Genomic DNA, 72,089 nt, shown 5'->3' with positions numbered 1-72,089 from the left:
CCGACACGATGATTTTGACTATAAGCTGTTCATTACTACACGTAAATTCAAAACATTTAAGAATTCTGCCAACGACATTCATCCACAAGCGTGGCTCCATCAATTCTCTCATTGTTTTCCTCCCAACTGGTCATTGGAGCACAGGTTAGAATTTATGTGTGGCTACTTGGAGAATGAACCAGCTGTAAGAATGCTATCGGTCATTCATGATTGTCACAGTGAAGGATATTTTTATCATGCCTTCCTCTCAGCAAATTTGTCTCAAGCTACACAAGACCGAGTAAAACATAGCATCATAATGATGAAACATTTCGAACAATCTGAATTTTCCAGTCTTGTGAAATATTTTGAAGGCATGTTGCACAAGAATCAGTACCTGTCAAACCCATACAGCCCCTCAGAACTCATCCGCATTTGCTTAATCAAACTGCCTGAACATTTACGACATATTATTTTAGCAGGACGTTGCAAAGACGACATTGAAGCTTTTCAGGGACTGTTACAAGAACTGGAAATTGACACTGACAATCGCGGAACGCGAAAACAGGAGCACAACAATTACAGATCTCATCTGTCACAATTCCGCGATGACAGAAATAATATACGACAAGGCTATTCTTTCATCGTAAACCGTGACCAAAACACACACCACCCATATGACAACCGTTGGCAGAGTAGTAATAATTACAGGGAAAGATCACCTCTCCGCGGTAATGACCATCACAGAGATAATCAGAGAAACAGACAACATGGGAACCAAAATAATTATTATCAAGGGTGACCGAATAACTTCAGATGCAACGGTCCAGCGCGCAGTTACGATTCAGGGAGAAATTCTCCACCACGTGACCGACAAGAAAGAAACTATGGAATCTACCGACATGACGACAGACTATATGATCGTAACGACAGACCTGAATTGCATCAGAACTGGCGGGATTCAAACAGAGCAGAGCCCTCTCGACAAGGTGAATTTGTAGAAGTTAGGTCTCCAAATCCCAATAACGATGCACGCCAACAAAGACACAATAGGCAATGTCTCATACCGCTGGCAGCCACAAAACGTACTAATGAAACTGACGACGCAGTTGCCATAGCTAGTAATTACGTAAAAATGGAAGACATTAGGGACATCTTACTCCAGGAACACGACGTAAAAAATAACAACATTGCATATCCTGTGAGTCACATTACTGTAAATGACGTAAAATTGACGGCAGTACTTGACTCTGGCAGGCCCATTTCAGTAATTAGTGAAACAGCTTTTAGAAAATGCAACATATCGAACGATTGCCCCACACTTCCGTTACATAAGATTAAATTACAAGGTGCAAGCTCTGGAAAAAGTATAGATGTATGCCAACAAACCAATTTAGAATACTTTTGCCAAAGCCACAGCTTCTCTATGAACTTTCTTATTGTTCCATAACTGTCGACGGAAATTATATTGGGAGTAGTCTTTTTGAATGAATACAAAGCAATCTTAAACTTTCACGATGCTGAAATAAGTTTAGAGAGGGAAGGTAAGTCAATAACTTTGAAATTTGAAGATTGGCTCTCAAACCATGATGAGGAAATTAATCGGCTTTACCTTCTGTTAGACAACAGTTCGGAATTTTCTACGGAACTAGACACTAACAATCACTCTGCAAGTACTGACAGGTATGATACCGACGGCATATTTGATACTAATGAGTTAATTCAGAATAAAATTCAAACAATTGAGAATTGTAATGACACTGATAGGCAGGACCTTTTTGAGATTTTACAAGCACATTCCACAGTTTTTACTCACAAAACAGGAACAATCAAGGGATTTCAATACCAATTTCGTGTTCGTGAGCATACTAAATTTTGTGTTAGACCATACGTAATTCCAGCACGTTATAGGGACCGTGTTAGAACAGAAATACAATCTATGCGTGACGAGGGCATTATTGAGCCTGCAGTAAGCTCATACAACAATCCATTACATGTTGTTGAGAAGAAAAATGGATCGATCAGGCTTGTCTTTGATTCGAGACAAATCAATACTATCATTATTCCTGAAACAGACAGGCCGCAAAAGTTGAAAGAACTTCTTCAAAATTGTAATGGCGTAAAAGTGTTGTCTTCCATTGATCTCAGATCCAGCTTTTATCAGATCGAACTTCATCCAGAATGTAGAAAATACACAGCTTTCCTTTGTTTCGGCGTTTGTTATCCGTTTCGGAAACTTCCTTTTGGTTTGAACATTTCTTCGGCAGCATTCATTCGCGGGCTAAATTCCATGTTACCTGAGTTCTTAAAACGTCATATCACCTTATATGTGGACGATATTCTAATAGCAGAAGCTTGATGGGAACAACATAACCGCATCCTCAACAGTTTGTTACGTATTTTTGCAGAATCTGGAATTACAATTAACTTGGAAAAGTCTGAATTCGGTAGGTCAAAGGTGAGGTTTTTGGGACATATTATTTCTTCTGAAGGCATTCAGCTGGATCCTGAAAAGTTAGAAGCAATCAGAGCCATTCCAGTTCCATCCACAAAAAGGCAAGTCCGCAGTTTTCTAGGTCTCGTAAATTTTTACCGTCGTTTTCTGAATATGCAAATTCTTGTTACACCAAATCTTTGTTCTCTCACTGGAAAAAATACTATTTGGAACTGGGACGAACAAGCACAGTTGGAATTCAATTCTTTGAAAGAATCGCTACTTAACGCGCCAATACTAGCTCATCCAGATCTGTCACAAGATTTCTGCCTTAGCACGGATTCTTCTAAAGTCGTTCTTGGTGCCCATTTATTTCAAGAAGCCATAGAAAATGACACTACCATTCAGAAAACCATTGCTTTTGCTAGCCGAGTGCTAACAAAATCTGAAAAAAATTATTCCGTTACTGAATTAGAAGTTGTAACTATCGTTTGGGCATTTAACAAATTCCGTTTGTTTCCGGTAAGCACGTAAAAGTATACAGTGATCATCGTGCATTACAATTTCTTATGTCTTCAAAATTAAATCATGACAGGTTAAAACGTTGGGCATTGTTTCTGCAAGAATTCCACTTCACAATAGTCTACATTCCCGGAAAGGAGAACATTGTTGCGGACGCACTGTCACGCGCACCGGCTGGGCTTGAGAAAAGTAACACAAAAGGAAACCTCGAGAAAAATTTCAGTATTCTTTACATTCAGAAAGTTGCCTTTGAAAACTTCATCACCACATCTTTAAAGGACATTGCTCATGAACAAGATAAAGATCCGATTTGGAAAGACATCAAGAGCAAATGGCATGAAAAGACACACACTCAGATTCGGCATTATTATCTGGTTAGAAACAACATACTGTTCAAACGCTGCACTGTTGATGACAAGCTATGGGTACTTTGCATTCCTGGCGATTTTGTTAATGAGCTCAATTGGTACATTCATTTCAGCTATGCACATTTTGGCCCACAAAAATGTTATCATATTCTTCGAACGACTTGTTATTTTAACAATATGGAAAAGAGAATTCGAAGAGCCTTGTCTATTTGTAAACTTTGTCAAAAGGCGAAACCATCTACTATCTCCCATCGTGCTCCACTGTTTCCTATCATTCCTTCTAAATTAAAAGAATTTGCTGCTGTTGATCTCTTGGGACGGCTTGTCAGAACATCTAATGGATTTTCGTACATTCTAGTCGCTGTTGAACTTACTTCAAAATTTGTTTCTTTCACACCGTTACGTAAAGCCACTGGATGGTCTGTATCAAACGCCTTTGTTAAAAATTTCTTACGTGAAGTTGGACACGTTAGTAAAGTCATTTCAGATAACGGACCGCAATTCAGATCTGCTATTTGGTCACGCATGCTTTGGAATCATAAAATCAAACCTGTTTTTATTTCATTTTATTCACCACATTGTAACCCGTCTGAACGGATTATGAAAGATATCAATAAGCTTTGCAGACTTTATTGTCACAGAAAGCGTCAGCATTGGGACAGATATTTACACTTATTTCAAAACGTGCTGAATGAAATGCCTCATGACTCCACTGTTTTACCACCTACTCTTGTACCGAAGAATGAAGAACCACCGAACAGAATCAGAGAGCTTGTACCTTTCCCGAATACACGTAAACTTCGACACAAAGACATAATTGATTTGGCTATTAAAAATATAAAATCTGCAGCAGACAAAAGGAGAAAACTACACGGTAAAGCAAATGCAAAGAAATTATATATTGGTCAGAAAGTTCTCATTAAAGCTCATTCATTGTCACATAAGAAGAAACACTTGAGTCACAAATTCTTTCTAGTTTACAATGGACCTTACAGAATCCGCCGTATACCACATGATAATTGCGTTGAAGTTGAAATTCTGCATACTAGGAAGAGTAAAGGTTTACACCACATTTCACATGTAAAACCGTTTATTGAAAGATAATCTGCTTTTTAACTTAGTCTTTGCCATAAAACTTTTCACTTCACTCTACTAGTACAATTTGTCACACTGAGAAACTGTTAACATGCAACAATGTTTTAAAGTTAACTATTCAGTGAAGAACCTAGGGATCTTAGACAAGTAATTACGAATGCATTGTTATAGTGAACAGACGACACAGTGTTGTTATTTGTACGTTCATCCTTGTTAGTTGCACGTTTACGTAACGAATATACGGCTTACATACTTAGAACATATACTGTTAATGAGATTTTAATGCAACATTTTGGTTTACTTGAAAAGATACTCTATATTTGAAGTACATTCGGTTAGATTAAAGATGACTTAGTATTTGGTTTTGTTTGACAGCTACATGATTATATCACAACGCTACTAATGAGTGACAATTTACAATGTTGCTTTTGCAGTGTTCTGTTTTATATCTGCATAGTTTTTCTGTATTATTCTGGAAAGTAAAACATGTTTTAGTAGTAACTTTTGTGGTATAGCTACAATGAGACAGCTTTTTCTGTAGTACAACAATACGTTACAGTACAGTACTTTGTTCATCACGGCAATAAGCGTAATAAGTAAGATATCTATACGCAAAACATTTCACTTTTGTTTATCATGAGGAAAGTACATTGACTTCCACAGAACTTTGCTTAAGGACGACGATAATTACGACACTTGGCACATTTTTTACCCTTAAGTAATGACAGAGATTATGGGCAGCATGGGAGCATGATTTTAAAGTACGTTTGCAGTAGATGACACTCTTGAAATGAGCAGAGAATTTTTTTTAGGTTTTGACATTATTGCAGAAAGCTACGATGTTTTCGGGATTTGACTGAGGTGTTATGATGTTATTTTTACAACGACGATGTGTATTATGCTGTTGAGGTATGTTTATGATCAATAAGATGATGCTACCACATATGAGGAATTTGATTATGCTACGTATTTATTGTGATGAAATATTGAAGAAGTGTCGACGAATACGTATATGAATAATGAGTAGTGCTTACGGACTCTGATTTGTGGAAAAGGATGTTGGAAACCGAGAATCGTACTTTAAGAGTTATGAAATGTGTGTATATGCGTGAATGTATCACAAAGCTGGCGAAAATTTCTTGGACACTGTTATATTTATAGGATTTTGTTTCTACAGATTTGCAACGCAAACTCTCGACCTGTGAAATTTTTATATGAGACTGTCACTGTAGTGCAAACTGGTGTCGTAAATATTTTGGTAAGAAAGTTAAGTGACCACCTTCACGTAATGCAACATGGGCTGGAAAAAGCCATTAGTGTGTGCCTTTCAGAGGCACAGGTAGAAAAACAAAAGGAAGGACATTATCCTCGCTATTGACATTCCTTAGAAGAAAGCATCGCAAATACGACACGCTCAAACTTGAAAACATATGATTATACAGTGGAGCTCTTAATTTATGATATTTACTAAAATGCTTAATGAAATGATGAGAAACATTTCACGGCTATTGTCTTGCTAGTTGACAGAATTTTTTGCCTTTGGAGACGCCATTTGCCTAGTGAATGACGTTTCATATGTTGCTTTATATATACACTCCTGGAAATGGAAAAAAGAACACATTGACACCGGTGTGTCAGACCCACCATACTTGCTCCGGACTCTGCAAGAGGGCTGTACAAGCAATGATCACACGCACGGCACAGCGGACACACCAGGATCCGCGGTGGTGGCCATCGAATGGCGCTAGCTGCGCAGCATTTGTGCACCGCCGCCGTCAGTGTCAGCCAGTTTGCCGTGGCATACGGAGCTCCATCGCAGTCTTTAACACTGGTAGCATGCCGCGACAGCATGGACATGAACCGTATGTGCAGTTGATGGACTTTGAGCGAGGGCGTATAGTGGGCATGCGGGAGGCCGGGTGGACGTACCGCCGAATTGCTCAACACGTGGGGCGTGAGGTCTCCACAGTACATCGATGTTGTCGCCAGTGGTCGGCGGAAGGTGCACGTGCCCGTCGACCTGGGACCGGACCGCAGCGACGCACGGATGCACGCCAAGACCGTAGGATCCTACGCAGTGCCGTAGGGGACCGCACCGCCACTTCCCAGCAAATTAGGGACACTGTTGCTCCTGGGGTATCGGCGAGGACCATTCGCAACCGTCTCCATGAAGCTGGCCTACGGTCCCGCACACCGTTAGGCCGTCTTCCGCTCGCGTCCCAACATCGTGCAGCCCGCCTCCAGTGGTGTCGCGACAGGCGTGAATGGAGGGACGAATGGAGACGTGTCGTCTTCAGCGATGAGAGTCGCTTCTGCCTTGGTGCCAATGATGGTCGTATGCGTGTTTGGCGCCGTGCAGGTGAGCGCCACAATCAGGACTGCATACGACCGAGGCACACAGGGCCAACACCCGGCATCATGGTGTGGGGAGCGATCTCCTACACTGGCCGTACACCACTGGTGATCGTCAAGGGGACACTGAATAGTGCACGGTACATCCAAACCGTCATCGAACCCATCGTTCTACCATTCCTAGACCGGCAAGGGAACTTGCTGTTCCAACAGAACAATGAACGTCCGCATGTATCCCGTGCCACCCAACGTGCTCTAGAAGGTGTAAGTCAACTACCCTGGCCAGCAAGATCTCCGGATCTGTCCCCCATTGAGCATGTTTGGGACTGGATGAAGCGTCGTCTCACGCGGTCTGCACGTCCAGCACGAACGCTGGTCCAACTGAGGCGCCAGGTGGAAATGGCATGGCAAGCCGTTCCACAGGACTACATCCAGCATCTCTACTATCGTCTCCATGGGAGAATAGCAGCCAGCATTGCTGCGAAAGGTGGATATACACTGTACTAGTGCCGACATTGTGCATGCTCTGTTGCCTGTGTCTATGTGCCTGTGGTTCTGTCAGTGTGATCATGTGATGTATCTGACCCCAGGAATGTGTCAATAAAGTTTCCCCTTCCTGGGACAATGAATTCACGGTGTTCTTGTTTCAATTTCCAGGAGTGTATATTTGCTCATTTTGTTTAATATCTAGTTTCTAGCTGCACTGCAGCATTGGTTAAAATAAAATTTAATACATGTACTCATATAGTTATTTTATGCCTACAGATCCAGTCAATTATAAATTTATGATCTACTTCCAAGAAAACGAGGGCACATAAATAGACATTTCCCTTCACAGGAATTGTATATATAATTTTTTTACGATTTGGTAACTTATTTGCTAACCTACGTTTTTGTGATGCATCACTCTAGTGTTAAGATGTGATATAGGTATTAAAAATGGCCATTTTTACTGTAATATTTTTTCTACTTGAGCTATGTCATGTTTAGATATAAGTTATTGCATTTGCTGCTGCTGTTTGCCAGGCATAGTGTTACTGAATTTGACTTTGTATTACTCTGTTAAGCCAGTTTTACTACTGATTTATTTTTCTTGTTTGCTGCACAGTGCCTTATATTAGTTGTAATATAGCAATTGATTTGCCAATTTGAATTTTTTTTCATTGATGTTTGTGTTAATTGTTTTGTGCTGCTGCATTGCCTCGTCCCTTATTTAGCATCTGAGCTCAGTAGATTTAAGTTAGCTTAAGAGGGGGTAGACTATATAAGAAACTAACTATGATGGATTGGAAGAAATGCATTGAGAAGCTATAAGAAAATGGTTTGGCCAAAACAGTATTTTGAAAGAGGATATGAACCAAAAAAGTAGGGTGTAGGGACAACAGGTTTAGGTAGGATTTTCTTGGAAATAAATGATGAAGTAAGATAATGGAAAATAAATAATGGGGTAAGAAATATGTGAACATATAAATACAGGAAGCATGCTTGAATAGGATTTGTTTGGTGGAAACAAATGTTGAAATAAGACGAAAGATCTATGGAATGAAGTTTTGGGTTGGACTGCAGTACCAAATTTTACACTGAAAACAAACTCTGTCCTTTCCTTTTGTGTTATCCCACTATGTGTTTGTGTACCCTTGTGTATTTGTTTTCTTCCTGTCTCTGTGTAGTTTCATAGAATTTTTTCTTCTTGTAATACTAAGCTACATTCACTATGATGAGGAATACTGTTATCCTGAAATATAATTGGCATTAATAATGTTATTTACCTTGTAAAAATGCTTAGACATTATTTATTCTGTTTTGTTTTAATGCTTATGTGTAAAGTTGATGTTTCAAAAGTTATTCTGACCTTTTATGTATTTACTTATCTCATAATTCCTGTAACACTGATGTATATGTTTATTTCTATTATTTTGTAAAGCCTGTATTACTACAAATGTTATCTGTATTATTACATTTTAATGATGTATTTTGTACCTTTGTTATTGTATTCTTATGTTATAAAATTGTAATTGACACCAGTTCATCAAATTAAGTAACTTGTAAGTTACATTTCACTGCACATGTTTCTGTTGGTCATAGTATATGGACGATATGTGAGAAGCAGGGACTGTTAGAGTTAGCACGTGTGTTGATAATTCAGCAAGGGACTGGATAATAGCATTGCTGGTTCTAAGAACAATTCCAAAAACTTTGTGAGTGCACAAGTGGTGGTTTATGGACTTGCTATATTGTCTGCAAGACTCTTCGATGGTGATTTTGCACCTGCACAGTCACAACGGATGGCTGCTAGCCATCTCTACAAGGACTGAATTGGGTCTGCATCTTTGATGACCCAACAATACCATTATTTCTACAAGGACTACAGTGGGTCTACACCTTTGCTGACTCACCAGTACCATTATTTCTACATGGACTACAGTGGGTCTGCACCTTTGGTGGCCCACCAATACCATAATCTCTACCACGACTACAGTGGGTCTGCTCTGTGATGACCTACCTACCAATATTCTTCAAAACGTCGAATGACTCTGCTGTGGGTTTGCTCTGTTGTGGCCCATTACCTGTCAGCATGTCAAGAGTCAGCACTGTCTTTCCGTTGGAAGGACAACACTACTTCTTCAAGACTGCATGGAAATCCACTACTTCCGTGTGCATTCTCTTTTACTACTTTGAGAAAAAAAAAACACTGTAATTTTACTGTGATGGATGATCAGGACTGTCTTTATGGCCTGTGAGAAAATTTTAGCTTTTGACCAACATTGTATCGATAAGTGTGTGCATTTGATTTCTTTGTTATTGTAATTATGAAAAATTTTTTCAAATCTTTATTGGCCACTGCCCAAAACAATTTGTAAAATTTTTTGTGGGGAGTATGGGGGCTATGTAAGTAGGCTGTTTAGGTTTTCTTATTGGCAACGTTACGTAGCGCTCTGTATGAATATCACTGGCTGTGCTGTGTGCAGTCTGCGGCTAGTTTGCATTGTTGTCTGCCATTGTAGTGTTGGGCAGCTGGATGTGAACAGCGCGTAGCGCTGCGCAGTTGGAGGTGAGCCGCCAGCAGTGGTGGATGTGGGGAGAGAGATGGCGGAGTTTTGAAATTTGTAAGACTGGATATTATGAACTGCTATGTATATTATGACTTTTCGACACTATTAAGGTAAATACATTGTTTGTTCTCTATCAAAATCTTTCATTTGCTAACTATGCCTATCAGTAGTTAGTGCCTTCAGTAGTTTGAATCTTTTATTTAGCTGGTAGTAGTGGTGCTCGCTGTATTGAAGTAGTTCGAGTAACGAAGATTTTTGGTGAGGTAAGTGATTTGTGAAAGGTATAGGTTAATGTTAGTCAGGGCCATTCTTTTGTAGAGATTTTTGAAAGTCAGATTGCGTTGCGCTAAAACAAAAATATTGTGTGTCAGTTTAAGCACAGTCTTGTACAATTTTTCAAAGGGAACGTTTCAACCTTCTCGCAGGGAAACTATAAATTAAACTTGTTAAATCAGAAAAAGGAAACTGCGTTAACACTAATTTTGTAACCCAGCTGCGTTTCATAGCGATTTTCAGCAGTTCCAGGCGCTGAAATGTAATCGTGAAAGAAACCCTGGACTGATTTGGGTTCAAGTCGCTATTTGTAATTTGACCTTTCTTTTGTTATTCTGCTTTTCAGAACCGGATTTGTGTTTGCATGACCCTAAATGTGTCTAAAAAGTATTAATTTAAGTAATTGTTACATACAAAAGGTTGAAATTAATAACTTTCTTTTTCGAAAGTCAATGCAAATAAAATGTAAGCTATCTTTTCTATTGTGACGTACGATTTAGGTACAGTATGTACTTTATATGTACAATGAGAATTAAAACACACCACAACTTTGAACGACAACAAAAAGCCCTAAGAAAGCATTCTGATCATTGTTACGAAGATGTTCGTGTGTGTGTGTATGTGTGTGTGTGTGTGTGTGTGTGTGTGTAAGCAAACAGCTTCTGAATGGAGTGACCGACAGAAATGAAATTTGCGGCGTTTCAGGTGTTTTCACTAGATTTCACTTACATTACTTGAAAAGTTGGAATAAATTTTGAAAAAATACGAAAATGATAATTTAAAATAAATTATTTTTCTATCTTTTAAAACGGCTCAAGTGACTGACTCCAATATGTAGTCAGCACTTTTTCTCAACAAACAACGTCAAATACCGTGTATCAGAAACAAATAGCTTCCTTCAGCCAAAAGTTACGGCCGTTTAAAAATTTACAAAAAACTGTTTCTTTCAGAATAACTTTGCGACTTCCTAACCAACGTAAATATCTGTAAGGACACAATGTCTAGTTCTTAACTGAGGAAATTCGACATGGCATGTTAATTCATCTGGAGGATATTGCTACCAAAAGTTTAAAAATAAAGTTCCTTTTCAAAGTAATCTTAAAATATCTTTATGGAAGAATATTTTTCAGAGATTATTTCTTGTGCTAAAAAACAGCATCGATAGCCACTATTCAGTTAATCACTAGGTAAATATGTTTTTCAAAATCACAAAAAGCGCCATGATTATTTCCCGAAACCCAGGAGCCCGATAGTTAACGAAAAAGTCCAATTTCTGAGCTGGAAGTGCTCAGTAAACCTGACAAGAAATATTTTTGAGCGCTCTGAGCTCGAAAATAACGGAAAGTTTCAGAGTTGGTCTCAGGGTCCACGATTTTTCATATTTGTCTCTCTCATTTCTCTCTATTAGTCTGTACTTCACGTGCGTGTCATAAGCCAGGGGGCAGGCAGGGTAGGGGGACGACGCCCACGCAGGGTGGGACCCGGCTGGGGAGCGCCGCCTCCGCTATACGGCCAGTCCGGGCCTGGCTACACACACACGTGAATTTCTTCTGTGTCCCGTTGTATCTGGCTTATCGATTGCGATGAACTGCAATGGTAAATATCCGTACAGACAAATTAAAATCGATGCCGTCTCTCTGAAATGAAACAAAAGACACTACACTGGACTGGTTTCGTTTCTTCCAAGATATCGGATTATGTGAATTATCTTCCATTAGTTCTGCCGATTGTTGGACGTAGACACGGCTTTCCAGCAGAGTCATTCATACTACGGTATTAAAATATGAAGCCATACAGGTATGGAGTTAGCTTTACGCTGTTAAAACACAGTGCAATTCTTCCTTTAGTGGGACTTACGAAATCCATTTCTTGTTGCAGATAATAGCCGACTACATTCCACCTTGCGAACTCACCCAGTTGTACATCCCACACACAGTCTCCCAAAAACACGGCGGACGATTTTCCCGTTGTACCCACCATTCGCAGCTGGCGTGTGTAGACTGTAGGAGTCTACACGATTTTATTCATAGTTACGAACTCGTTTTGGACTTGAATCTGTTCGCGGAAATTTTTTGCCTACCAAGTCTTTTGTAAGCCATTTCTTTCACTGGTTAATTAAGTTTGCTTCCATTTTTTCGACTCACCGTGATAGCTGTTTTCCCCGCAGGTTGTTTTATATCGTCACTCCATCTCAGGTTTACCTGCACGGCTACTCCAGGCTACAGATGAAACTTGCGACAGCGTGCTGGACAGTGGTCAGTCGGCGAACGGGGGGAGGGGGGCGCCGTCTGCGTCAGTGTTACTGCCGGCGGGCGACACGTCGGCTTTGCCGCCAACACACCTCGCTCAGAGTCGCATGAGACTGACTATCTGACTCGCCAGTTCACTTAATACCTGTCTGAAAGAATACACATACATCGACAATTACAAATAAATTGTTTATACGATTTTCCTATTTCTTACCCATTCGTAATTGACGTCCTTTGTGCTAGTCGCTAATTTCGTTCATTTGTGTTTGTTCGATGTTGAGAAGAAATCACAGGAGAAAGAGGGAGGGTGGGACTCGTTTGGACGTCAGCAAGTAGCGTATCGTTGTCCCGCTGGAACGTCGTATCTCGGTGACGGTGCAGGAACAGACCCTGAATGGGCGTTATTTGGGCACTCACTTAAAAATTCCTGCATCTTGCCCCGAACTGAGGAAAAATGGCCAACTGGAAGACCAGTTCCCACTAACGCTCTCGGAACGTTAGATGAATTGGCATTATTCGTGCACTCAACTTCAGTTTCTCCTCAGTGCAAACAGAGCTCTTTTAGGCGACATTCCTTGCAACATAATGTCAGGGCATGGTCATGTATGAAACTGTAGGGAAGCTAAGAGAGTTAAGAAATGGCTGAGGTGAATAACAGCACAAGTAAGAATGGGGGATTTCTTCAGTTGTAAGAGAAGGATGGCTGAGCTCAATATTAGCATAAGTAAGAAATGGGGATTTCTTCAGTTGTAAGAGACAGAGACCTGATGATTTTGTACAAATGGAATCTGAAGAGACCTTAAATTTCATTCTCACTTCAATGATTCTTCAACAAGGTCAAAAGCTATTTTAGACTACTGCTCCTCACACAGCTGGGAGATTAGTTCACATTTATGTTTTGGAAACAGAAGCTGAATGATAATTAGTGATTCTATACTCTTCAGTATTCCCACAACACATCCAGCGGTTGTTTTAGACCACGTCCCTAAAACACATTACCAGGAGGTATTACTGACATGACCACAAAGGCTAGTTCCATCCGGTTGTTTCATTCAACTGAAAAACTGAATGAATGGATAAAGAATTGATTAGACAAACAGTTGTTGAAACCAGTTGGGTGTACCGTCACTAGTCTTTGAGGAATGCTGCAGTGCGTGGCACAAAACCAGCCCGTGACGCTGCCTACACCACAACATGAGTCGGACGTAGTCTTCCAGCAAGACAACACAGTGCTGCTCCCAAACGCCCCCACACGCTCCTCTCTTATATATTGTCCAAATTTTCGTTGGCAATGGCATACGGGCTGCATGATAGTTAATGTGTTACAAGGAATTTTGTTCTAAAATGTTGTTGTTGTTGTGGTCTTCAGTGCTGAGACTGGTTTGATACAGTTCTCCATGCTACTCTATCCTGTGCAATCTTCTTCATCTCCCAGTTCCTACTGCAACCTACATCCTTCTGAATCTACTTAGTGTATTCATCTAAGACTTTTACCCTCCACGCTGCCCTCCAATACTAAATTAGTGATTCCTTGATGCCTCAGAACATGTCCTACCAATATTATATATGCTGCTAATGCTGTAGGAACTCAAGAGGAATTCGCTATATTTATATGGTTCACTTCAGTGTTCACTCAAAAATTTCGAAACGCTACTGTATAATACTGTATATAGGAGTAATGGAGGTGAGGAACTCGATGACGATCGAGAATAGCTAAGTGGTAACTTAGGAATGGGGTATCGTGCAGTTGGATCCTTGTGTGGTCACTGATGGTGTCAGAATGGAAGTAAAGTACACTTACCCTGCACACTTCATTGTTCCCTTACAGAACAGAAGACTTTGTGCCAGATTATTGTTCGCTGCAGTATGGTAACCGCAGCTGCTCCAGTGTGTCACAGCACAGGAGGTGAGGAACAGGCGTGAGGGCTGAAAGGAGTAACGAGGGAAGCGTGGTCCAGCTGGAAGATGCCGCGCCACTGACTCACGTATGGACGTCAGGTCTGCCACCACACCACGTTCTGTGTGCTGCGGAATGTTTCCTCCGGACAGATGCTCGACGTCATCAGGAGGTGGCGGCTGGCTACAGCTGGCAAGTAGCAACTGCCCTGATCCACACAGCGATGGTCTGAACTGTATGAATTCTGTACGAAATGTGAATACACAGACTGAGCTTTTTTCCAATTGATTACTACCTGCATCTGGATCCAAGGTACATCGTTCTGCATTCGGAGTCTAATGATGATTTTTGTGGTTGATGAGCTATTAATATCATCCTTATACACAACTGACCATTAAAATTGCTACACCACGAAGATCACGTGCTACAGACGCGAAATTTAACCTACTGGAAGAAGATGCTGTGATATGCAAATGATTAGCTTCTCAGAGCATTCACACAAGGTTGCCGCTGGCGGCGACACTTACAACGTGCTGACATGAGGAAAGTTTCCAACCGATTTCTCATACACAAACAGCAGCTGACAGGCGTTGCCTGGTGAAACATTGTTGTGATGCTTCGTGTAAGGAGGAGAAATGCGTACCATCACGTTTCCGACTTTGATAAAGATTGGATTGTAGCCTATCGTGATTGCGGTTTATCGTATCGCGACATTGCTGCTCACGTCAGTCGAGATCCAATGACTGTTAGCAGAATATGGAATCGGTGGTTTCAGAAGGGTAATACGAAACGCCGTCCTGGATCCCAACGGCCTCGTATCACTAGCAGTCGAGATGACAGCCATCTCATCCGGATGGCTGTAAGGGATCGTGCAGCCACGTCTCGATCCCTTAGTCAACAGATGGGGACTTTTGCAAGACAACAACCATCTGCACGAACAGTTCGACGACGTTTGCAGCAGCATGGACTATCAGCTCAGAGACCGTGACTGCAGTTACCCTTGGCGCTGCATCACAGACAGGAGCGCTTGCGATGGTGTACTCGACGCCGAACCTGGGTGCATAAATGGCAAAACGTCATTTTTTCGTATAAATCCAGGTTCTGTTTACAGCATCGTGATGGTCGCATCCGTGTTTGGCTACATCGCGGTGAACGCACATTGGAAGCGTGTATTCGTCATCGCCATACTGACGTATCACACGGCGTGATGGTATGGGGTGTCATTGGTTACACGTCTCGGTCACCTCTTCTTCGCATTGACGGCACTTTCAACAGTGGACGTTACATTTCAGATGTGTTACGACCCGTGGCTCTAACCTTCATTCGATCCCTGCGAAACCTTACATTTCAGAAGGATAATGCACGACCGCATGTTGCAGGTCCTGTACGGGCCTTTCTGGGTACAAAAAATGTTCAACTTCTGCCCTGGCCAGCACATTCTCCAGATCTCTCACCAACTGAAAACGCCTGGTCAATGGTGGCCGAGCAACTGGCTCGTCACAATACACCAGTCACTGCTCTTGATGAACTGTGGTATCGTGTTGAAGCTGCGTGGGCAGCTGTACCTGTACACGCCATCCGAGCTCTGTTTGACTCAATGCTCAGGCGTATCAAGGCCGTTATTACGGCCAGAGGTGGTTGTTCTGGGTACTGATTTCTCAGGATCTATGCACCAAAGTTGCATGAAAATGTAATCACGTGTGAGTTCTATTATATTTGTCCAATGAATACCCGTTTATCATCTGCAGTTCTTCTTGGTGTAGCAATTTTAATGGCCAGTAGTGTACTTCTAAGTCTGAAAGCTTTCTATGATTTAAAGTTGAGATTGTTTGTAAGTAATCAGAGTTTTCTGTTCAAAGATGATTAAAAGGACTAATAATTGAAATTTAAGTTTAATGTTAACAAGAAGCGTTTAAAAGAACGTAATCTGGCAAAATTAATTAATTTATTGTTTTATTTAAGATTATTAATATATTTTTGGCCTTGTTTATGTATATCTCTTGGCTACTGCAGTGCAGCATAGAAAAAGTGTTTCATTGTCTATTTATACGCCATATTATTACATTAAAACAATGTTGTTAATGATATTCAGGTATCTGAAAAGTGTATTAGAGAGTTAAGCAGTTACAGTGGAAGCGAGGTTACACAGTTCATTATCATGTTGTATACGTCAATTACTCTTTCGATTATCGATCTACTAATTTCCACATAAAACGAAACGAAGTAAATGCTTCAAAGTTTTCACCTAACTGAATTTTAATATTTCACAAGGACAAAGATTTTCTCTGTATGTGTGGGGACTGACACATTCAGAACGAGAAGGACACACTGTTTGTGTACATAATTGTAATTATAGTTGATTAATTCACAAACATATTATGTGCACTAGGTTCGGCAACTATTTTGTTGTATTATTTGATTTTCAATTGGAATAAGAATAATAGTCAACCTTACTTTCAGCTGATGAATAGTTATGAACCATTATCCCAGGTAACCAATCAAAGCTGAACTTAGTAATTACAGTTATTTTACCTAAGTCTCGACAAAGACAGTACAATAAATTACCATTTTGGCCATTAGTTGCATACTTTCTGAAATCGTTTTGTTCCAAATAACTTGCAACGGCCGCCATACCGGATTACTCTGTGTACATAATCACAGCGAAACTTAAGTAGGCCTAAGTGGGCGGGCTACAGCCAGGCTGCTGCCAGGTCTGTCCCCGTGCTGGGGACTCAGCTTCCAGTTCGGCGTGCAGCAGAGCCACAGCTGGAACGCCCACGCGGCCAGAGCTCTGCTGGAGAGGGAGGCCACGCTGCTGGGTCCCTCCGCCCTCCACCTGCCCGTATTGTCTTCTGCCGTACGAGGCTTGAAAAACGGGGGCGCAGAAACTGCTAACAAGCAGCACCTGTAAACTTATGCAGCGACATGTATGGCCCGTGGAGTCTTTGTAATAGAGTGCACTTGGTGCTCTGCTTCCATTGGCACTAGAGGATTTACACCTGCCCAAACTCGGCTATTGTGGTACTTTATTGTCTCAGCTGTACGTAAACCTCTCCTCATGCAGAAATAAAATGCAAGTTGTGAACTTTCGATCTTCAGTGCACGGTCTTAGCATCGAGTGGGAGAACTCCAGTCTAGCACACCGGTCTCATCAGTCGAGAGCTCGCACATGCTGTAAGTGATACGGATCAAGTAGCTCTCTACACAGACCTGACCATCCAAGTGCGTGCATAGCTCCCTCAACAACTCCAGTTATTCACACACTTTTTGCAGGACCATTTTCTGGTCGTCGCAACCTTCGCCACCCCCACGCCCCCCTCCCCCACTATATGTGACACGTGACCTGTGCGAGGTCTACCACGGTCTGGTGTCCTTCCTGCGAGTGATCTAATGTCCCAAAGTCGCCAGAACAACCTGCTCAAAGCTGATGCAGTGCGGTGTTAAAAGATGTCGCTCTGCATACGTGACGACTGCCTGTCGGCTAATGCCACAGCACAGCGCCACGTCCGACATTTGCCGGCTGGGATAACAGAATCTAATTTCACTGTTTACACCGATCACACAGCACAGAGTCAGCAGTTCTGCCCTGAGGCCAGCAGCACCTCAAAACGGTACGTGGGGAACGACTCGTGGACGAGACACTTGTAAGTGCTGTGTCTGAGACGATGGCAGCACAGTGAGAGGGAATAGGCGCAAACAGCAGCAACAGGAGGCGGGCGATGGCCGTCTACAAGGAGTCTGCCCGGACTACTGAGTACTGGGTCTAAACTATGAGGTGAGTAGTATACAGTATGTGTGAGGACCAAGAGGCAGAGAATGAGACCATATACGAAGTGCTCCAGTTATAAAGGTAATAAGACAGGGATATATTGTGTAGTCTTATTGTTCAGGGTACACATGAAAGAGAGATTCAGGACTGTGATCAAAATTTAGGATGAAATGGTGTCTATACCAAGATTAGCAAATGACATTGCTATCCTCAGCGATAGAAAGAATTGCAAGACATCTCATTCTGGAAACATCCCCCAGGCTGTGGATAAGCCATGTCTCCGCAGTATCCTTTCTTTCAGGAGTGCTAGTTCTGCAAGGTCCGCAGGAGAGCTTCTGTAAAGTTTGGAAGGTAGGAGACGAGATACTGGCAGAAGTAAAGCTGTGAGGACCGGGCGTGAGTCGTGCTTCGGTAGCTCAGATGGTAGAGCACTTGCCCGCGAAAGGCAAAGGTCCCGAGTTCGAGTCTCGGTCCTGTACACAGTTTTAATCTTCCAGGAAGTTTCAATTGCAATACACGTTAAATGGAATTAACGCTCTGCTAACCACACAGTGCGGGTTGAAAGGAAAACAGAAAAAATGCGAAAGAAATATGGTGTCTCAGTAGTGAGATTGGCGATAAACGTAATATGAAAATTGGGAGGAGTGAGATGGTACAGGCAACAAAGTAGACAAAGTAAATCTGTTTCGCTACATTAGAAGCAAACTGACAGTCGACGGAAGCAGACTCACACGAAGAAAGAAGTCTACTACAGTCCAACACTGACCTTCATTTGAAGAGGAGATTTCTGTGGAAGTGAATCATGCAGTGTGGAATAAATCGGAAAAAAGAGAATGTATGCGTTTCTGGTGGGGTGCCGTAAACAAGTTCTGAAAATCGAGTGGACTTGTAAGAAAAAAAGGAGGTTCTGAGTAGGAATGCTGAGAAGTGCAACAGGTGGGAAATATTGGCAAAATGAGTGGACAGGACGAGGGGACATTTGTTAAGACATCGACGAATAAAGGCCGTGACTCTTGAAGGAGATGTAGAGGGTAAAAACTGTAGAGGAAGACCGAGATTGGAATATATCCAACGAATAACTGAGGATGTTGATCGCAAGTGCTACTCCGAGATAAAGAAGTTCCCACAGGAGAGCATTTCGTGGAGACGCACATCGAACCAGCTGCAAGTTCAAATGGTTCAAATGGCTCTGAGCACTATGGGACTCAACTGCTGAGGTCATTAGTCCCCTAGAACTTAGAACTAGTTAAACCTAACTAACCTAAGGACATCACAAACATCCATGCCCGAAGCAGGATTCGAACCTGCGACCGTAGCGGTCTTGCGGTTCCAGACTGCAGCGCCTTTAACCGCACGGCCACTTCGGCCGGCGAACCAGCTGCAAGTCGCACGGCCAAAAAAACGTACAGCTACAGGAGAGTAAAGAATTATATTATGCATGTGCCGGCCGGGGTGGCCGAGCCGTTCTAGGCGCTACAGTCTGCAGGTTCGAATCCTGCCTCGGGCGTGGATGTGTGTGATGTCTTTATGTTAGTTAGGTTTAAGTAGTTCTAAGTTCTAGGGGAGTGATGACCTAAGAAGTTTCGTCCCATACTTCTCAGAGCCATTTGAACCAACCATATTATGCATTGTACATATTTTCAAGCGTCGGTATTTGGTGCGTCACAGATTCATTTGGGCTCCTTTCAGCTGATGTGCTATCCCGCCGTTAATTTCGTGACTGCTGTGACTTGTTACTATTATTGTTCGCTACGTTGCAGCACGGTTTATTTCGGTGTGCAGCACGTCCGACACATCCCAGTGCGACGTGGTCCAGAGACGCGTCGTCACCTCGGCGTTCACTGCGTGTGGCAGCGGCCGCCCCTCCCCCCCTCCTCAGGAGCGCTGGCAGGCGTGCGCGCCGCACCGCTGTTAGGACAGGTGTTGTCGCGCGTCGCCTCATAAGGCGTGGTGCGCTGGACTCGAGCGAATGTCAGCCGGGTTCTCAGCCGCGATACTAGTCACTGCTCCAGTCTCGTACGCCACGGCATTTGCTGTGAAAAAATTGTAAATTATTTAGGGAAAGGGGTGACCCATTTTCTCTGATTGATATCAGTCTGTATTGTCGCGTTAAAACGCGTTTATCTAGAAATGTGAGTGAGCTGACAACAAGCGATAAGCTAAAATGCGAGGCCACCTTATCGGAATTCCCGACACCTGTGATCGCCAGTCCGGCGACGTGTCGTCGTGCACGTTCTGAGGCGCGTGAAGGTCGCTTCGCACGGCGTGAGGAACTGCCGTCTACGGTAGGGTCGTCAGAGACGGAACACGGGCTACGGTCAGAGGAGTGCGGCAAAGGAAATAACACGTGCTCTTTTAAAAGGAGCTGTAATGGCACTCACGATAATTGGTGCCATATTTCCGGATGGGCGTGTCAGAATTCGTGGCAGTATACGAGCAGGAGTCGTCAACTTCACGCGATCTGCGAGAAACCGAGGGAAGCCTGAACATGGGAACCCGACAGGGAGTCGAACCACTGTCCTCCCGAATGTGAGTCCAGAGTGTCTCCCTGCTGCGCCCTTCATATGCGGTTCAATACCTGCACGTCACACACCTTTCTCACTCGGTTATACGGCGCAGGTGCGTAGGAAGACTGTCTCTCCCAAATGCGCTAAAGGTATTCGAGACCATAGCTCGCTGTCGACGATCACGTTCAGTGTCTTGGGAGATTTGCCACTAGCTCGAGAAACGTTTGAGTGATCTAGTACGTTACACCGAGAAAGCTCAATGTAAACAACAGTCACACTCCGACCCTGATCTATAAAAGACAGTACATAAAAGATTTGTAAGACGCAATCATCTGTTCCTTAGACGAAGAATGTGTCGTTGCTAGAAGACTATATCGAAATGTGAACAGCAATGGAGCTTTTTTCACTTCGTTTACTGACGTGCAGTACCACTTGGATGTAGGAAAATACGGTAACAATACCTGTAAACAACAGTAAAAAGTCGTTCATTATGGGATTATAACGCCAGTGTCCAAAGTTTTGAGCCTATAACATTGAGTGCATACTTGGTATGGGGAGGCGAAAAAACAACAAAGCGATATAAAACGGAAGCAAATGTACAACTAACTAATGAGGAATGGGGAAGGAAGACTCGGGTTGGTCGGGTGGCTTCCAGAAGCCTGCAGTGCACGTGTTGGCCTGCGACCCTGCGCTGACCTCCAGCGCTACGCTCTGTACAGCACTGCCTCGGCGTCTCCATCCACGTCGATCTGGCGCCACAGAAGCCTTGGGACGAATTCTTAGGCGCTCTGCTAGCACCGTAACGGTCCGGCAGACCTCTTACGCTGGTGTAATGGAGATGCTAAGTCGGCACGTTTCGAAAAAAGTGGAGGCCGTGCTCGCGAAACCCAATTGTCTGAATTTCGGAAACCAGTTTACACTGCAGGGTGTGGAACTATTTCACTGACTCCGTCGTTTGCCCCTTACACGATCAGGAGAGTCAAAACAGTGATGTCGGAGGTGTTACAGATCTTACTTTGGTTCAGCCATGACGTACATGTCATATAATAAGTATCGGAACGTTCTATGGGGCAAATAGACAATATAGACACGCCCACGCCGAAAGGAGATATGTACGAAGAGAAATATGACCGCGCATCCGTATTCTAATATTTCCCCTAAAGCCGCTATCAATTTTTCACTCTTCTTCAACACTTTCTCTGTGATTCTTGGCTGATGTATGTGCAGAAGTTCCACAATACATCTGGAAAGGGACGCACTGTCGTTGATTTCTAAACTGCTCAGCCTGGAAATGATACCTGGGTACACCACAGCCTTCAACTTTCGGATACGACGGCGACATTATTCATGATTGTATTATACAGCATTCTTTACCACGGAGATGGACGCTGCATCTTTTTCTTAAGAAAGAAGACGCAAATATCAGTCTGTTCAAGGGAGAGATTCTCATCTCCTTACGGCGCCAGTACTGAAATACCTTTATAGAGGCCAGGCCGAGGCGTGCAGACAGACATCTCTCCCTCGATAGCCGAACCACAGGAATAAGCCAGGAAGTGGATAACATTGGTAGAGCGCTCACACCTTGCTCCGCCTAACACCAGTCTCTGTCTTCAGCATTCTATAGGCTGTTTGAAACAGTGTTCCATAATCTTAAAAGGTTCCCTTAGAAACCCATGGAAACGAACTTATAATATAAACTGCTCATTCCAAAATTAATGGTATTGAGCATTCGCATGCAAAACAACACTTCTTAGCGCGAGAGACATTTGAATGATGACCCGCTCGAGTTCTAAGTCAAGACTGACAACACGAAGGAACAAATTATCGACATAACAGCATCAAGGACACACGCACTTGAATGTCGTGACGTATTGCTGTACTCCCCCCTGCTTAAAATAACTACAGCAACTTTTTCAGCTGACCAGAAAGAGTTGCAGAGCCGTTGACAGCTGGAAGTACGGGAGTTGGGATTTCAGTGCTGAACCGTAGTGGAGTAGAACAATTTTGAGATTACGATTTTGTAGTCAGAAATACGATTTTAGTTTCCCTTCACTCATAAAATAACAAGTCCTGTCAACATGCGGTATATATCTTTGACCTAAGGGTATCCAACGTTCTTTAAATATTTCCCTTTAAGACAACCATCTGTTACTCTGACAAAAGTCAGTGGCATATGACCAGTCAATTTACGTGGAATATACGTTGTATATTTATTGTTAAAAAGTATCTTTTTAGAAAGTATCGAATTTTAACTGAGCTCATAATTTTAACTAAGTTCATACTCAGTGGCTCAAACAAAGGAAGAAAAAGTAAGCATTGCGAAATTATTTCAAACACAATCAATCATAAACAGTTTCTGATGGATTAAGAAAAACATTTCCATAGTACAATATTGTTTTCATTATACACTTCATCACTTCGTGCCTTTGACTGTGTAGCAAGTGCAGAATGATATCCCTTCGCCAGCCAAGACTTTACATGACGCCCACATTCGTATCTAGCTGCAGGTGGTCCCAGAAGTCTGATGCGTGATAAACAACAAACAGTGCTGATGTAGAGTGAAGATCTCAGTGGTGTCATAATTAAGTTCATTGCAGACAAGCCACGCTAACACTCCGCTAACACTCCGCCGTTGTTTTGAGTCCCGTCGCGTGTCCTCTGATGCTTCTAAAAAATGATTGTACGGAGCCATGGCAATAAACGGGAGGCCACCCAACGAGTGTCAAGCACACGATCGATTTTCAAAATTTCTTGCTCAAAACCTTTACCAACAACTACCAGCTCCCTGCTGTTTTTCGGAGAGCAGCTGAACATATTTCTAACTTTATCCATGAATAATTTACAGTGATTAATTCCCGCCACTTCTTCTATCGTGTCGTCCACGGCGAGTTCTATACGACGATTCAAACAATGCCAGGTGAATAAGTTTGGAAACATTTCCAACACCTGCTTTGCGAAGCCAGACTTTTTTCCTAACATGACAGAAGCTCCATTGCAAGTCAAATCGATTAAATGGTCTTTCAAAAAGTCATAGCCTAGACCTAGGGATTCCAACTACTTTAAAAGTTCTTTCAAGATACCAGATGCTGTTTTGTCATGTAGCTCAAAAATCGTCAAAAAATTTTCATAGGGTTTCCCATTCCTTTTAACAAGGTTCTAAGGTATACAAAGTGTTCTCGATTGAAATAATAGTGACTTCATCCAAAAGAAGTGAAAATTAGGAGTCACTCTTTATTAATTTATTTATTAGATCTGATGTCATATGGTCAGAAATATGAAGCACTATATTAGAGCAAGCAACATTTTAATGTAGTATTCGTCCCATATCCAAACCATTTTTAATTTGGAGGTCAATTTCTGTCTCAAACTCATAAAACGGTCTGTTTAACTCTGCTTGCTTATAAGCTGTGCGAAATACACGCTTAGTAACTACTTGTTGTTCCTTTACCATTGAAGCAACTGGGTTCTGAATGTGACGTTTTTCTGCGTTAGTCTGGATTTTGTTCGCTAAACCGTGACTTGAGATGTGCGGTTATCAAATAGTTTTTTCCTAAGAGACCTTAGTTGATCTTGTTTGTTTGTTCCATATGAGCTTACAGTTCCTAAAATGCATTGCTCACCCAGTTTCAACCCTTTCGTTTTTTCAGCACCTAGTGTAGATACACTTCTACAAACTAGCTTTTTTTTATAATTAACCACGAGTTTTTAGCTTTATAATCTGTACATTGTTCGATAGACCAACAATCTGGCTTTTCATCATCATTACAATTTTCATTACTGTCTATAGATGTTTTGCCCATATCCATATCCACCAACTTACACAAATTATCATTTAGCGACGACGACGTAGGAGAAGAATCGTCTGCTTTGCTGTTTGTATCTTCTTCTCCAGCCACAGCTGAAGACGTGGCTGCCGTTTTCGTTGCTCTCACTAACTTTTTGTCTTTTAGGTTTGAAGAAGCCACTTATTTTTTGTAGAGGTACACGTAACTATTGAACTCTCGTGTCCACTCACAGTCACAATGTGTGAATAAACACTACGAACAGACCGAAACAATGCTGTCGCTTCTGAGCAGATCGGCAACTGAGCTGCAAGCGACTGACGTACATAGAGTGAGTGAGTGATGTTGCTGAATGTGAATTCCGAAGGCAGCTGTTGGATTGTTTGCTGGCTTCTGTGTGAGGCAGCGATGGCTTACAAGGCAAACTGATTCGAACAGAAAAAGCCGTGGTCACGACCCGTCTGAATCCTGGACTACAAAGACTGAAGTCACAAACAGACACACAGATAGGCCGTTATAACTCGAGAACGACTTATGCGATTCACATGTTTCCTTATTTAACTGACAGATATATTATTTTAGTATGTATTAGTATATATTTAGCTACTTTAGCCAGCACAAGAAATAAGCTGTGGGTATAATTGCAAGTGAAGTCGCAAGGAAGTGGGCTGCCGTAGCGCTCTCTTGCAGTACGCTGCTTAAACTGTTAGAGGAAAATCATTTGATTTAGTAATGAATTGTAGACCTCAAAAAGAACCACAAAATTCGACGAGAGCATATGTTTGTCTTTCACAGTTGAGTCACAATCATACTTTTTCTGCTTTGTAGGTGCAGAAACAGGCGACTTCAGAAGACAAAAATCATCATTATTGTTCAACCGTAATCTTTTATTTAGGTACATCTTTTTGAGATCTACAACCTGGTACTACATAACGTGGTGCAGTTCTTATGGACAACGTAAGGTATTTCAAGGGAGCACGCTGGCGGAAAACATTTTTACTTCATGTAGCTGATGAAATTTAAACGGCTGAACAGACTTTCAGAACTATAGGTAAGAACCGTCCAGATTAAACCAGCTTTCAAATAAAAAAATCTGCTTTAAAATTGGAACTTTCATTTGAGAACTATGTAGGGGCAGACAGACAGACAGATAGACTTACGGGTCAGACATATACACCTCCGTTCTGCATTGGGAGTTGAAATTTGCCCCCTGTGGGAGCTTAAAGGTCAAGAGTTCTGTGGACAAAGGGACGTATCGTCTCGAAAGGCTGCCAACTTTTAGTCATGCGTGCTCCACACGCACATTTTATTAGTAGTTATGACATAAATTACGTCACGGAATAAATTGATGTCGTGAAAGCACATTGTACAGACGTTGACATTCAAAAACGGCTTACATTATTTATTTGCCATTGACACACATAACATGAGACGTCGCCTTGCTACTACACCGCTGAGGTTGTAGGCAGTCGTAAATAAAAGGCGATATGTACCGATCACAACTTTGGAATGATACTCAACGTATCTTGGGTGTACTGTACGTGCGTACACACACACACACACACACACACACACACACACACACACACATACACACACACGCAGTACCTCCTGCCCATCACATCACGTTGGTGTCCCATAGTCACGTTCACTTGTAACTTGTAACTTATCGTTACGTTGTGATTTAATACACGCGCACTATTTCAAATCTCCGGTGCTGAATCGTAAAAGGAAAAAAAAAAAAAACGTCTCTGGGAGGTGTCGTAACGCGTTCCGGCTGAAATTGAGCCCTGCACCAGTGTGAAGATCCAAAAACACTACGTGTATTATTTGTGGAGAATATGCCTGCTGTGTGGATTTCACTTCCGACTATTCATTCGAGTCAAAGAGAACTGACTTGCAACCATCAGAAGTACAACCGCAGCTGTCCTGCAGACAATGCGAAAATAAACTGTTTGAGTCAGTTCAGACACAGACTGTGTGGAAAGTTATCTCTTAGGAAGTCCCAAGTTTCAATCGGACAAAGAACCCGTGTCCAAATTTTCGATCTCCCAGGGTCAGGGGCGTAACTCGGCAACAGGAGACTGTACAATATAAGCCCGACGACTCGGCGCACTTTAGATTAGGGATCGCCTGATACGGGCCGTCACCAGCCGTCGGTGACGCGTGCAGCAGCAGGCAGGCAGTGACGTCACCCGCCGCCGGCCATATAAGCGGCGGGCAGGCTGTCCGCCCCACACTGCTGCACCGGCGTTCTGCCCGCTGAGCCCACTCCGTGACGTCACTTCTCCCCGAGTCCGAGGTGAGTAGAGGCTGTGTTACACGACTTTTCTCTTCGACAATGTCTTTCTCCTTTAAAAATTGCAAAAAACGATTTTGCTGCCGCTGGAAGACGTCACAGTCACAAATTGTTGCAAGCATAGAGTTATCAACATGGACAGATGCTTGAAATAAAGCATAAATTGTATACCTTTCAATCGAAAAATGTCCTTCACTTAAGTAGCAGACCCATTTGCAGTGTCTGCCGCGAGCAGGATAAGCTCAGAGGACGTTGCTGTCACTGTTACTCAGAGATCAAATAATTGCTCTCGTGTTATTTACTGTGTTCCGTGCAGATTGCTCAAAGTGCATCGCAGGACAGCTCACGCGACACAACTGTGAAAAAACCTAACAGATATTCGGTAATTCAGTTTCTCAGCTTTGCCTATGCTAACCTACCAGCGCTTCAAAAGTAGGAGTAATATATGTTGGTCTTGTTACACTGAAGACCCAGAGAAACTGGTACACCCGCCTAATATTGTGTGCCGCTTCCACAAGCACGCAGGAGTGAAGCAACAGGGTGAGGCATGGACTCGACTAATGTCTGAGGTAGTGCTGGAGAGAACTGGCACCAAGAATCGCGCAGGGCTGTCCTTAAATCTGTAAGAGTACGAGGAAGTGGAGATCTCTTCTGAACAGCACGTTGCAAGGCATCCCGAATGTCTGGGGAGTCTGGTGGCCAGTGGAAGTGTCTAAACTCGGAGGAGTTTTCCTGGAGCTACTCTGTAGCAATTCTGGACGTGTGTCAGGTCCCATTGTCCTGCTGGAATTGCTCACGTCCGTCGGAATGCACAGTGGACACGAATTGATGCAGGAGATCAGAGAGGATGTTTAAGTACATGTCACCTACCAATAGTCGCATCTCGACGTATAAGGGGTCCCATATCATCCAGCTGCACTCACCCCGCAACATTACAGACCTTCCGCCAGCTTGAACAGTCCCCTGCTGACACACATGGTATACCGATTGACGAGGTTGTCTTCGTACACATACTCGACCAACTGCGGGATACAAATTCAAACGACGCTCGTCCGACCAGACAACGTGTTTCCAGTCATCAGCAGTCCACTGTCGGTGCTGACGGGCTCAAGCGAGGCCTGAGGCTTTGTGTCGTGCAGTCACAAAAGTGCTCCGAAAGCCCGTATGGATGATGTTTCACTGAACGTTTCACACGCTGATACTTGTTAATGCCCCAGCAATGATATCTGCTGCAATTTGCCGATGGGTTGCACTTCTGTCACATTCAACGATTCTCTTCGGTCGTCGTTCGTCCCGTTCCTGCAGGATCTTTTTCCGGTGCAACGATGTCGGAGATCTGATGTTTTACTGGATTCCTAATATTCGACGTACACCCGTGAAATGGACGTACGGCAATATCCCTACTTCACCGCCACCTCGGAGATGCTGTATTCCATTGCTCGTGCGCCGACTGTAACACCACGCTCAAACACACTTAAATGAACCTGCCGTTGTAGCATCAGTAACCGATCCAACAACTGCGCCACACACTTGTGTTACATACAAGTTGCCGACCGAAGCGCCGTTTTCTGACTGCGTATCTCTGTATTTCAATACGCTAGTCTATACCAGGTTCTTTGGCGCTTCAGTGTATGATCCTAGATGGAAACATAAACCGTGAAATATAAACCTGTCCGTCTCGTCAGCATTCCTACTTTGCCCCCTTTAAGGAAATAGTACCTGATTACAGCAGCAGCTACTCACGGGGCATTCTATTGTGTGAAATGTTTTTGAGACGAATTTACATGGAAATCTGTACAGCAGTCAATAAAACATTAAGGTTTCATGGAATAGGAGAGGCATCTTGGTTTCAAGTTTAATCAAAAATGGTTCAAATGGCTCTGAGCACTATGGGACTTGACATCGGAGGTCACCAGTCCAATAGAACTTAGAACTACTTAAACCTAACTAACCTAAGGACATCACACACACCCATGCCCGAGGCAGGATTCGAACCTGCGACCGTAGCACGCGCACGGTTCCGGATTGAAGCGCCTAGACCCACTCGGCCAAGGCGGCCGGTCAAGTTTAATCGTGCCTACCCTGAGACATCCACCGAGGGAACTGTTTTCTGCATTACATGTACATTGCTTCTGATCAGGTGTCACGGGTCTGAGGAACTTGAGATAAGGAGGAAGAAAATTTTTCCTAGTTAGAGATGCCACCAAATTGGATTTATATATAAGTCATGTAACTTTATGGCTGAAACAAGTTTGTTGCTTTGCCAATTTGTTTGCTATTGAAAGGTGGCTACACTGAGCCACAGCGCCAAAGATCGCGCCAGAGAGTATTGTTCCGCCGCCTCCACTGGCAGTGCTTATTGAGACGTAGCGGCAGGCAGTTCTTACCGAGAAGTTGTGGTGGACACTGCTTGTCGTGAAGTCAGAGTGAGATGTGGTAGTGGAGAGTGTTGTCCCATGTTTTATGCAGTGGTTTGATGGGAGAGATAGCAGATGTTGTTCTAATGGAGATATTGTAATGGTCAGAGTGCATTTCGTCAATATATATGGAGGTATTTTCTTTTATTCTTTTATTCTTTCAGTGACCTGAATGATGTGTCATTACAGGTTCAGTCAACAAAGCATCTGGCGTGTGTTCTTGTATTAGAGTGTAATTTTGGTTTTCTTGCACAATTACAGTATTTCTAATTTTCTTTTATCACCTCAGTATAAATGGTATTTAAAATTTCTTGTCTTGTTGAAGAAGAACCGTGCCAGATGTGTACGTTGAGTCATACTTCCACACACAGAACAGCTACACTTGTGCTATGTTGGCTTCGTAGATTTTATAGTTGCTGGGGACTTAATTAATTAACTGTGTTAACGAAAATTTTCTTACATTCTTTGTTGTCATTCTAAGCAGTCAGATTGCGTACTAATACTAGTCAGGGCCAGCCGTTTACGAAACAGCGTAATCGGACATACAGCTACTAAAAATATTTGCATTCATATTTATTTTAATTAAGCCCCCATGCACGTGGCGACCCTGCCAGGATCGTCCCTTGGAATTCTTCTGATTGCAAAAATAGTAGACAGTAGTATTGTTGCAGTAATTTGTAGTTTAGTAATTGTAGTCTATTTTGCATGTGTAGATTTGGTGATTGTTATTCTTCGATTGTTCGTTAATCGTGTTTGAAGGAAGCATTTCGTGTGATTGATATTGTTGGTGATAAAGTGTCATTGTGTGTAATTTTCATATAGTGATGAGTTTTGTATGTTTTGTAAATGATTACGCGATCGATGAAAAAGGCAAAAATGATGGATAGTGAAAATGACGAAATTGTTAACATGGCGAACTCGCCAACACAGGAGAACAGTGTGATGAATAATGAAGTGGAAAACGATGTAATAAGTCGGGAAAATAGTCCGGAACCATTTCAAAATTTTTCTCAATCATAAAATTCACAGAATCCGAGATTAACGACAGAAGATTCTGGAATAGTATCGAACACAGATAGCTTTACAGCTATGACGAAGGAAACTGACTTTGCGGGAAATGTTAGAGGCGAAAAGAATTTCGAACCGGCTAACATGGAGCAGTTGATGGGTGTAATATTAAATTTGGGATCAGAATTAAAAACACAGTTAGACTCACAAATAGGAACAATTAAAACTGAGATGGGAACTTTGCGATCTGAAATTAAAACTGATAGGGGAACAATGGAAACACGGTTAGACTCACTGGGATCACAGATGGGAACTTTGGCAACACGATTAGAAGCTGATATGGAAACAATGGAAACACGGTTAGACTCACGAATAGGGACATGTTTCAAAAATATGAAAGATGAATTAAAGAAAGAAATCAGAGAAGAAGTACAACCGATTTTGAATTCTCACAATAATAGATTAATTGCAGTAGAGATTAGACAAAGGGAACAGGATAGAGAACAGGAGGAAAAAGATCGCGTGATAGTACAGAAATTTTCAGAGTTAAATTTACAACGTGCACACGATAAGAAAGAAATATTTGAGAGAATCGAGGAATCCGCACCAATTGACAGAATAAATAACTTAACGCAACAGTGTGAACAGTTAACTACTAAATGCGTTAATACTGAAACGCGAGTCGCGACACTTACGGAAGACGTAAATAAACAGAAAGAACAAATAGGTGATTTATCGGAAAGAGTTGAGGAGATTTTAGATAAACTGACAAGTCTTAGTTTAAATGGGGACAAAGATTCAGATGACACAGCATCATTGCCATTTGCAGAAACCGAAGAGTATCAGAACATAAATAAACATGTTGAAAATCAGGGAAAATTTAATGAACGCGTTAAAAGGGAAGTTGAGGCATTACGAAAGCAAGTGAAACAAATTGAAGGCGAAATCGTAGGTAAAGACAGTAGAAGAAATTTAGAATCACAGATAGCAGAGGGGTTTGAAGAAAATAATTTGTTTCATTTACGGGATGCAACAAGAGATCGCCAGGCGCGCGAACTTGACAATAATCGACCTTGGGACTGGGACAGACGCGGTAGGTCTTTGTCGCCACGAGGCGAAAACTTTGACTATAAACACTTTTTGACTGTTCGGAAATTTAAGATCTTCCGCAATTCTAAGAATGACATACATCCGTGTGCATGGTTAGATCAATTTATGTACGCACTCCCACCAAATTGGCCACTAAGTCACAAACTGGAATTTATGTGTGGATATTTAGAAAACGAACCGGCGACGCGGATGCGCGCACTTATTAGAGATTGTAATAATCTAAATGATTTTTATCATGCATTTCTATCGGCATATTGGTCCGAAAACACGCAAGACAGAGTCAAACACAGTCTTATTATGCAGCGTAATTTCAAACCGTCTGAGTTCCGCACGCCAGCAGAATATTTTGAAGACATGATTTGAAAGAATCAGTTCCTTTCCAACCCTTATACCCCGACTGAATTAATTCGCATTTGTTTAACCAAGCTGCCACAATCCATAAGACAAATTGCTTTAGCCGGAAGATGTAAAGACGACATTGAGACTTTTAAGACTTTGTTGCAAGAACTCGAGTATGACAACGACGACGGGACTACCTGTAATTTTTTCAGTAACAGTAATTATGATAGATTTTCAGAGAAAAGAGATAGTGATCGGAACGGACGTTATAGCGGTAATTTTGAGAATGACAGACGAAACAGACAGGACAATAGATACCAGCCTTATGACAATAACAGACGTTCTAACAGAAATTACACAGACAGTTATAATAACGGTAATTCCTACCGGAATGATCAATCATACGGAAACAGTAATCGGTATCATCAAGACAGAAATTATTCATACAGTAATAGAAATTCTTACTACAGAAATAACCAGGGTAGTAGATACAACAATAATTTCAGAAGTGACAGTCGAAATTACACAAGAAGTAGTTATGCAGACAGACAGGAAAACAGAAATTTTAATAACAGACACAACCAAGAATTTGTATCTAACAGACAGGAGGGACCTAATTGGCATCCTCCACGTGACAGAACCTCAGAGAGACAAGTCCAAATCGTAGAAATGGATCCGCGAAATGACGCGAATAATCAAAGACGTGACGCAAACAATCGACAATGACTAGCAGCTTCGGCTTCTGGCAGCAATATAGACGGTTCAGAAAGTAATGACACTACGGCTTTACACTACGTACGCCTGGAAGACATGAGAGACATTTTGTTAGACGAAAAGGAAAATAATGTAGACGCATTTTTACATCCTGTTATTGAAGTATGTGTGGGTAAGAATAAGTTCGCTGCAGTTTTAGATTCTGGGAGCCCATTGAACGTCATTAGTGAATCAGTTTTTCGTATATGTGAAAGAACTATTGCCTGTCCTCTGTTACCTATTTCTAAAACTACAATTCGAGGAGCGATTTCTGGAAAAGGTGTAGAAGTTAAACAACAGACCAACCTAAATTTCAATTGTCAAGGATACGAATTTTCTGCTAATTTTATTATTGTTCCATTACTCAGTACACAAATTATATTAGGTATGGAGTTTCTTAACGCACATAAGGCAATTTTGAACTTTAAAGAAGGAAGTGTGAATTTGACTGTTTCCGGAATACCGAAATGTTTGAAATTTTTCGAGTGTTTAGCAAGATCTGAGTCAGATACAAAATGTTTAAGGTTTCTTACTTCTGATGTTTTCGTTGAGCATTATGACTACAATGTGTTTATTCATGACAATGACAATAGATACAGAGACGCGATGGCTGATATAATTAATAGCGAAGAATTAATTAATGAAAAGGTTAAGAAAGCTGAAGTGCCAGATGACGTTGCAAGAGAAGAGCTGCACCACATTTTGACTTCACATGCTACAGTATTTAGTCATCACACAGGAACTATATAAGGCTTACAATATTTATTTAAAGAAAAAGAACACACACCATTTCGCGGGAAAACGTACGCTATTCCTTTGGCTTACAGAGACAAGGTTAAGAATGAACTTCAGTACATGTTAGATCAGGGCATTATTGAGCCTGCAGTCAGTCCTTATACTAGCACATTACACGTTGTTCTTAAAAAGGATGGGTCAATTCGTTTGGTTCTGGATTCCAGACAGATAAATAACATCATCATTCCTGAAACTGACCGCCCACAAAATTTAGATGAACTTCTTCAACATTTCCATGGAATTAAAGTTTTATCCACGATTGACATGCGCGCAAGTTTTTGGCAAATAGAACTCCACCCTGATTGTAGAAAATACACTGCCTTTTTAGCCTTTGGTAATTGTTACCAGTTTCGGAAATTACCGTTTGGACTTACTGTATCTTCAGCAGCATTCATTCGTAGTTTAAACGAAATTTTACCTGTTTATCTTCGTGACAATATTACTTCATATGTTGACGACATTCTTATTGCTAAACATTCTTGGAGTGAGCACAACAAAATTTTGGATTCATTGTTACGTATCTTTGCAAGAGTTGGCATTACTGTGAACTTGGAGAAATCTGAATTTTGTCGTTCACAGGTGAAATTTCTCGGTCACATTATTTCTACAGAAGGTATTCTTCCTGATCCAGAAAAACTTGACGCTATTCGTAATTATGCTGTTCCTACCACAAAACATGATGTTCGTAGTTTCCTTGGTGTCTGTAATTTTCTTAGACGCTTTGTTAAATTGGACAATTTGGCCACACCTCGTTTATGTGAACTATCTGGAAAGAAATCTAATTGGTGTTGGGATGAGGAAGCTCAGTCAGAATTTGAACAACTTCGTGATGCTTTAGTTGCTGCTCCACTTCTTTCACACCCGAATTTATCTAAAGATTTTTGTTTGGCGACGGATTCATCATGCAAAGGCCTAGGTGCACATTTATTTCAAGAGATAGAAGAAAACGGCGTTGTAGTCCAGAAAACTATTGCATTTGGAAGTCGTGTTCTCTCTAAATCAGAAAAGAATTATTCGATTACGGAACTTGAAGCTTTGGCTGTTGTTTGGGCTTTTACAAAATTTCGGACATTTTTGTTTGGCAGACATACTAAGGTTTACACCGATCATCGAGCTCTGGAATTTCTTATGTCGACAAAATTAACTCATGGCAGATTGTCACGATGGGCGTTGTACCTACAGGAATTTAATTTTAGTATTGTTTACATACAGGGTTCTTCAAATATTGTTGCCGATGCTTTATCACGTGCACCTATGGGTTTGAAACAAAGTGCTGAAGAGGACTGCAAGGAAAACAATTATTGTTTGACGTATATTCAAGGTGTTGCGTTTGAGAACTTTATTTCGTCTTCGCTCCAGGACATTGCTAAGGAGCAAAATAAGGATCCAATCTGGAAGGACATTAAGGAGAAGTGGAGGAGAAAGGAAAGCGTAGCGATTAGACAGCATTATTTAGTTCGCAATGACATTCTTTTTAAACGAAAATCGGTCGACAACTCTGTTTGGTTAGTTTGTATTCCTGATGAGTGGGTTAATAAGCTGATTTGGTATACGCATTTCAGTTATGCACACTTTGGTCCCAGAAAATGCTTTCATAAATTACGAGAAAATTGCCACTTCAATAATATGGAAAAACGTATTCGATCTGTTCTGGCCAAATGCAAATTATGTCAAAACGCTAAGCCGCCAACAGTTTCTCACAGAGCACCGTTGTTTCCTATCATTCCAGCGAAATTAAAGGACATGGCTGCAGTTGATTTGTTCGGTCCAGTGGTTCGATCTACTAATGGTTTTGCGTACATTTTCGTAGCAGTGGAGTTGACATCAAAATATGTGTGTTTTACACCGTTACGCAAAGCAACAGCTCGTTCAGTATCTAATGCTTTCATTAACCATTTTCTTAAAGAAGTTGGTCATGTTGATAAGGTTATATCAGATAATGGATCACAGTTTCGTTCTAAAATTTGGCTTCGTACTCTACGGCGTCGTAAGATTAAACCAATTTTCATTTCACTTTTTCACCCTCAATCTAACGCTTCAGAGAGATGGATGAAGGAAATCAGTAAATTGTGTCGTCTTTATTGTCATCAGAATCACAGAACTTGGGATCAGTATCTTCATATTTTTCAAAACATGCTGAATGAACTCCCTAATGATTCAACTTCTTTACCGCTTATACTGATATTAAAAAACAAAGCACCGACAAATCGCATTTCTGAAATCGTTCCTTTTCCGCCTACACGGAAACTGCGGCATTCTGAAGTTGTGAACATGGCTCTGCAAAATATTGCATCTGCGGGTGCTAGAAGAGAGAAATCAGCTAAGCATCCTGGTCGTTTAAAAATCTTGTCAGTTGGTCAAAAGGTGTTAATTAAGTCTCATCGTTTGTCTCACAAAGGAAAAGGCTTGTGTCGGAAATTTTTTCTGCTTTATAACGGTCCATATAGAATTCGCAAAATTATTCATGATAACACTGTTGAAGTAGAAACTCTTAAATCACGACGCTCTAAGGGAATACATCATATATCAAACGTTAAAATTTTTGTAGAATGACATACTTGTGAGAAACTAACAGCTAGATGTAAACACGCGGAGAGTACAAAGGATACCGCGCTGTGTTTTGGCGGCGGCACATACTCAAAGCAACAGTCAAGTCTGCGCGCCGCACAAGGCAGTCGTTAACCGCAAACAATTGCTTTCTACGTCACGCGCCTACAGCTGATCGAGCGCTCAGTGCGAATGCACTGACAGCCGTAAACAAATACACAGTCTTTCTCCGAATAAAATCAGTATAAAGCTATAGTGACTTGATGAATTATGTTATTAACATTCAGTATTTTTCAGGATACGGTTCTATAAAATATTTAAGAACTTCAGGTAAATTCTGTGCGTGTCCGACGTTAAGACGACTTGCTATCGAGAAAATTTCAGGAAAAATGTCATTTCGAAGAAGAAAGTAATCTGCACGGCTTTTTCACTGATGTCATATTTTTTTATTATGTGCATGCTGTGCTTATTTATTTAAATTATAATTGTCACCTGATTAATTGTGCTGATGTGGTTAGGTATGTAAGTTATACTTTGTGATTTATCTGCTTGCGCCTTCATGTTTACTTATTTGCTTGCGCCTTCATGTTTATTTATTAAAATTACATATGAACATTTATTTGCTTACGGTGATACGATGCTGATGACCTGTTTATTACGTAAGATATGTTTGCTGCTATGCGTATGGATTGCATATTTATACATTTCTGTTTGTTGTCACAACTACTCTTTAATTTGGTATATAGAAATGCTGTTGTACTGTGTATGAACATAGAGTTTAGGTTACACTATGGTATTAGTTACAGATTGTTCGCTTGGCAGAGCCTCGTTGTAAGAATTGTGCTGCATCCACTTGTTGACATTCTGTTCACTACTGGTATATTTACTCGCTATTGCTTGCTTTGCTTACGCTCAGTGCCTTATATTTTTAAGATAAGAAAATGAACTGCTATAATTCGACGAACGACATTAGTACAAGAAACTTCATAGAAGTCACATGAGCTGGAGGTTTTATGAAAGCTGTATAAATGTATGCCAATAGGAAGGAAGCTAACGACATGACATACCAACACAGTTATTACACTGCATTTTTCGTGAGCAATTGAAATAGGAAGTGACACTTGACACAAGAAATACTCCACATGTTTGCTTCTGTTTGCCATAATTCTTGAAGTGGTGTCCACACTGTGAAATATTAGGATCATTCACACTCCGTAATCGTACTTAATTACTGAGAGTTATTCGAACTAAGTCTATTACAGGTCATGTATGCATTCTTTGTTTATAATTCATAATGAGTAGAAGTTTTTGGTCAGATGGATTACACAGAGGTTGTGTGTTGACAGTGTGTCTTCGGATTGTATGGGATGTGGAGGTTTGCATTAGGATTTTACCTGTACTTGTTCGAGGAAACTGACTAGAGGAAAGAGTTGTTATGGAAGTGAAATGAAACTGGCAATAAGGTTTATATGTATCGATGTATTGAAGAGGTATTATTGAGGTATTGAGATTATATGAAGTTGATGGGGGTTTTGGTGTATAAGAGGTAAAATAAGTGAGGTGCATATATTTTTTTTGTGTTGGTCTATATGGAACAAGGAGGATGAAGATAGCAGACTAGAACACTAAAATGGAAGGAAGATTGTCTACACACACTTTGTTAAATCACTAAGCAGTATGTACTTTTTTTTTTTTTTTTTGGAGAGAGGAAGCATTGCATATCTTGGCACACTGACAGTTGTTCAGCAACCGTACATTTCGATCTGGCTTGGCAAACATTGGTCTTGACATGATGACAATGACGTTGACTTAACTATGATTGACTGTTATACATTGCTGCCACTACCACTTGATACACAAGTTGAACATAAAATTTTGACAGAATTGAATTTACACAGTTAACACTATTCAATTACACAGTAGTACTTAATGTGGATGAAAGATGAGTGAGTGTGTTTTGTGTGTTTTCCTTTCCTAATCCTACCCACCTATTTCCTAAATATTATTTTATTTGTTTGTAGTGGCTTGCACTGACACCCATAAATATTATAGGTTTACTGATGTTTGTGTATTTGTGATAGTAATATGACAATTATCTGATATCATTTGTGTGTTTGTTATGATTTGTATGTTTAGTGTAAGAGCATTGTAAAAGCATTTGTATGTGTATTCAAACTATTGTTCATGCTTGAACTGTCTGAGTAGTGATGGTGAATATTATGAACTGTTACCTGCACTTTTCAACATGATGTGTGACACTTAGAAATGTTTAATTTCTGCTGATGAACTGTGTGATCAGTGATAGTAAATATTATGGACTGTTACTTGTACTTTTTCTACATGATTGGTGGCACTAGGACATGTTTAATTTCTGCTGATGAACTGTGTGATCAGTGATAGTAAATATTATGGACTGTTACTTGTACTTTTTCTACATGATTGGTGCCACTAGGACATGTTTAATTTCTGCTGATGAACTGTGTGATCAGTGATAGCGAATATTATGGACTGTTACTTGTACTTTTTCTACATGATTGGTGCCACTAGGACATGTTTAATTTCTGCTGATGAACAGTGTGATCAGTGATAGTGAATATGATGGACTGTTACTTGTACTTTTTCTACATGACTGGTGCCACTAGGACATGTTTAATTTCTGCTGATGAACAGTGTGATCAGTGGTAGTGAATATTATGGACTGTTACTTGTACTTTTTCTACATCATTGGTGCCACTAGGACATATTTAATTTCTGCTGATGAACTATGTGATCAGTGATAGTAAATATTATGGACTGTTACTTGTACTTTTTCTACATGATTGGTGCCACTAGGACATGTTTAATTTCTGCTGATGAACTGTGTGATCAGTGATAGTAAATATTATGGACTGTTACTTGTACTTTTTCTACATGATTGGTGGCACTAGGACATGTTTAATTTCTGCTGATGAACTGTGTGATCAGTGATAGTAAATATTATGGACTGTTACTTGTACTTTTTCTACATGATTGGTGCCACTAGGACATGTTTAATTTCTGCTGATGAACAGTGTGATCAGTGATAGCGAATATTATGGACTGTTACTTGTACTTTTTCTACATGATTGGTGCCACTAGGACATGTTTAATTTCTGCTGATGAACAGTGTGATCAGTGATAGTGAATATGATGGACTGTTACTTGTACTTTTTCTACATGATTGGTGCCACTAGGACATTTTAATTTCTGCTGATGAACAGTGTGATCAGTGATAGTGAATATTATGGACTGCTGTCTGCACCTACTCAACATTGCTGGGTGCCACTGATGGACTGCTTCTACTGAAATGATCTCACCTGATGGTGTCTGCACCTACTCAACATTGCTGGGTGCCATTAATGGACTGCTTCTACTGAAATGATGTCACCTGTTGGAGTCTGCACCTACTCAACATTGCTGGGTGCCACTGATGGACTGCTTCTACTGAAATGATGTCACCTCTTGGAGTCTGCACCTGTTCCACAATGCTGGGTGCCACTGATGGACTGCTTCTACTGAAATGATGTCACCTGTTGGAGTCTGCACCTGTTCCACAATGCTGGGTGCCACTGATGGACTGCTTCTACTGAAATGATGTCACCTGTTGGAGTCTGCACCTGTTCCACAATGCTGGGTGCCACTGATGGACTGCTTCTACTGAAATGATGTCACCTGATGGTGTCCGCACTTACTCAACATTGCTGGGTGCCACTGATGGACTGCTTCTGCTGAAATGATGTCACGTGTTGGAGTCTGCACCTACTCCACAATGCTGGGTGCCACTGATGGACTGCTTCTACTGAGATGATGTCACTTGTTGCTGTAGCACCTATTCAACAGTGCTGGGTGCTACTGCTGGAACTGTCAACCACTTGATGTGAAAATTTGTGTAAACTGATTTTTTTTGTGTATTACTGTTTGTGAAAGTTATAAGACTCTTACCTGCTCATATTCGTCATTGCTGACGCTATCGATTGAATTGTTTAACCACATGATATTTGTGTAAACTATTATGTAAAGTCACATGTATGAAAGAATTTGTATTGCTTAGTGTATTTTATATATTAGGATATTGTAAGGTCAGTGCAAAGCCAAAATTTTATCTAGTTATATGATATTTACGTATTAATATTATCTTTTATTTTTGTCTGTATTTTTTTGACGAATTTGGTGGTATTTTCACCACCAATGCTGGCAAAAATACCATCAAATTCTAGCCCGTGGAGGAGGGGCATATGAAAGGTGGCTACACAGAGCCACAGCGCCAAAGATCGCGCCAGAGAGTATTGTTCCGCCGCCTCCACTGGCAGTGGTTATTGAGACGTAGCGGCAGGCAGTTCTTACCGAGAAGTTGTGGTGGACACTGCTTGTCGTGAAGTCAGAGTGAGATGTGGTAGTGGAGAGTGTTGTCCCATGTTTTATGCAGTGGTTTGATGGGAGAGATAGCAGATGTTGTTCTAATGGAGATATTGTAATGGTCAGAGTGCATTTCGTCAATATATATGGAGGTATTTTCTTTTATTCTTTTATTCTTTCAGTGACCTGAATAATGTGTCATTACAGGTTCAGTCAACAAAGCGTCTGGCGTGTGTTCTTGTATTAGAGTGTAATTTTGGTTTTCTTGCACAATTATAGTATTTCTAATTTTCTTTTATCACGTCAGTATAAATGGTATTTAAAATTTCTTGTCTTGTTGAAGAAGAACCGTGCCAGATGTGTACGTTGAGTCATACTTCCACACACAGAACAGCTACACTTGTGCTATGTTGGGTTCGTAGATTTTATAGTTGCTGGGGACTTAATTAATTAACTGTGTTAACGAAAATTTTCTTACATTCTTTGTTGTCATTCTAAGCAGTCAGATCGCATACTAATACTAGTCAGGGCCAGCCGTTTACAAAACAGCGTAATCGGACTTACAGCTACTAAAAATATTTGCATTCATATTTATTTTAATTAAGCCCCCATGCACTATGACATAAATAAATTATCTATTGACTGAGAACAACAACATTTTTAGAAGGTGAAAGCAGTCTATCATAGCACCACAGTGGTTGTTACAAAACTTAGGTGATCGCGAAGCAGTACGGACCCTTGTCATTTGAAGGAAACTGGTGACGTTGCAATTGATTCAGGGTGGACAACACTTCCACAGCTGCTGTTTCATACAGGTCTGCATGCACCTCGTACAAGTGTTGAGGGTGCAGTGCGAGGGCTGCTCAGTGTCACTGTGTTTCAGGACCACCCACCATGTCGGCAGTTACGGAGGTTCAGAACAACACAACCGAGGCCCTTGCCGCCCTGCTAGACGGGGGTCAAGGCTCCCTGGTGACGCTGGTGGCGGGCGAGACGAGGGTGGCGGCTCACAGGGCCGTGTTGGCAGCCGCGAGCCCCGTGTTCGCAGCGATGTTCGCGCACGACATGCTGGAGGCCAGCTGCGGCCAGGTGAGCATCGACGACGTGGAGGGCCCGGTGCTGAGGCTCCTGGTGGCCTACACGTATACCCTGCGGGCCCCCCAGCTGCCCGACACGGCCGCCCAGCTGCTCTCGGCGGCCGACAAGTACGGCTTGTCGGCCCTGAAGGCTGCCTGCGAGCGGCAGCTGATTTCGCAGTTGGCCGTCGAGACCGCAGCGGCGACGGCCGTCAGGGCAGTGAGGCACTCGTGCCCGGACGCCACCAGGGCTGCCGTCGCCTTCATAAAGGACCACCTGCAGGTGATGGCCACGCGGGGCTGGGCAGACGCTGTGCTCGAGTACCCGCAAGAAGTCATTGAAGTCAGCAGTATGCTCGGTGAGCCACCTGCAGAAGCCAGGTAAGCACAATTCCCTTCTTGGCAGTGCTAGTGTGAATTTGACGTCGTCCTTGCTTTGTTCGTCCTTGCTTTGTTCGTCCTTGCTTTGTTCGTCCTTGCTTTGTTCATCCTTGCTTTGTTCGTCCCTGCTTTGTTCGTCCCTGCTTTGTTTGTCCCTGCTTTGTTCGTCCTTGCTTTGTTCGTCCCTGCTTTGTTCGTCCCTGCTTTGTTCGTCCCTGCTTTGTTCGTTGTGGGTTTCTTTGCTGCCTACATAGCATAACACTTTAATGTCATCTACTTCGCATTCGGGAGGACGACGGTTCAATCCCGTCTCCAGCCATCCTGATTTAGGTTTTCCGTGATTTCCCTAAATCGTTTCAGGCAAATGCCGGGATGGTTCCTTTGAAAGGGCACGGCCGATTTCCTTCCCCATCCTTCCCTAACCCGAGCTTGCACTCCGTCTCTAATGACCTCGTTGTCGACGGTACGTTAAAACAACACTAACCTAACTCATCTACTTACTGATCGTCGGTCACGATGCTAAGTCTCTTGCTGTTTACACTTCTTCTGCTTCTTATCAATTTCGCCTTTCTCTGATTTACTCAGATTCCGTATTCTGTACTAATTAGACTGTTCATTCCATTCAGCAAACCCTGTAATTATTCTTCACTGTCACTCAGGGAATCAGTCATCAGCAAATCTTACATCATTTCACCCTGAATTTTAATTCCACTCTACAATCTTTCCATTATTTCCATCATCGTTTCTTCGATTTATAGATTGAACAGTAGGGGCGAAGAATTACATCCCTGTCTGACACCCTTTTTAATCTGAATACTTCATTCTTGGTCTTCCACTCTTATTTTACCTTCTTGCCTCTTGTACATATTGCAAATTACTCGTCGTTCCCTATAGCTTACATGTATTTTTGTCAGAATTTCTAACATCTTGCACCACTTGATATTGCCGAACGTTTTCACCAGGACCACAAATCCTATGAACGTCACGGAACATCAATTTTCTTATCATTCTCCTGTGTATTATCCTTGTCAGAAACGTGGATGCTTCAGCTGTTAAGCTGATTGTGCGATAATTCTCACGCTTCTCTGCTCTTGCAGTCTCCCAAATCGTGATGATTATATTTCTCTCAAAGTCAGATTGTATATTGCCAGACTCATACATTCTACACACCAGTGAGAATAGACCTTTTGCCACCTCCCCCAATGATTTTAGAACTTCTGATTGAATGTTGTCTATACCTTACGCCTTCTTTGATCTTAAATTTTCCAAAGTGCTTTTAAATTCTGATTCTAATCACCAATATTTTCCATACCGACTCCTGCTTGTTCTTCTGTCACGCCATCAGACAAGTTGTTCCAATAAGAGAGGCCTTCAGTGTACTCTTTCCAACTATCCGATCTCGCCTCTGTATCTAACACTGGAATTCCAATTGTGCTCTTAATGTTACCACGCTTGCTTTTAATTCCGTGGAAGATTTTTCTATATGCTGCGTCAGTTGTCTCAAGAATCATTTCTTCTTTGATTTCTTCACATTTTTCGTGCAGCCAATTCACCTTAGCTTCTCTGCACTTCCTATTCATTTCATCCTTAAGTGATATATTTCTCAATTACTGAATTTTCCTGAATATTTTTGTTCTTTGACTGATCAACTGAAGGATTTCTTATATTTTCCATGGTTTCTTCGCAGTTAGCTTCTTTGTACCTACGTTTTTCTTTCCAACTTCTCTTAATGTCGTTTTTAAAGATCTCCATTCCTCTTAAACTGAACTAGCTATTGAGCTGTTTATTATCGCAGTATCTGTAGCCTCAGAGAACATAAATCTCATCTCTTCTTACCTTAGTACTACTGTATTCCACTTCTTTGTACATCGATTGCTCCTGACAAGTCACGTAAAATTCAGCCTACTCTTCATCACTGCTAAATTGTTATGAGTGTATATGTACTCCTGGGTATGCTTTACAGTCCAGTATCTGATTTCAAAATCTGACTTTAAACCTCCCATGTTTCGGTCCTTTCCCAAGTATACCCCCTTGTCTCAAGATTCTTGAATATACTATACCAGCTATTACTAGGATAAATTTACTATAGAACTTAACTAGCCTTTCTTCTCTCCTATTCCTATTATCAAGTACATATTCTCGTGTAACCCTTTCTTCTACTCCTTCCCCTATGGTTGCATTTCAATCCCTCCATGACATATTACATATGTACCGAATTACCTGTTCAATATCCTCATACTTTCTCTCTCTTCACCTTCAACTTGCGACGTCATTATGTATACCTGAACTACGGATGTTGTTGGTTTGCTTTAGATTCTCACGAGAACATCTATACTCATCCGTTCACAGTATCTCACTTTCTGCCCTGCCTTTCTATTGATACTGAATCCTACTCCTGTTATCTGCTGCTGTTGCTACTACCCTATTCTCATGTGACCAGAAATCCCTTTCCTTTCCTTTTCTTTCCTTTCCACGTCACTGACACCCACTACAGCTAGATACGTCCTCAGCATTTCCCTTTTCTTATTTTCTAGCTTCCCAACCACATAGAAATTCCTTACTTTCCACATCACGACTCGTAGAATGTTATCCTTTCGTTGGTTACTCAACCTTTTTCTCGTGGTCACCTCCCTCTTGGGCCACCTCACCTGGAGGTTTGAATGGGGGACTAGTCTTTTGCTAATGGAGAGACAGTTATGGCTCTTATTGAATCACATGCCACATGTCATGTTGATGCACGTTATGTATCTTTATGCAGTGGTTTACATTGCCTTCTGTATCCTCACGTTGTTGATCATTGCCAATTCTTCCTCATTTAGGACCAGTTTCCAACCTCAAGGGAAAGAGAATGCCCTGAACCTCTGCCGGTCCCTCCGCCCTCTTTGGAAAGGCTGTTGGCTGAAAGAGGGTGACACCTGATGCTGGAAGTCTTCAGACGCCGATGCTGATTATTCTATTCAAAATTTAGGCGATTGTGAGGTTCAAACCCAGGACTGAGGACTTTCCTGATTACTAAAAAAGACGCTACCCCTAGGTGACTGGCCCCAAAGAGCAGGGTATGACTCCCTGAGATATCCAGTAAAGCAGGAGCCATGAGCACTGGGGCTAGTCGTGCACACTGGGGGCAAACAAGAAGAGAATACTCCAGCCAGCACAGTAACATTGTCACACTCAAGGCTGTGCCTTACAATCACACTTCTTTCTCCTGTCTGTTCAACTATCACCCTGAATATTTTCCGTGCATTCCCTTTCACTAAACAGACAGGCAATCTCTGCCCCCCCCCCTGTCTTGTTTGAAGTTCTCCTTGGCGTTACCAGAGGTCGTCCAGGGAATCCCTATCAGGTTTCCCGCTACTGGGATACAGCAGATTATATTCGCTGTCCACCTACAGGTGTACGACATATCTCCCACAACGTCAGTATTGATGTGACGTTTTCATCCAGCTATCATTTGTTTCCTCTGTCTCTTAGATACATTTACTCCATACAAGTCTATTTCGTTTCCTTTTCAGCTTTTTTAAAATCCATATTCAATAGACTACAGGTTACTTCACAAGTTGGAACCATTGTCCATCAGATAAAATTGCATACACGGCCTAACCCATTTTCTTCTTTTAATAGTGGTCTGTACTGCAAACTGCTCAACAAGAAAATTGTTTAAGAAACACATCACCACTGCTGTCTTTTCAAGGAATCGAATTATGAAGACGTTAGATACATATAGTCCTATTTCCTTTACTGAAATGCAAATTTTGAATATACTCTCGATAAATTTTATAGCATAGCTCTTGTAATTCTTGTCCATCTTCTTCATTCCCTCAGGCTCCACATCAAACAACCGCTGCATATCCATGACCATATAGTTTCAACAGTAAGTTGATGTCCCAACTTATCAGTTTGTTTCCCTATCGCTGGATCTCTCTCTCTCTCTCTCTCTCTCTCTCTCTCTCTCTCTCTTCCTCCAGTGATATAAATCAGCATCCATATATCAGTTTTCAGATTACCTCACAACCAAAAGTAGCAGCCAGTTGACTTTAACTGCTTCTAAATTCTGTCTGATAGTTGTTCTGTCAGGGCAGCAAAATTTTTGGTCCTTATGTTTGGAATTTGGTTTGTGCTTCATTTTGAACAATTTGTTGTTTTGCATCTTAAGCTACGCCAGTGGGGAATATAGCAGAAGTAGTGCAGAAAAAGACCAGTTAATTGGTGGCACAATCACGTTAAGTCAAAGGCTGGTGTTGTTGGCACTGAGTGTTCTGTTGCCCCGGTGGACAGTCCCTCAGCTGCACCGCCTGCAGTGAGCCCCTGTGTGAACACGCCCACCCACGCAGTGTTTCACTGTGCAGCTCGCCAACCGCCACAGGGGGCGGGTCCACCCCCAACTCTGACCGTCAACCCCACAGCGGCCACAGCCGGACTCCTGCTGCAGCTGCGCCTCCCACGTCTGCCCGACACACCCCTCCACCTGATGACGCAGCCGTCTCTCGCTTCCGGTGAGTTGTGTTGCCACACGTGCCCAATTTTTACCCTCATTGTACTGCTTATTTTGGCATTAACCAGCCGATATAGTAAATAAAATAAAATACAGATTCCTTCAGTTTTTGGATGGAGGTTACGGTTGCCATTAAACATTACTCTTTTCTCACTTTTTTGGTTATGATATTTTGAAGATTGAGCACATATGCAAAAGATTTCTCGTTCTCTGTATTTGCCATGAGAATTACGTTCAGTTCAGAGTCACTCAACTGTAGTTACGTAGGAAGTGTCTCATACAAATCATACCCATTCCCAAAGATTCTTTATATATTGATGTGTTGAATCTAGATTTTGTTTTTAGTGATGATTGTGTGTCTTACAAATTGATTCTGAATTAAATGGGTGTGGAAACGGGATTCTTCACACAATTCCAATCAACAAAACTTATGTGAATGGTTGTAGATATAAGTTATTGAAGACACTGAGGAAGAAATGGCGAAAATAAGGTAAACAGAAATACAAGTAAGAATGACAAAGTTAATATTTAGTACCAGAATGAGGATACAGCTTGTTTTGGGTATGTCTTAAAATGTAATTCGAATATTCCTTAAATGCTTCCCCGGTCAGTTACGTCTGTAGTGACTATTGGAAATCTGTGCCGCACTGTAACAGGAACCCAGATTTGCTGCTTATTGCAGGCAGTCTCCTTGAGCAGTCGGCTGCCTGAGCACACCTCCACTTCTGACTCGGCTTCTCATCGAAACTTGCACTAGAGTTTATCCCGGGGGACTTGTGGGAAGAGTAGCAAGAGGGAAATCGAATCGGTGGGTGTGTTACCCTACTGCAGAGGATGTACATGAGAACCTCTGGTGGTAGTGTTAGCAAACCATGGGTAAAAAACGTCATCCACAATGGCAATTCCATCTACGCCAGCAAACGCACTCAGCTGGTCTAATGGTTGAGGTATCTGCTGTCGAGAAGTGAGAAATGCAGTGGATGTGGCTAAGTGGAGATGCGTACAGCACTGTATGGATCGTCACTCGTAAACAAACTCATGTATTCGATGGATGATGGAGGTCACCAGGTGTGATGAGTAGTGGTTTTGATTCACCGAGGAGAAGTTTTGTGTAATTCCATGGTATAGCTAACTTTTATTTTTAGAAATGAGCAACCGACGTGGGCAAAGTTAGTTGGTCCTACTGAAAAAAAAAAAAAAAAAAAAAATATATATATATATATATATATATATATATATATATATATATATATATATAACCAACAGCAGAGTTTCCACAATGATAGTGGTGCCACTACAGCGGAGTTACTAAATACAGAAATACAGTTTTCCTTAATTCCTTCACGAAAAAAGGCAAAGTAACTATTCTAGAATTCGAAACCAGAACAGCTGTTGGCATGAGTGACATAAAAGTACATATTTTAGGTGTTGTGAAGCAACTCAAATCACTAAAGAAAGGCAAGTCTTCTCGTCCAGATGGAATACGAATCAGGTTCCTTTCAGAGTATGCAGACACAATAGTGCCTTTCTTAGCAAGCATATACAACCGTTCACTTGGCGAAAGGTCTGTTCCTAAAGACTGGAAAGTAGCACAGGTCACACCAATACTCAAGAAAGGAAATAGGAGTAACCTATTGAATTATAGACGCATATTACTGACCTTAATTTGCAGTAGGATTTTGGAGAATATACTGTACTCGAACATTATGACTCACTTTGAAGAAAATGACTTATTGATACATAACCAACACGGATTCAGAAAATATCGTTCTTGTGCAACACAGATTTTTATTCCCATGAAGTAATGAGTGCTGTCGACAAGGGATCTAAGATTGATTCCATATTCCTAGATTTCCAGAAGGGTTTTGATACCATTCTTAACAAGAGACTATTATGTGGTGTATACAGCCCGGATGATCCGGGAAGGCCCCAGGAATTTTTTCATCCACAAGAAAACCGGGAAAAACAGGGGAATTTTCTAGAATCCCGGGAGTTTTTCAATGATTTAGTTTTCAGTTAATTTTTTGTCATTTTGACTGGTAATAACCGATACTCTAACAAAGGACATTACTGTATCCCGCTACTGCAGAATAATACTGCAGCAACAAAATATGGACGAGGGAATGAAATTTAAATTGCAAAGGAAATGCTTCATATATAAACAAAAAACACACAGTGCTCATACAAGCGTCTGCCAACAGCAAAATTTGTGAAAGGATGTAGGAAGACAATGCAGTGCTTCGTAACAACAAATTACCTCCGATGAGTGTTAAGTCACAACTGTTTACATTAGATTCATTTAAGCAGTTACGAGCGGAATCACGCGCATGCGCAGTTGAGTCGCGTCTGAGTAGTACCTTCTCCCGCTTCTGGAAACAGGAATGTCGCTGTTGGTTCTGTACGCAGCAAACCGGAGTATCTGAACCAGGCGGCAATTTCGGTGGCGAGGGGGGGGGGGGGCAAATTCGTATTGTTAAGGAAAAATAACCTTGTTTCACAAAGCACCTAGCATCTAGAGCACATTGGTCTATCGATTATTCAAAAGAGTTTGAAGCTCATCCCTGTTGCTTTTTGAACATTTTTGATCACATTCTAAGTTGAATTCTGAATGAATCATAAGTTGATTTTTGAATGTGTGAATAGTGTACGTGATGTACCTGCCAGGGGAATCCTCGTCGCATCTGGAAATAAACTTTCCTGCAGACAAGAGGGGACGGGGCTACACGAGCTGAGCGGAATAAAGCCGCACGGGTGAATGTAGTGTGTGTGTGTGTGACTGACTGGTGTGCAGATGATGAGCGAATAGCTACGTCCATAGATTCAGACTACCAGAGTGGAAATGAACGACCAACGGGAATAACAGATACGAAATATTAACGTATTATCTTGTCACTGTATCAAAGAAAATGAAAGTTTGACAGAAAGTTTTTGACCAGGTCGCTTCACTAGAGAGGGCAAGTTGTACATTTCCTGGTTAGCAGCCTTTAAGTTCCATTCTGGGAGTAGTGCGGAAAACGCGTTGTACGAACACGTAATAACGCCTAACCGGAGAATAATCGCTGGATAATTACTAAACCGGTGATTCTGGCAGAGTTAGTAGAGTTAACTGGAGAATGAGCTTTGACAATGATAGGAATAGTTACAGAATTAGGGAAGAGAAGATTTTCTTAGAACGAGAAAGGAGAAGAAACGGGGCGGTTCCAAATTTATACAAAAATTTCGTACTACTACTTTTCTACTTTTCGAGCTCATGCTTAAGAAACTGGAGCTTACGAATGGAACATCAAACTATTTCCTGACATAAAGCCTTTTGCTTGTAGTAGGCGAAACAGGCATTTCATATTGGTACTTGGCGAGTTATATTCTGCCATATTATAAAAACGACCATTATTACCAAAACAATCTCGCTTGTTTGGTGTGTTACAGCTGCTGCAATATTAGAAAGGCCTATTTTCTTTCGTCCTGCAAACAGTGACAATAGGCGTAATGACACCAGTCTTTGGTACTATTTGTATTAAAAGCTTTTTGAGTATTAGACAACGACATTTCGATTTTTCACGTAGCAAAACATTTGACGAATTTTGATGAGGTAACAGATTCTTCCGCAGAAAGGAAAGCACGGCATGTAATGCTAGAGCAAGATTAGTGAGAAAAGAGCGCAAGGATTGAAGAAATATGTACTGCCTTGCTTGTCTCTTGTCTTATCTGGTTTTGTGTATCCTATATTTCATTTTATGTCACACAGAACAAAGTTATTAGCTATTAGGCAATAAAGAATCCAAATTTTCTGAAGAGTTCTTCTTCTTCCGGTTACAAATGATTCCATCCAGTATTAATTGCGAGGTTATTTTGTTTAAAATCAAAGGACATTTTAATTTCCGCTATCCTGAATGTAGTTCGATGGCATCCGTTACAAAATACACATTTGAGTCCCAGAGTGCGAAGTGCAGCGACGTGCAGTGCAGTAAGAGAACGCTGTGTGAAGAGGCGTGGCGCTGCACTTCGGCACACTTAAGACCAAATAACATGTCTTATATTTTCTCGAACACGTATGTTTTTGTTTCACATTTTTCAGAATGATGTGTTTTACAAGATGCACATAGGGTACTTTTCAAAATTCGATTTTTTTTTTAGTATTGACCCGGTTCGCAAATATCGTAGATCCGAGGCTGATGCGCAGAGAAGTCTGAGCTACAGTGGGCAGTCTCCACGTGGCCCGTGTTGACGTTCAGTGGCTTTGCTGTTTCTCCTTCGTTTACTCTCGCGTCAAATGAAAGCAAAACGGATATCTTTGGCCGGGAGATATCAAGTGAATTAAAATACATTCACATAATTACCGAAGGCTGATATACGTTATTAGTTTCAGATTTTATTTTGTTTCCACCTTTCTGACAGTCAAGCACCAATCGCTTTGCAGAACAATGAAGTTATTTTTGTCTGTTTGCTAAAGAAATTTGGCTTTTATTAACCTTTTCCGCAGAGGCATCCAATGTATTTGAAACGAAATGTTTAATTCCACAGTACTGGCTAGTTTCAACTGTTCGCTGCATTTCAAGTGCAAGTTTTCATCTTCTAGCACGTACGGCATTATGCCACAATAAAGAACCAAACATGAGATAATGCAGCACTGGTACTCCAAGAAAATTTACATCTGAATCTGGACATACGAATGTGCGCTTTAAGTAGCAGTTTAAATGTGCACATTTTAGTATGGTTCACGAAGTTCTGATCTCTTGGAGTACCCTGTGACGTCTTACTGCTTTTACAACGTAATGTAAGATCCTTTAATGTTTTATATGTACGTACATACGGGCTTCCTACGTCATGTTAGCTGCGCAAGCGCGGGCGCCTCTTACCTGGCGCTCTCCGGCAGCTGCTGGAACGAACCTGTTTCCAGCAGGTCGTGGAAAAATATTGCGTATGTTGGTTTGAAAAGCGTTAATTTCAAAGTAAATATCTTTTAACGTAAGTTGGACTATCCGCGAGGATGTACCATGAAATTCTTAAATCACAGTGTTTGACTCCATTTAAAAATCAACTCTTTGATGACAAGCCATGTAGAAGAATTTCGAACCCTGGAGATCAGACATTTATGTCATTATTGAAAATTTTACTGCCACATTTGTGTGATGTATCTTAAAGTATAACGCGCGCAAAAAATCAACATTATATCGAAAGACTAGCTTCTCTTGCAGCTTATTAACCTTTGTGACCAATATTATATGTGGAAGCTTTTCTTTTCTTGTAGCAACACTATGTATATTAATGTAAGCCATTAACTCGTGTGTTACCGCTGCTTAGCAGGGATGTTGCTATTGGCTGACTACATCACGCGTCCTATGCCCTGAATACTCGCTGTCATGACCTGGCGAGATCACGTGACATGAGCTGTGACTGGCTTACAAAAGCGCATCGCAATCTCGATTTCTGTGATTCGGAAAGTAACATGCAGTGTTTGGTGGAATTCCAATGTGTGCTGTCGTAATACCAAAATACGCAATGTACATGTTGCTGACATCAAAGATATTTCCAAAACGTGTATTTTTCCCTGAGTTTCGTTTTCTAAAGTGCCAGGAAATTCTACGCCCATGTCCAAAACCATAACCATTCAAAGGATTGATAAGTTTTGCACTTCCGAGGGAAAATATACTGTCACTTAAGACGGAAAAAGTGTTTTCACGTGGGAGAAAGTGTATTTTTAAGCGGGAAATCCAGGAATTTTTTTGTTGTCCACGTATACATCCAGTATTAATCAAATTTGATACGTATGAAGTATCGTCTCTACTGTGTGACTGGATTCTTGATTTCCTCGCAGAGATGTCAACAAAGAAGTCATATAAGGCGTTCCGCAAGGTAGTGTCATAGGCCCTCTGCTGTTCCTGATTTACATAAATGATCTAGGTGATAATCTGAGCTGCCCCCTTAGATTGTTTGCAGATGACGCTGTAATTTACCGTCTAGCAAAATCATCGGATGATCAATTCCAATTACAAAATGAACTAGAGAGACTTCTGTGTGGTGCGACAAGTGGCAATTGGCACTAAGCAAAGAAAAGTGCGAGGTCATCCACATGGGTACTAAAAGAAATCCGATACATTTTGAGCATACGATGAATCGCACAAGTATAAGGGCTGTCAGTTCGACTAAATACCTAGGAATTACAATTACGAGCAACTTAAATTGGAATGACCACACAGATAATATTGTGACGAAGGCGAAACAAAGACTGCACTTTGTTTGCAGAGCACTTAAAAAAGGCCACAACGGCATTTTATTAAATTTCGATACATGGGAAACTACATTTTAAAAATATGAACAGTGATAAACAAGTTCTATAATCCCGCAATCGAAGTCTGTTAATTCCCGTCGTGCGGCTATCAAGATGGAAACCCTTTCCCAGGAGTCACCTCAGTACGGGTGACAGCGGCGCCAACGCACCGCCCTTTTATACCTTGCGTACGCGATACTGCTGCCATCTGTATGCGTAGATATCGCTATCCCATGACCTTCTGTCAGCTCAGCCTGTCTCTGCCTGGAAGCACCCGGGTGGTTCTACAGTGCAAAAGACCTGCTGTCAGTTAGAAATTAGAAACTGCTCGAAATTGTACGTAGACGGAATAGATTTTAAATAGCTAAACATTTATTCAACACAACTGATGCCTTGTCATCCACAAACTAAATACTTTCCTTAGTGAAGTGTGGTTTCACACTTTAATAAACAATATGATCAAATAGCACACCATCGACTGCTTGACACATTTGGAATGGCTGTTTGAGAGAGAGAGATGAACTGGACAAGCTACATTGGATGATACGCGCATCATCTGACGTACCTCGGGTTTATGACAGACTCTATCTTTCAGTGCTCCCCGTAGAAAGAAATCCATTTGAGTCAGATCAGGGTACCTGGCTGGCCTTTGTACTGCAGCATTCCGTCCCATTCAACGGTCAGGAAACTTTCCATTCATTGGTCTCTTTGGTGCAGGGGAGGGTCTGGGCAGCGGTCGTGTTCGATCCACATACACTGTCGCTTGTCCACGGAACTGCCTCCAGAAGGACAGGCTGAATGTTAGTAAGAATATTTGCATACGTGTTTCCATTTAATCACCACGTGGAAGAAGTAAGGTCCCACTGTATAATTTCGTATCGTGCCAAATCATACATTGGTAATTCAATACCGTTAGTATTCTACCTGATGAAGTGAGCGCACATTTTCAGAATCGTTTGCCATGCACTGCAGCGCAGAAAGACAAAATTTTGAGCCACGTTCAAAATCACGTCCTCAAGAGTTCCCACTGGAGTGTCAGATGGTAAGGGTGGCATTAATGTAAATGCGGGGTGCGAGAGACACTCGTCTGGCTGACCCCTCATTCAATGAACACAGGATATCTTAAAGAATACCCGGTCTGCATTTAAATTCCTTCGTCCGTTTCTGAAGGCTTGCCCTGCAAGGCAAAGGAATTTTTCGCTTTCGCAAATAAGTGTATGCTTTAGGTGACAGAGCTCTTAAAGTTAATGGATGGGCAATGTCCTCCGAATTCCACTTTGCCCTTTTATTTTCATTTAATAGACATCTTATTTGTGCCAGTGTAAAACACTTTGACAATACACTATTTACAGTTTTGTGCAATATGACTTTTGCTTTCACGTCAGATGACTTTTCTGCCCGCTTCGACGAAAGAACACGTCGGAGATAGTTCGTTTTACTTCGTAAGGCTGCATCACATTTTTTAGTGCCGCTTATTTCTGTGCATTCAGTTTTTTAAAAGTTCAGTCTCGGCCCTCAGTTCCTTAATTTCCAAATCCTTATTCACTACTTCAGTGGGTTCATGAACGCAGTCTCTACATGCGGTTCGGTCGACTTTCTTTCTTTCGGTGGCACAGTTTCTAAAGCTGTCAAAGACAGCTTTTGCAAACTTCTTGCTCCACAGCGTTGTGCACGTCTTCCGGATCTCTAAAGCATAAATTTAATTTTAATTTTATTATTCGTAAAATTATTTACCGAGTAGGCCTACTACTACTAAAAATTACTATGCAACTGCATTAATTTCTCACTAAAAATCAGATCAATTGACAAAAGCGATTAAATATCAGTGGCATAAGCGGCTACAATAGCCTAGTTTGATAAAATGTAAAAATACAATGTAAGAGGAAATACAGGTATACGAACCCATAACCTCCAACATGGGAGTCAGAAACCACACCACTACGCTGGGAAGTCAACTGGTCAGCATCAGCTATTGCTACAGAAGTAAATGTAAACAAATTACGCGAAATATGCTGATTTTGTCATTTGAATTATATACTAGCTTTAAAATAGTCAACATATCGAGAATACTTAAAAAAACGGCTATTTCTAAGACAAATGTAACTATTATATCCAGGAGGAAAAGCAAATACACTTGAGCAACATTATTTATTGCCTGTACAATATAGCGTGTCATTCACTCCCGTAAAGCAATATACTAATGCGTCAAAAAGCATTGCATTTATGTGAATTCGTTTGTATTACGGTAATTCTTCAGTTTCAATTATTGAAAGTCTTGTGTATGTGCAGACGTCTTACCCTTTCGTTTGCATCGCCGCTTTCCGCAATTTCTTGTCCACGCCAGTTCTGAATGTTTATGCAGGGGATTGCTGCTGGTGATAACTTCTTTCTTGAAGGTAACCCTAGGAGCTCATTTCTCAAATCCCGTTCACCATCTTCTGGCCGATAGTGACCTGACCACACACGTGCAGTTTTCACATTCACTTTGTCCTTGCGTTTGCATCGAACCATCCATTGACGTCGCAAGTGCTCATCCCTGGGAAACACGTGATACGTAACGTCCGTCGTCGTCCGAGCACTGTTAATGCAATGTTGCCACGGCACACTTACAGCGAGCCTTGCTCGTGGCTGTCACAAAACTGAATGCTCGGCGCTGCAGCCTCCTCTCCTCTCCGTGACGTCAAGGCGCGCGAGGGCGTCTGCGTGTTTTTTTACTCGCTTGGGGCCGGAATGGCCTGCCTGCTTTTCCTATACGCCTCGGTTCCGAAATGCCGTGCCGGCGATTCCGCGGCGCACGCCTTAAATCGGTGGCGACGCACTGTGCAGACCCATCCGGGCAGCGTTCATTTTTAGGTAAAAGAGTTGGCACCACTGCGAGACAGCAGACGATAGCCCTCTCCCGAAACAGAACATTGTGGAGTGAATTACATCCACACAGGAACAGAAATCAAAAGCCAGGCTTGCTACATCTATTACAAATATACGTCAGAACAGAATGCCTGTTCTCCTGTATGCATTTTCGTCTACAATTCCCTCCTAAATGGATGGATATATTCCGAAGCGATTATAAACGAAATGTGGTGTAATTACACCGGAGAACTGAAAACTTGGTCTTCCATTGTGTTTCCTCTAAGAGGTAAAAGTTCCCCTTGATTGGGTGGATTGAAGCGCAACCATTCTTGTGATACGAGTAGTGCTCAGAAGTAACGGGAAACTCGCCATGTCACGCGTTTTATTACTCAGATTCCTACATCCTTTTTGTCATTGTGTGTACAACGTTATGCGTATCGGTTATTTAGTGTGTTGTGAGGTGTCAGAAAGGTTACTGGTATTTTATGAGTATTACTGTAAAAACGGATTACCGCATTTGTACTAAAATTTGCTATGAGAACGGATTAAAATGCATCGTGGTTTTAGAAATATTATATACTGCTTTTGGTGAGTATACTACGAGTGAAATAGGTGTTTACGACTGGTATAAACCTTTAGAAGAAGATGAGGATGACGAGAAGGTCATAGTAGAAGACGAACTGAGAGTTAAACCAAACGATGCGTAAGCTAAAACTCAATCGTCTCGGTGACAGACGGCCGAGACCAGTGAAATGTGAATGTTACGTTTCTGACAGTAATCTTCGGTTTTGACAGTACAGTGCACCACGACTCCTCGTCCCAAGATGAAACGGCCAGTGGGCAGATCTTCTCACCAGGTCAACCCCGATGGCCTGAAGCAACGCGGAAAGGTGTCCGGCTTTGTGGCGGAACAGTTCACTGTTTCTGCACTGCGACAACGCACCTGCTCACAGTTCGTTGCGTGCTTGTGCATGTTTGTCTAGAAACAATACTGTAGTGATGTCCTTGGCCCCATGTTCGCTCCATGAGTGACATTTTGTTCCCAAAAATAAAGACAGACCTTAAAGAGCTGTGTTTTACATAAGAGATGAGATTCAAACTGGACCTCTGAGAGAACTAAACGCTACCATAAGGATTGTTCCAGAACAGTTTTAAGCATTGGAAGAACCACTGGAATAAATGTATAATATGTAATAGGAAATACTTTGGTGAAGACGACAATGATGTAGACTAATAAATAAACCAAGTATTGGTTTCAACATCCACCGCTGTTGCTTGGACTGTCATATTGTCCATTTTGGTGCCAATGTCACGACCCTGTCACCGTCTTCTAACAGGAATGTCGTTGGTTCACCACCCAAGTTTCGTCGATAGAAAAGAGTTGTGTTAATTTCCTGACTTGTATCAAGTATTTGCATGGCCATTCAGTAATGACTTCTCTCTAGAGGGACCTTTCCTTTACTTAGAGGTCTGTTGCAAGTAAATCGCATTTCATGCAGTGTCTTACGCTAAACAGCTTTCTTCCAAGGAAAATAATTTTTTTTGTTTTTACGGCAACAACTAATTTGTGTAATGTCAGCACTAGTTTTTAGCCATACAAAAGTCCCTATGGTTGATCAAATTACCTATTTTGAGAAGCTGCTTGCAATGATGGATTTATACTCCAAATTTCGTAGTGCACTTTCTTGGCGGTTCTGGCAAACTGTGTCGTTCATTTTCGGTCGCCTTTCTGATGCGTCCAATAGCGGCAAGGCTGACTTTTGTGTAAACTACAATCCTTTCTTTTTGAGACGGGCAACATTAGCCCCCAGTTCTTTCTTTGCCGACTCTTTAATACAATCCGTGATTGCAATAGAGGTGACTGAGCCATTTTTACCCCAAAGATCGCAATTCTTTGCATTGTGCAGATTTTCCGGTGAGGTGGTGCGCTTATCCATCACCTCTGAATAACATATTCGTACACGTCCACAGAGCATTTCACACGATGGATTACTGTCGACTGTTGAAGAAGATAGAAACGTGTGGAATAGGTTCCCATGTATGTGAGTGGACGTCAGCTCTTAAGTGACAGAACCCAGTATGTTGTCCTCAGTGGCGAGCGTTCGCCAGAGGCAGGAGTGCTCCAGAAAAGGGTGGTGGGGCCGCTGTTACTGTCTGTATACATAAATGGTCTGGTGGACAGGTATCTGCAACTATTTGCTGACTGTCCCCTAGTGTACAGTAAGATGTCGTCGTGAGTGAGTGAGTGTAGGAGGACACAAGGCGAGTTGGACAAAATTTCTAGTTGGTGTGACGAATGGCAGCCATCTGTAAATGTAGAGAAACGTAAGTTGATGCAGGTGAGTAGGAAAAACAGACATGTAATGTTGAGGTACAGCAGTAGAGGTGTTCCGCTAGACACAGAGGCGTCGCTTAAATGTCTGAGCGAAAGTTCGCAAAGTGATACGAAATGAAATGGAACAAGCGTGAGAGGACTGTGGTAGGGAAGGCGGGAGGTCGACTTTAGTTTGTTGGGAGAATTTTAGGAAAGTGTGGTTGGCCTGTAGATGAGGTTGCACGTAGGCAGCTGGTGCGACCTATTCTCGAGTACTGCTCGAGTGTTTGGTATCGGCAACAGGTAGAATTAAAGGAAGACAGCTGTAGGACTGAGAGCTGGGCTGCTAGATTTGCTACCGGTAGTTTCGAGTGGCGCAGAGGTATTGCGCAGAAGCTTCAGGAACTCGAATCGGAATCACTGGAGGGGAGGCGATATTCTTTTCGAGGAATTGTTGAGAAAATTTAGAGAACTGTTTTTTGACGCTGACTGCAGAACAATTCTAGTTCTGTCAATGTACACTTGAGACAATGCGCGTGAAGATAGGGTGAGAGGCACTGTCGCTCGTACAGAGGCACACAGGCGGTCGTTTCTCCCTCGCTCTACTTGGGAGCGGAATGGAAAGAGGAAATGACTGCAGTCGGTTAGGATAACTTATTATATGTACCAGTTACTACTATTGTTTCATATGGTTGCTGCTCCACCTACATTGATTATTTTGTACTAAATGCAGCAGTTTTATTACCTCTGTAGTTTCTAGTTGGTATTTCACTTGTCTTTGGAGCTTCTTACTGGCTCTGTCGCTTGGGATTAGCCTTTAACTTGCATCAGCTGTGGGGAGAGGTTCCCGCGACATTGGTTAAAGTTCAGCAATGCCAGATCTGTACAAGTATTTTGATATTTGTAAGCGAGCATGCGATAGTGAATCAACACTCTGTTTGTATTTCTTACAGGCACCTGACTTCTTTCTGGCATGATCTAATTTATGCATAGCATTAGATACAGGAAATACAGCACTTTTTTGAGACTGGTCTAAAGTTACAGTTTAAGTCTTTCTACTACTACTGAAACAGAAATTTTACTCGGAAGCAGCGTAGCTGGTGTACACTTTAAGTTTACTTAGAACTTTTTAAGTATAAATGTAAAGTGTTACGCCTTCTGTAGTGGTGTGTAACTTATTTTGTGTCCAGAATTTTCAGAAAATGCAAAAAGTTGCACAAAGTTAACATGACTGAGTATAGTAGTTGTGCAGGATGCCGCCTGCCACAGACCATATGGTGGGTTGCAAAGTTTGTAAGTAGATGGAAATGAATGTTGCAGCGGATGTATCTCTTGTTGCATGCATGATTATATGAGCACATGTGACGATTATTATGCAGCGGGTAGTGTGTGTGTGTGTGTGTCTGTCAGGGAGAGTCGACCTGGTGCCCTTGTTGTATTTGAAATATGTCGACCGACTTATTGTGTACGAAGCAGTGACTCTTATATCTTTTGTCGGTATGTCAGGAATTTCCATGTTACTAGTCTGAATCACTTAGCTGTCTGGTGAGGAAATTGTATTTCAGTACTTGCAGATGGGTTTAGTTTATATTGTTTTCTTCCTAAGTGACTGAAGGAATTGGTACCCAGAGAAGGTAGTTCTGGGGTGTGTTTGAATGTAGATGAAGGATTGGGTCGCAACTGCATGCCGAGGTGAAAGGAGGCGGATCTGTGGAGTGAACTATGAGGGAATGTGCCAAATGAATTTGTTACGGGATGGAGTGCACCTATTTTTAATGGGAGATGGTTGAAGTTTTTGATTATGGGCTAGTGCTGTGGATCTGTCTGTAATACGCTGGTTAACCCGTATCGCAGAAGCGAGATTTCTAGGATTGTGACTTGTCGCTCGGAGGAAGTGTATTCAGAATTGTTGGCAGTTTTGCGGCTGTTAGTTTCTTTCATTTGGTGTGTGTGTCTCGATAGTAGAGAGTAAGTGTGTCGATGTTTTGTGCAGGAGCCTTTCTGAGGAGGAGCGAGGCAGCAGGCTGATAGAGGCGGCTGAGGAGGGGGCGGTGGAGGAGGTGCGGGCGTTGCTGGCGGCTGGGGCGGACGTGGCGGCGAGGGACGGGGTGTTCGGGTGGACCGCCCTGCACTGCGCTGCATGGAGAGGCCACGCGGCTGTGGTGCGGCTGCTGCTCTCTGCGGCGTCCGACCCCAACGCCAGGGATCACGGGGGGGAGACGCCGCTGCACTTGGCGGCATACTATGGCCACTCAGAAGCGGCGGCTGCGTTGCTGCAGGCCGGAGCCGACAGGGGGGTGAGGACTGATGACGGGTTGACCCCCCTGGACCTCGCCAGGATGCGAAACCGGCAGCAGCTCGTCGAGATGCTAACACAGCGTTAATACATGCCAGTACTACTTCATTGTACATGATATTAAAATAAAAAATTGAAAAAAAAGATCGATTTCTCTATTCATTTCTACCTTTTGCAGTCCTCACAATTACTCCAGTAACACCACAACTACTGCAACAACAGGAGATATCTGTAAACCAACGTGACAAACCTTCCTTTTGAGAATTCACTATGTAAAACATTTCACAAGCAATTTCTGCAAAAGCTCGGCAACAATTGCAAAATACTCCATCATTCATAAACTCCACTTCTCTCTCCCTCTCTTGTGTTTCTCGTCCCACATACAATATTCAAACAGCTTACAAGAATACAGCCGACGTCTCTCACAACTGCCTGTATTTCGAAACGTAAACACCCAATCTCTTCCAAGACACAAATGCAAGAATACCGGTTATTGTGTAACACGTCGCCCAGCCGCAATAACGTCACTTCTTCCCACCAGTCCGCTACATTACCTAATTACTGCAAACCATTTGCTAGCAGTGTCTTATGTTGCTACATTACATCACTGCGAACTGCACCATTCTCATATTACTGCCATATAAGCTGTTCACTTAGAATGTATCTTCACTTCCGATTTCACACTGAATTCACTTCTGTGCATGCACTGCACAAGTACTTTTCGTGTTTAATTGCAATGTCACATTGGTAGCAGTGCTCACACCACATCATGCTCACACCATCTGCAGGCTTCTTGCCAGCTCACCTTCAAATAAAGAGAATTGAAGAACCACCTAAAATCATTAGACTCCTAAACACTTTCCTTGCTGCTCTTACAGAACAAACTACCATCTCTCAAGGAATTATACTCAATCGCGTGACACATGCAGCCATCACTGGAATTATTCGGCAGTTTCCCAAAGTACACTTTTGCGTCTCTGTACACGCTTTGGAAGCAGACCACACTTCGAACATTCATTCCCCTGTCTGCTGTGATACAATTAGACTTGGCATCCCCATGCGTGCATGTGTGACCAAAGTGGCAGACTGCATTCTGAACAAGAGCTTCTGTGGCCCTCATGTGGCGGCGTTACACACCGAAGCTCCTTAACATTCTCTGTGAGGAAGCAGCGGCGCCGGGAGACAGTATTGACTTGGTGAGTGACCTCCACGGCATTGATGAATACTTCAGGCTCTGCCAGTTGATCCTCAACATAAATAAATGTAATACACTCTGCATACACAGGAAAAGAAATCCACTACTGTACAATTACGCTGCTGATCACAAATTGCTGGAAACGGTAAGTTACCTACCGTAAAATATCTAGGAGTAACTATCCTGAACCACGCTACGTGCAATGACCAAAAATACCAATTGGTAACAAACTGCGGCAGATCTTTTCTCAGCGATTCCACAATCATATGTTTTGGGCTCCTAAATCCAAATTTCGTGCTTCCTGCCCTGTAGTACGTAGGCTTCACAATGAAAGCCTCAAAATTTTCCGACTTTTCTCAGATTTTCATTTCTTTGACAAAGACTACGTGTTTCTCAAAGTTGACAACCCAACACAAAATTAAATTGGACAAACTCTTCTACAACATGCAGCAATCAGCAGTGATTTTCTGACGACGAGTGGTGACCGCGCTAGATCGTGCTAAAAAAACGGTGACTCCCCAAAATTCGGATCGCGCCTAACGCCATTCACCTGTTGCCCTCTGCTATTACGGCACTTTGGAACGGTGTGGCACGCGTCAGCAGACGGAAAACAGCCCAGAACTCCATCTGTGTTCTTCGCATCGTCAAACACAAATACCACTCACGGCAGACATCCGCTGTCGAAGCGGACGTCATATATTTTGAAACGTGTTGGCATTTATTTAAACTAGTGCTTCCAAGTGTGTGGTTGGTATCTGAGAAATGGCTAAAATTTATTTTAATATCGAAATACGTAAATCTCAGTCCAGTGCGACAGAAAAGTCTAGAAATTAACATTTGAACCAAAGTATGCCAAGCTCACGCTACACGATGCGAAATCCAGGCTAGCCGGTACATCAAACAATTCGCCTGCGAGAGAGCAGGTCGTTTTCAATGTAATTTATACATACCATTTGTCTGCAAAACAGATAACTGAAATTAAAATTTTGAGTCCTGAATACTGTAAATCTTTATCTTCAGACTTGTAAACAATAACTGCACCAGAACTGCTATCGTATCTGTAGTGCAAACGAAGATAAAATGTAACGCATCCCACTTTGTGTGAAAACTGCTCCAAAATTCACAAGATAACGCCTTTCTGAAATAACTTACCGATTTGGAAAGTCTGAAACGATAATTTCACAGATACATTCTGATGTGTGGCGGAGGATAGTTTGAGTACCACAGCTGTTTCGGCCTTTTCCTGTTGCAGTCGCGGTGTGAAACACTGCCGGTAAGCCACCGTGTGACCTCCGTTCTCCTTAATTTTTACTTTCATGTTCCCTCCTTAGTTTTTACTTTCACGCTCCTTCTACCGAGACGCGCGCAGCAGGTAGCAATATATCGGTTGAGTCAGGTGTAGAGAAACTGAAATAGAGTTCCAGTCTTCTTCATGTCCCTGTTGTACTCTCATAAAAATGTTTGCAATCGACTGAAAAATTTCACGTCGACAAGAATAAACAGTTTTGATCTGTCTTTGCTCAACTTATCGGTTCCCGTTAAGACCAGCAGAAGGACCGAGTACGTCTTTCAAACACTGACTGTGAAATTGCATTGTCCTGCTTTTCCTAAAAGCTGCCACAGAACAGTGGCAGACAGGGTCCTTTCGCACACTAGGCTTACTGTAACTCAGCCACCAATCAAGAACAGAGCTGAAATTTTGCCATTCGTATTGACATGCTTCCCAGATATCAGTGATTTCGGAATGGAGGATTGTAGAATATTCTGTAAAAGACCTCCTCAGGTTAGTCCTCACTGACGATGCGAGAAATATCGTCTATGAAGAGCTCTGAATGGAAAGTAAGAAACCCGGAGAACATCTGGCGTGCATTTCCTCGCCATGTTACAGATTTAGGTGGAACCTTTAACCTGCCATCTCTGCAGTGGGCGACATAGGTGGCTTAGACTGTTGGCAGGCCCAGGGAATCGTGAGAAACTGATCCAAGTGCTTTACTCAAAAACTACCTCGGGCCATTAATCTCAGAAACGGGTCGTGAAGACAGCATCTTAGGCTTGCAAGTGACAAATAGACCCGAACTTTTCGAATCTGCGGAATCAGCTATGCCAAGAGGGTTACAGTGTCACTGAATACGACCGTAACCATAAATAGAAAATAAGTTGGGAATATTATTGTGCTTAGCAAGAGCGACGAGAAACAGGCTTCAGCTTTCCTTTCCTCTGCAGCAGCAACAGCGCGGGTATCAGTGGAAGCAGTTGAAGAGCATTGTGAAATACGCTTCAGACAGGTGTGTACCGACCAAATGCGTTTCAAGCCCGGTTTCACAGGCGCGTCTGCGCACGCCAGATCACGAGATAACAAAGAAATTTCCGAGATGCGAATTTCATCGATAAAAATGACGCCAAAGAAACGGTTGTTTCTGGAAAGGGCAACATAACTGTAACATGTTGCATTACTCTCTACGTAACGAAAGCCTGTGTAAACATTCGGTCTTGTCTCTTAGGCAGAAACGCTTACAACGCTGTTATTCACGTGCAAACAGCAACAGGTGGCGTCAGACTGCCCACGCAGTCGCCGAGGGGAAACTCGCAGGTGGGGGCGCGACGCAGAATGCGGGCAGCGAATCCGGCAGAGGGCCGCGCATGCGCAGAAGCAGCGGCGGGGCGGGCAAGACTCCATAGCGTGGCCAGTCTGCAAGACTCAAGTTTCACACGGAATTTGCAGTCTCCCCTCCACAACGGCCACGGGGCAGTCACGTGATTCCACCTCCACACACAGGAGGCGGTGCGTGAATGCCAGCGCTCAGTCGTAGACCTGCTACAAACAGATGTTATTTGCCTTCATCATTATTTTACCTGGGCTTTAATAACTGAAATTAAAATTGTCAAAGTCTACAATTTTTCAACATGTTGCTTACAATGCATTTTCAATGTCTTTAGATAAACATAAGTATGTACTAGAAACATACCTTCTGTGCAATGTTATTCAAAAGAACAAGTTTCCGAAACTAATAACACACACATATTTTGGATATGCAATAGATACACAAGGTAATTCATAATAATGGCAACAGAGTTTGTCATGGCAGCATATATATGTGGCTATTGTACAAAGCTTTAAAACCATTCAGCAGTTTGCTGAGGACGACTGTATGGAAAATATTGACAGTTCAATAATTATTGTATCCTATTTGAGCAGCAAATTGATAAAATGTTGGAAACTCATTCTTCAGCCGACTGTAAAACTCTGAAAACTCATATCCCATGTATTGCCAAACTATGCATTAAATGTATCAGCCTAAGACACGGATATATTATAAACATAATGCTTGAAGTATGCGAAATGAAATCTCACAAGAACACCAGTAGACAGCAACTTTAATAAAGAAACGAAACGAACAATGAACTGTTTGCATCTGCTAAATGTTTATGTACAAAGAAATAGCCAACTCGTTACAGCACGTTAAAGTGGAAATTTCACGAACTCGAGTCTTGCGGCGGGGCGGGAGCAGGCGGTAGAGGGGGTCCGACCACGGCGGCGGAGAAAAGACCGGCCACACGACAGGGGGGCCGAAACTAAATCAGGACGATCACTTCCCACATAAAATCTGTAATGCTGTTTAGCGATTACAGCTCCAGTTGTGATCAACAGTTTCAAACTCGGTGATGATCGCAGACACCAGCGCCCGGCTGCCATTTAATGCCCCGGTATTACAAAGATATTTTCACCCGCTCTCGCAGCAATTTCGCAGTTATGTCAGAGCACGCTACATCTATCTAATGGCACCCCACGATGTACTAACACTAAACATTACTTCGATAACAACCTCTGTTACAATTAGTGCGCTAGATGATTTAATACAAGATGTCACGTTTGATGTATTATTTTTGCAGTAAGTCTAAACGGCAGCTGTAGGAACATCAGCTGGCTTTCAAGCTGTCATTACTATCGATGCAGAAATGAACAGCGCAACGGCAGTTCTTTTAAGGGATGGGTTTACACCTGAAAACGTCCAACTTTATCCCAGCAGACGTGGAATTGCATGTTCTGTCGCTGAGACATTCCGCTTACATATTTACGCGCCATCCGGGACTGACGTTACACGTGCACGGTCGGACTATTTTTTAATCAAGATGTCACATGTCTTTTGGTAAATGTGTGTATGCGAAGCACACGCTACACGATGCGAATTAGAGGCTACTCAGTATATCGAACAATTCGCCTGCGAGAGAGCAGGCCGATTTCAGTGTAATTTGTATATGTCATTTGTCTGCAAAACAAATTACTCTGATTAAAATGTTGGCCCTGAAGATTGTTCATCTTCATGTTTAGACTTCATTTACCTGTTTAAAACATCTAAAATGATATATTTTGACAGATACATTGTGACAATCACTGTACCTTACAGTGGACATGAACGTTGACGGTAATTAAATTTGTTGGCCTAGCTGTGTGAACGGAACGCTCCTCTGTTCTGGAACCAGTTACTATTAAGAGAGTGACGGAGCTGTCAAAAACGTACGGCACAGATCCAGCGCGACAGCCGTCTGGAGGCAGAAAGGGTGCCAGCATCACAGAACCAGCAGAGGGGTTCGATACGCCCGCGCATGCGCAGAAGTACGCCCTCTGCTTCTCGCTCGGGTGGCCACCGGCCAAGTGCAGAGTTTCGTAATGCAGATTTTGCGCCTTTTGCGGTGAGTAACTCTTCACGAACACAGTAACTAAAGGATGTAGAAAAAGAGCCGGGAGGACGCATTGTGACAGGCGTTGTGAATGCGGTCACCTCTCTAAACCTCTGCACTCCCTCCGCGTCAAACAAGAGAGCTGCTGGGGAAAGATTTTTCAGCGATCGAGTCCCGTATTTTCTGAGACAGGCAAAAGGAGACTTCGTCAGCGCAGGACATTTTAATTGTATCTTAAGGGAGACAGACTTAGAAGGCGCGACACCCTTCTGTGTCTGCCCTGCAAACTCTGACTGCAGGTCTGGACACGGAAGCCGCAGCTGAGCGGCGCGCCGCCACACGCACTCACTGCGCGCGCGCCTCGCCAGTGTCAGCTTCGAGGCCTGACAGACTCCACACCACAGCGGGCTGTGAGTAACTGTGCAGGATTACGACGCAGCCCCTGTCAGCTTTTCCGACCACCACCCTGTAATTGTTATTGCAAAATGTCTACACAGTCCCAAAATAATTCGCAGAGGATACTGGAAATTAAATTCTAACCTGCTGCACATAATGTGGATGAATATGGATTTCATTGCTCTCTACAAATTGTGGGTTAACCGCAAACGTTTGTTCCGTAACTCGAGTGAGTGGCGGCTGAATCTTGCAAAATCCGGTGTTCGGAAATTATTTACAGATGTAGCCTACAGGATTGAAGTAAAGCGTGAATTTCACTTTGAATTATTTGAAAGTTGTAAGAATAATTAGTAATTGCCACTACATCACTCAAAAAAATAATTCGCTCACGTGACATATCAGACTGTAAATAATACAAAACATGTTGGCAAGTCCTAGATACGACTTACTTATTTACAGAATTTTCGTTCGGGGGGTAGTAAGCAGTTATATTATGTATAAAAAGCTGCACAGGCAACCATGTCCTCCAGATAAACTCATGTGTGTTACTGGAGAAACGCTGGCCACGATAGCAGGAAAGGAACAAGTAGGGGCGAAACCTTCGACTGCAGGCGACAGACTAACTGGGCGACATTTTGGAACAAAATTTCCTCCAACTGAGAGCAAAGCGAGGCCGTGAAGATGGTGTAAAGCGTGTGGTGACAAAGTGAAAAAAGAAACTGGAGTGTGGGAAAGGGAAGAATCAACACACTGTTGTCCAGTGTGTGATGTTGCGCTGTTCATGCCAGAATGCTTTGAACCATTTCACACGAAAGCCAATTACGTATACAAATTATTTATAAATAAATTATGATTTAATTTAGTTGTGTATTAAGATATTTTTTAGTAAATGCCTTTCAGTTTGTTTGTTCCCAGACTTCAAAGTGTTGACTTGTTGTTCCGGTGAGAGGCAGCAAGGCCAGGCTCACTCGACTACGGGGCCAGCGTGTGTGGGCGGTGGTGTTGTGACGTCACCACAGTGTGTCGGCAAGAGGCGCCTGCCGCGGCCTTCAGTTGATGACAGACTGAGGCAGAGAAACTGCAGACACACTCACTGAGGTCTTGGTGACGTGAGATAAAATAACAACTTTTTTCTTTTCCATTGTCGTCAAGAGAACTGTAACATTTTCAATATGTGGAACGTAGTATTGAAAGTCTAAACTAGATGTAATCACTTACCAAATGAAAGGAGGTGGTACTGATTTCTGTACGTTTCATAGCGTGCTTTTGGGCAGGGCACCTCCACTTTGCAAATAAAACACAGTTGTTGACAGAGGAAATGGTGGCAGCCAGAACACATTCATAACCTGCTGGGAAAGAACAGTGCTATTACTACAATTCATGTGGGGCTCTGTAGAAAACATCTGAGGCAGCAGAATGTAATGTTTAAAACGTTAACCAGATGTAATTTGTTATAAAAAAGATGTTCTCAAAAAGAGTGTTCGAGTAGGGCATCTTCCATTTGCAGTTAAAATGCAGTCATCGGCAGAGTAGACTAAAAGACGTCCGTTAAATGCTGATAAAGAACAGCAGAATACCCCCTGTTACCACATTCCAAATAGGAATCTGTAGATAATAGCCTTTGACGTTGCAGAGAGTAATATTAAAAAATGTTAACCACATCTAATTACTTACGCAGTGCTAGAAGGAAGTACTTATTTCTCTTCATTTAAAAGCCTCCTTCCGAGCAGGACAGGGCATCTTTCCTTGGCAAAAAATAAATAAAAAAATGCAGTCGATATCAGAATAAATGGCGGCAGCGACGTGGCGCTCATTAACCTGCTGGTAAGGAACAGGAGACAGCATTTGAGGCAGCAGGGTCCCATATGAACAGTGTCTAACCAGGTCTGTTTACCTACCAAGCGGAAGAAGGGAGGAGCAGCTGCGTCGCTGGAGGGTGTCCACGTGTTTGTCGTCGCTGCCGGGGAGAGAGAGGGGCGCTGGAGTTCCAGCGTCAGGGGGGTAGTTGTGAGTTGAGACGCCGAGCAGGGAACTCTGGGCAGTGCAGGCGTAAAGTTAAGAGCAGCTGCGTTTAAGTAAACTGGTTTGTGTTTTAATGCTGTGAAACAGAGGAGAGAGATACGATTAACGGTTCAGAATTAAATGAGGTGTAAGGACATCAGAAAAGAGTATGAAGAGGAATGAAGGGAACATTTTTTTTATTTAGTGGCACTGCAGTCGCGCTAGTTACGTTACATTCATTGTTGAATTAGACAGCAACATCAAGGAAATTGAGATTTTTCATTAAAGATTGTTTAATTTTCACTGTCAGGATTTTTTCATGTCTGTCAATTATTTCACTGACGTTTGTGAGAGTAAGATTTTGGTATCGGTGTCTTCCTTTGACAATGTTAATGTTGTAATATGAACTGCATACGGGTAATAATATATCCGATAATGTAAAAACATTTTGCTAAAGGCATATTTCACGACATCCTCGGTCCAAGTCACTTTTATTAAAAGCAGTGTCTCACTCAGTGGTGTGTGTAAAACAGTTTCCTCGCTGCCTGGAGCATTGCACTGGCCTCTCAGCAACTGGAGTCAGAAATTTGCAACTGGAGCGCAGAGAGCAGCCAAGCACTGTGCTTCCAAGCAATTACATTACGAGGTGAGATGTTTCCATTTCAGGATCTGTTTGCTACGAAAATTATCGACGGACAGGGAACATTTCACGAACAGCATTACTTGCAGACCATTAACACACGGGGACCACTTTGCTTTTATTAAAGAGATTAATAGTAAACTTCAGGATTTAATCACTTTACATTTTTTACGGTATCTGTACAATAAGACAACATATTATCACGTCGGAAGACATAAGAGTCACGTTATTGCAGGTAAAAGGACAGCCACAAAAGAATGTGCATCATGCGATTAGAAGCACACCAACTGACTTACATAATTTCACCGCACTGACCGACTATGGGTCTCCAGTTACATCGATTAGTGATGGAGCGGGCAATACACGCTATGCGAATAATTCTTGCTCTACAATCCCATTACAAAAGACGAAAGTTAGTGGAGTAGTTTCGGGAAAAAGAATAGATGTAAAAACCACACACACACACACACTTAAAATTTATTGTTCACAGCCAGACAATTTATGCAAATTTTTGGATGCTTCCACTTTTAAGAAATGAAGTTATGCTGGGTATGGATTTCTTGACAGAACATGAAGCGATTTGGGACTGTGAAGATGGATTACACTTTCAGCAGAGCATTTCAATACACGAATAGGAAATTAACAGATGGGAACATTTTCATACACAAAAATAGCCAGTGGTATACGTCATTGTTTACTGACACGTCTTTTGCCACCGACAATGCAGATGCAGAATTAAATTTCGACGTGTCGCAGACAATCAAAGGCAAGGAAGACAGTCGTGAAGCAGCAACAGACGAACCAATCAACACACTCCATTGGACAGATTTTTCAGATCACCACTAATTCAATCGCTATTGATACAACTTTGCTCTCGCCACATTTAATTTTGAAGGATAAAAATCAGCGAGACAAAATAAAAGAACTTGTGTCTTTCCCCAAGTCACAACGTCTACGTCATCGTAAATTGACAGACACTGCAACAGTTAATACAAAAGAGGCAGCTGAGAAGAGAAAAACCCTACAACAGAAGGTAAGTCACACTAAAAAATTTGAAGTTGGACAAAAGGTTTTAGTTCAATCACGCCCACTGTCTTGTAAAACAAAGAACAGGTGTCATAAATTTGCATTGGTTTACAACGAACCATTTCGGAATCGACGAATCCCACTTCGAACGTAGGACATCTTGAAACACTCAGAACGAAAGCTTCGAGAGGTCTTCATCACATCACCAACACAAAACCGTTCATTGTGTAATTGTTTGACTTTGTACTCCTTATTGAAGACAACACCATACCGATACATAACACTTCGTTTCCTTATGACGTCAACTGTTTGTAGGTAGAAATTAAACTTTTTCTACAAATTTTCTTTCATTGACATGTATGTGTACATGACAATAACATTTTTATCTCATAATGCACAAGCCATTTCGGATGTTTATTTTCACTGTGTCATTGTTACAGAGTATATACCATTCCGTGTTCTAACATAACTGACCCCGATCTTTACAATACATCATTTTAAAAGCAAAAGTTGCGTGAAAGAAGACAGTAACGACTCCTTCGCCAAAGACAAAGGCATGACAAAAGATGAAAGCAACATGTGAAACAATAACATCGAATTTTGCCCGTACTAATACATTTTCTGTTACAGGTTAAGGTACAGAAGTATGCAACAACGGATTCCAGACAGTACTGGTAAAACAGGTAGACAATGTGTATTTGCACAGCTATGACACGTACTGTCAACTATCGGAGAAGATATTTAATTTCTTCGTCTTCCACTGGGATACTCCAATCCTGAGCTGTAACCAGGATTTCTTCATTGACTATAAGAATTTTACTCTGTGTCGTATGTGAAGACTTAAGGATTAATTATAGATGGAGCATGTGCAGCAATGACTTATGGATTTTTACAACAAAGATATGGTGAGACAACAGGAAGTGAGGATAGCGAACTTTTCATGATTATTATGCAGATGTTTATGATTTATAATATGAAGTGTGGCACACTGATGTTTGGGAGTGTTAGGTATTGCGAGATGATTTAACCTTTGGAGCATGTTTTGCTGATTGTGTTTTGGTGTGTTTCTCAGATGAATAGAATTTGTAATGAAACTTCCGAGCAGATAAAAACTGTGTGCCTGACCGAGACTCGAACTCGGGACCTTTGCCTTTGGCAGGAGAGCTTCTGTGAAGTTTGGAAAGTAGGAGACGAGGTACTGGCAGAAGTAAAGCTGTGAGGACGGGGCGTGAGTCATGCTTGGGCAGCTCAGATGGTAGAGCACTTGCACGCGAAAGGCAAAGGTCCCGAGTTGGAGTCTCGGTCCGGCACACAGTTTTAATCTGCCAGGAAGTTTGATATCGGCGCACACTCCGCTGCACAGTGAAACGCTCATTCTAGAATTTCTAATGGTTTGCGATAAGGTGTTACAAAGCGGTAAGACAAGACCATGAATTTACAGGAAGATAAACACTTTCTTTCAAACATATGCCTTTTTTTTTCTTTGGGAATAACAACCTGAAGCACTGAAGACGCTTATTACGATTTACTTGCTTTGATGAAATTTGTGACTTCGCTTGCACTAATCGATTTTCTTCTCATTCACAGAATATCATTTATCATTCCTTTTTGCCCACATTTAATCGACTTCATCGGAAAGAGATAATTTCTTAATTATTTTTATTCTGCACGTTGACCATGACGACGCACACTTAGAGAGGTAATTCGGCTCAGAAAGTTTTCACTCTGGTAGGTGGCAAGTACTGGGCGTCCAGCAGGTTGTTTCAGAAACTGTTACATTATTCAATCTGAAGTTGCAAATCGAAATGTACAATTCTGTCCCAAACACAGCAATACTAGTTGTGACGAACGTTTACCGCACAGGAAGCAATGTACTGTTCTTCTCCGATGTTAATACCACATACCTGTCAATTTCTGCGGGTTTTCGGCAGAATCGGGTCGCGCCAAATTGGGTTGCCAATCGCCAGAAACGTTGTATTAGATAGTGTTTCCGCGTTTATTTCTGTTTCCTTTCTCTTTAATCTTCTCTCCTCCCACTTTGGGATTCCGAGATGAACCCCTTTTCCTCTTCCACTTCCACTTTCCTCATCAGCGACGTCCCTGCAACAGTGCCGCTCTCACTCCAGCCTAGCGACTGGAGAACTGAAGTCGGTGTCTGAACGAGATCTCTGTCAGGCTGGAGTTTAGCGTGGAATACGACTGAGTAAGTGCTGCCAAGCTTAGCCCGAATTATGCACAACTTTTCTCCTGTTTTTTTAATTTACGATTTCCCAAGACCATTTGAAATTTAATTTTCAAAGTTACTGCGACCCCATGTGGTGATTAAAGTACTTTAAAGAGAAAGCGTGTAATCCATTTGGAGTTGTGGATGATAACAAATCGAACACCACATTGCATTCGAGCACTGCAGATGGGGGGCGCCACGAACTTGTAAGTCATTTTCAGCCAGGTGTCCCGATACTTTTGACCACATAGTGTATGTGAAGGCATCGTCAAGATCTAAAATGGATGTTTCAGCATCAAGAAAGTGCTTAATGGTCTAAGTCAACGAC

At 42.0% G+C, this 72,089-nt stretch overlaps 1 protein-coding gene across 1 annotated transcript; it reads left to right on the top strand.

Annotated features, from left to right (window-relative positions):
• The first annotated feature begins 26,536 nt into the window (after positions 1-26,536).
• Positions 26,537-59,687, top strand: LOC126108253 (TD and POZ domain-containing protein 1-like). Its single transcript, XM_049913482.1, has 4 exons — positions 26,537-26,582; positions 40,806-41,379; positions 45,726-45,872; positions 59,297-59,687. Exons 2-4 carry the CDS (start codon positions 40,817-40,819, stop codon positions 59,685-59,687), a joined length of 1,101 nt encoding a protein of 366 aa, XP_049769439.1. The 5' UTR covers positions 26,537-26,582; positions 40,806-40,816.
• The last annotated feature ends 12,402 nt before the right edge of the window (positions 59,688-72,089 follow it).

This window comes from Schistocerca cancellata, chromosome 11, assembly GCF_023864275.1.
Source record: "Schistocerca cancellata isolate TAMUIC-IGC-003103 chromosome 11, iqSchCanc2.1, whole genome shotgun sequence".
In the NCBI taxonomy this organism is placed as follows: Eukaryota; Metazoa; Arthropoda; class Insecta; order Orthoptera; family Acrididae; genus Schistocerca; species Schistocerca cancellata.
This window is presented reverse-complemented; position numbering and strand designations above follow the sequence as displayed.

Coding starts and splice junctions, on each gene's coding strand:
- LOC126108253 (XM_049913482.1), top strand. CDS start 40,817: ATGTCGGCAGTTACGGAGGTTCAGAACAACACAACCGAGGCCCTTGCC. Junction 41,380..45,725: donor GAGCCACCTGCAGAAGCCAG/GTAAGCACAATT, acceptor TTCACTGTGCAG/CTCGCCAACCGCCACAGGGG. Junction 45,873..59,296: donor GCAGCCGTCTCTCGCTTCCG/GTGAGTTGTGTT, acceptor TGTTTTGTGCAG/GAGCCTTTCTGAGGAGGAGC.